Below are 69,937 nucleotides of genomic sequence, written 5' to 3' on the forward strand. Positions count from 1 at the left end.
AGCATTGGTATTGCCAGATCATAGGGCAACTTGATATTTAGTTTTCTGAGGAACCACCAAACTGTCTTCCACGGCGGCTGCACAATTATACATTTCCACAGGCAGTGAATAAATGTCCCAATTTCTCCACATCCTCTCCAACACTGTAGTTTCCTGTTAGTTTAATAGCAGTCATTCTTATAGGTGTGAGATGATGTCTCACTGTAGTCTTTTTTTTTTTTTTTCCTTTGTATGCTGTGTGAAATGATCACATTTCATTCTTTTCCATGTGAATATCCCCTTATCAGGTCTCGCACATAGCAGGAGAGAATTCTACCATTCGTTGTAGTCTTGATTTACATTTTCCTTATAGCTAATGAATTTGAACATCTCTTTATGTGCTTTTTAGCCATTTGTATTTGCTATTTGGAAAAATGTCTGTTCATATCCTCTGCCCGTGTTATAAGTGGGTTGTTTGTTCTTTTGTCGTTGAGCTGTGTAATTGCTTTATGTACACAGGATATCAAATCTTTACCTGATACATGGTATCCAAATATTTTCTCCCATTGAGTTGGCTGCCTCTTCACCTTTTTGACAAAGTTCTTTGAGGCACGAAAGCTTCTGATTTTAAGGAGTTCCCATTTATCAATTTTTTCTTTCATTGCTTGTGCTTTGGGTGTAAAGTTTAAGGAGCTACCTCCTATTATTAGATCTTGAAGATGTTTCTCTATATTTTCTTCTAGGAGTTTTATGGTACTGGCTCTTATATTTAGGTCTTTAATCCATTTTCAATTAATTTTTGTATAGGGTGTAAGGTAGGGGTCCTCTTTCATTCTTTTCGCTATTGATATCCAGTTCTGCCATGCCTATTTACTGAAAAGACTATTTTGCCCTGGCTCAGTGGATTTGGGAGCCTTATCAAAGATCAGCAGACCATAGATTTCGTGGTCTATCTCTGTACTGTCGATTCGATTCCACTGGTCAATATTTCTTTGTACTGTGCTGTTTTGACCACTGTGACTATAGAATAAGCTTTAAAGTCAGGAAGTATTAGTCTTCCCACTTTGCTCTTCTTTCTTAGGATATCTTTAGCTATTTGAGGTCTCTTTCCTTTCCAAATAAATTTAATAACTAGCTCTTCCAAGTCTTCAAAATAGGTTGTTGGGGTTTTAATTGGTATTGCATTGAATTTGTAGATCAATCTGGGTAGAATTGACATCTTCGTGACATTCAACCTTCCTATCCATGAACACGGAATGTCTTTCCATCTATTTTGGTTTTCTTTGATTTCTTTTAGCAATGTTTCATAGTTTTCTGTGTACAAGTCCTTGACATCCCAAGTTAGGCTTATTCCTAGATACCTGATTCTTTTGGTTGCTATTTTGAATGGAATTTTTGCCTTCATTGTCTCCTCAATTAGGTTACTACCTGTGTATAGAAGCATTACTCATTTTTGTACGTTAATCTTGTATCCCACCGCTTTGCTGAATTTATTAGCTCAAATAGCTTTGTTGTAGATTTCTCAGGGTTTTCCGTATAGAATCACGTCATCTGCAAATAATGAAAGTTTTACTTTTTCCTTTCTTATTTGGATGTCTTTTATTTCTTTCTCCTGCCTGATTGCTCTAGCTCAGACTTTTGCAATGTTGAATAATAGTGGTGACAACGGGCATCCTTGTCTCATTCTTGATCTCAGGGAAATGCTTTCAGTTTCTCACCATTAAGTATGATGCTGGCTATGGGTTTTTCATATTTGCCCTCTATGATATTGAGGAAATTTCCTTTGATTCCTACCTTTTGGAACGTTTTCTATCAGAAAAGGATGCTGAATTGTGTTGTATGCTTTTTCAGCATCAATTGATATGATCATGTGATTTTTCACTTTCGATTTGTTAATGTGCTGTATTACGTTGATTCCATTTCCTTATGCTGAACCACCCTTGCATTCTCGGTATAAACCTCACTTGGTTGAGATGTATAATTCTTTTGATGTGTGGTTGGTTTTGATTTGCTAGTATTTTGTTGAGAATTTTTGCATCTATGTTCATTATGGAGATTGGGCTATAGTTTTCTTTTCTTGTAGCATCTATCCAGTTTCGGCATTAGAGTGATATCAGCTTCCTAAAATGAGTTAGGTAGCATTCCTTCTTCAGTTTTTTTGGAAGAGTTTGAACAGGATTGGTATTAGTTCTTTCTGGAATGTTTAATAAAATTCCCCTATGAAGCCATGTGGTCCTGGGCTTTTCTTCGCAGGAAGATATTTGATGACCGTTTGAATTTCTTTCCTTATAAATGGTTTGTTGAGATCATCTATTTCTTAATAGTTTGTGTGTTTCTAGGAATTTGTCCATTTCATCTGAATTGTCTACTTTATTAGCACATAGATGTTCATAATATTCTCTTACGATTTAAAAAATTTCCTTAGCATTCCACAGTAACAACCCTCTCTTGCTTCTGATTTTGTTTAATTGAGTTCTCTCTCTTTTTCTCTTTGGTAGCCTACCTAGGGGTCCCTTGCTTTTATTGATTCTCTCAAAGAACCAACGTTGGGTTTTGTTGACTCTGTTGTTTTTGTTGTTGTTCTCTAGTTCATTTATTTCTGCTTTAGTCCTTGTTACTCCTCTGCATCTATTTGCTTTGGGCTTAGTTTGCTGTTCTTTCTCTAATTTTCCCAGGTAAACAGTCAAGTCCTCGATTTTTGCTCATTCCTGTTTTTTAATATGGGTATTTAGGACAATACATTTCCTCCTCAGCACTGCCTTTGCCATATCCCGTAAGTTCTGATATGTTGTATTTTCATTATCATTCATCTCCAGATATTTGCTGATTTCTCTACTAATTTCTTCTTTGACTGCCTGAGTATTTAAGAGTATGTTGTTTAATCTCCATATATTTGTAAAAGTTCTGGTTCTTTGGTGATTATACATTTCCAGCTTCATTCCGTTGTGGTTAGAAAAAGTCCTTCATATAATTTCAATCTTGTTAAATTTATAAAGACCTGTTTTGTGTCCCAGCATATGATCTATCCAGGAGAAAGTTCCATGAGCAGTGGAGAAGAATGTATAACCTGGGGTTTTGGGGTGAACAATATATATATGTCTATTAGGTCTAATTCATCCATCACATTGTTTAGGTTCTTTGTATTTCCTTGTTGATTCTCTTCTGTTTTTTTTCACCTATACTGGAGAGTGGTGCATTTAAGTCTCCCACTATTTTTGTTGAAATGTCTATAGCTCCCTTCAGTTTTGCCAATGTTTGCCTCATGAACTTGGGAGCTCCTTGATTGAGGGCATAAACACTTACGATTGTTATTTCTTCTTGGTGAATTGTTCCTTTATTAATATGTAGTGTCCATCTTTGTCTCTTATGATGTCTTTACATTTAATGTCTATTTTCTCTGATATTATATAGGCACTCCTGCTTTCTTTGGTTACATTAAAAAAAATTTTTATTAATTAAAAAAAATTTACAAGAAACAACCATTCCCAACACATACACTCAGCAATTCACAATATCATCACATAGTTGCATATTCATCATCATGATCATTTCCCAGAACATTAGCATCAATCAGAAAAAGAAATAAAAAGACAACAGAAAAATATAACAAACAGAAAAAAGAAATTTTACAAGCCATACTCCTTACTGATCCCTTTCATTGATCACTAGCATTTCAAACTAAATCTATTTTAACATTTGTTCCCCCTATTATTTATTTGTATTCCATATGTTCCTCTCATTTGTTGACAAGGTAGATAAAAAGAGCATCAGACACAAGCTTTTCACAATCACACACTCACACTGTGAAAGCTATATCATTATACAATCATCATCAAGAAACATGGCTACTGGAACACAGCTCTACATTTTCAGGCAGTTCCCTCCAGCCTCTCCATTACATCTCAGATAACAAGGTGATATCTACTAAATGCATAAGAATAACCTCCAGGATAACCTCTCGACTCTGTTTGAAATCTCTTAGCCATTGACACTTTGTCTCATTTCACTCTTCCCCCTTTTGGTCGAGAAGGTTTTCTCAATCCCTTGATGCTGGGTCTCAGCTCATTCTAGAGTTTTACTCAATCCCTTGATGCTGAATCTCAGCTCATTCTGGGATTTCTGTTCCACGCTGCCAGGAAGATCCACACCCCTGGTAGTCATGTCCCACGTAGATGGGGTGGGGGGGGGTGAGTCTGCTTGCTGTGTTGGCTGGAGAGAGAGGCCACATCTGAGCAACAAAAGAGGTTCTCTTGGGGGTGACTCTTAGGCTTAATTTTAAGTAGGCTTGACCTATCCCCTGTGGGGTTAAGTTTCATATGAACAAACTCCAAGACTGGGGGCTCAGCCTATAGCTTTGGTTGTCCACACTGCTTGTGAGAATATCAAGAATTCAACTTGGGGAGTTGAGTTTTCCCCTGTTCTCACCATTTCCCGAAGGGGACTTTGCAAATACTTTTCCACTCACTGATCAAATCACTCTGGGATTCATCAGGGCATCACCTGGACAAACCAACAAAATCTCATGTCCTATACAAAGTTCCAGGTACTTAAGGTGTTCAATCAACTATCTACATAAGTTATATTAGGAGATGCACTAGTCAAAGTATAGATTTGTACCAAATAAACATTTTTTGCTTTAGTCTCACACTTTAGTTGAAATTTTAAAATATTAAGTACCATCTATTTTCAGCACACTGCAGTAATGACATTCTTTTGTTCTTCCTCATGCAAAAACATTTTTTTAATTTGTACATTTAGTCACTATCATTATACACTCTAGGCATTCCTAGATTATACCATCTCAATCTTTATCGTCTATCTTTCTGTGTGATTTCATTTATGCCCCAGCCCTCCTCCCTCTATCATTCTCATATGCAACTTCATTCAGTGTTTTAACATAATTGTATTACACTTAGGTAATATTATGCTGTCCATTCCTGAGTATTTATATTCAGTCCTGTTGCACAATCTGTATCCCTTCAGCTCCAATTACCCAATATCTTACCCTATTTCTATCTCCTGATAGTCTCTGTTACCAAGGAAATATTCCAAGTTTATTCACTAATGTCAGTTCATATCAGTGAGACCATACAGTATTTGTCCTTTTGTTTCTGGCTAATCACACTCAGCATAATGTCCTTAAGGTCCATTCATGTTGTTACATACTTCATAACTTTATTCTGTCTTACAGCTGCATAATATTCCATCTTATGTAAATGTCAGTTTGTTTAGCCAACTGTCTGTTGATGGACATTTTGGCTGTTTCCATCTCTTGGTAATTGTTAATAATACTGCTATAAACATTGGTGTGTAAATGTCCATTTGTGTCCTTGGCCTCGTGTCCTTTGAGTAGAGACAGCATATAGATGGGTCCTGTTTTTTTTTTAATCCATTCTGCCAGACTATGTCTTTTAATTGGAGAGTTTAATCCATTAACATTCAGTGTTATTACTACATGGGTAGTACTTTCTTCTGCTATTTTGCCTTCTGGACTTTATATGTCATATCTAATTTTCCTTCTTTTTACCTTTACTCATAGTCTTCCTTTCTACACTCTTCTCCACACCTCTCTCTTCTGTCTTCGTATCTGCCTCTAGTGTTCCCTTTAGTATTTCTTGCAGAGCTGGTCTCTTGGTCACAAATTCTCTCAGTGATTTTTTGTCTGAAAATGTTTTAATTTCTCCCTCATTTTTGAAGGACAGTTTTTGCTGGATATAGAATTCTTGGTTGGCAATTTTTCTCTTTTAATAATTTAAATATATGATCCCACTGTCTTCTCGCCTCCATGGTTTCTGCTGAGAGATCTGCGCGTAGTCTTATTGGGCTTCCCTTATATGTGATGGATTGTTTTTCTCTTGCTGCTTTCAAGATCCTCTCTTTCTCTTTGACCTCTGACATTCTGATTATTAAATGTCTTGGAGTATGTCTATTTGGATCTATTCTCTTTGGGGTATGCTGCACTTCTTGGATCTGTAATTTTAAGTCTTTCATAAGAGTTGGGAAATTTTCAGTGATAATTTCCTCCATTAGTTTTTCTCCTCCTTTTCCCATCTCTTCTCCTTCTGGGACACCCACAACACGTATATTCATGAGCTTCATATTGTCTTTCAATTCCCTGAGTCCCTGCTCATATTTTTCCATTTTTTTCCTATAGTTTCTGTTTCTTGTTGGATTTCAGATGTTCCGTACTCCAGTTTTGAAATCCTATGTTCTGTCTCTCGAAATCTACCATTGTAGGTTTCCATTGTTTTTTTTTCATCTCTTCTACTGTGTCTTTCATTCCCATAAGTTCTGTGATTTGTTTTTTCAGACGTTCAGTTTCTTCTTTTTGTTCTTTCCTTGCCTTCTTTATATCCTCCATCAATTCGTTGATTTGGTTTTTGATGAGGTTTTCCATGTCTGTTCGTACATTCTGAATTAATTGTTTCGGCTCCTGTATGTCATTTGAATTGTTGGTTTTTTCCTTTGACTGGGCCATATCTTCAATTTTCCTAGTGTGAGCTGTTATTTTTTGCTGGCATCTAGGCATTTAATTACCTTAATTAGTTTATTCTGGAGATTGCTTTCACTTCTTTTATCTTGGGTTGTCTTGCTGGATGAATTTGTTGTCTATCTGTTCTTTGACATTCAGTTCAGCTTTATCTGGACCTTTAGCTTAAGTTTTGTTTAACAGAGGAGAATTTTTCAGTTCTTGTTTTCTTGTTTCTTGCCCTGCTTATGTGGTGCCTTTTCCCCCACACACACTTAGGAGCGTCTACTTAGATATTATAGACCCCAGCCAGATTTTCCAAGACCAAACTGGCCTCCTATCAGGAGGAAAGAGTCACCTGCGTCGGTTTTCCCTGAGGGTGAGACACAGCAGGTTGAAAGACTTTCTTGTGAAGTCTCTGGCCTCTGTTTTTCTTATCTTGGCCAGTATGTGACGCTTGTCTGACTGCAGGTCCCACCAGCATAAGATGATGCAGTACCTTTAACTTTGGCAGACTCTCCCTGCTGGGGTGTGGTGGAGACAGAGGAGAGGTTGTAGGCTGGTTTTAATGGCTTCAAATTACCAAGCCCTGATGTCTGAATTCCTTGATGGAGGAATTCCACTTGGGTGGGGCTTCACCCCTCCCCTAGGGAAGGCACAAGCTCCAGATAAGCCCCCAAAAGAACTCACTTCTGCCTATGCCTGGGGCAGTTGCAGCCTGAAAAGTCCTGCCGCTATATCCAGAGGCAGTCAAGCCTTTGTAGATACACAGCCACAAAACCTCTGTTTCCTTCTTTTTTTTTCCCCCCTTTTTCTGTCAGTCCTGCCCCCTTGGCGCGGGGGCAAAAATGAGCAACCTCCGCTTTGATCAGGTTCACCTAAGCTGGGGGCCTATTTTTAGTAGTTAGAATTTGTTAATTAGTTCCACCATTGGTGTTTGATTGTGCCCAGTTCCTGCTGCTGGTAAAGTCCTTTCCTTTCCCCTCTGGGAAGTGGCCTGTGGGGGAGGGGCACTGGCCACCGTGGCTTGGGGAACTCATGGTTCTGGGGGGCATCGCAGCCGGTCCAGCTGGTCCAGACTGGGGTACGCTGTGTGTCTGGTCACTATCGTGGCTCTGGGAGCTGTTCTGTACTGTTTCTGGTTATTTAGTAGTTGTTCTGAGGACGAACTAAAATGCGCACGTTGTTAAGCCGCCATCTTGACCTGGAAGTCCTTTGGTTACATTGTACATTTCACTTTCAATCGATTTGTGCCTTGGGTCTAAGATGAGCCTCTTGTAAATAGCATATAGATGGATTATATATATATTTTTTGCATGGGCAGGCACCGGGAAGCTAGATGGACTGTATTTTTAATCCATTCTGCCAATCTGTATCTTTTAATTGGTGAGTTTAGTCTGTTAATGTTCAAAGTTATTACCATTAAAGCAGTTCTTAAAACTACCATCTTATCCTTTAGTTTTTATTTGTCAGATCTCTATATTCTTTTTCCTTTCTCTATTTTTATCCTTTAAATTACCCTTACTGGTACTCTTCAATTCTGTGCCCTCCTCCAGACGCCCCGCTCCTGCTTTTTTTCTTCAGCTGACAGGGCTCCCTTCAGTATTTCTCACAGGGCAGGTCTCTTATTGACTAGTTCTCTGTTTTTGTCTTTGAAGGTTTTAATCTCTCCCTCAGTTTTGAAGGACAACTTGGCTGGATACAGAATTCTTGGCTGGAAGCCTTTCTTGTTCAGTATCTTAAATATATCACTCTCTTCTCGCCTCCGTGGTGCCTACTGAGTGGTCTGAATTCAGTCTTATGTGGTTTCCCTTGCATGTGGCAATTTGCTTTTCTCATGCTGCTTTCAGGACTTGCTACTTCTCATCAACATTTGACAGTCTGATTAGTATGTGTCTTGAGTAGGCCTATTTGGATGTATTCTATATGGGGTTCATTGAGTTTCTTTGATTTGCATATCCATTTCTTTTACAAGGGTTGAGAAGTTTTCTCTGATTATATCTTCAACTAGCTTTCTCAGTCTTTTACTCTTCTCTTCTTCTTTTGGGATATCAATGATTCTTACATTTGTATGCCCTTTGTCGTCCATCATTTCCCTGAGATTCAGTTCAATTTTTTCCATCTTTCTTGCCATTTGTTCTTTTGTGTGCTCTAGTTCAATTGTTCTGTCTTCTAGCTCACTTGTTCTTCCTTCTGCTTCTTCGGATCTGTTATCATCTGTCTCTAGTATATCTCTAATTTGGTCTACAGTATCTCTCATCTCTGTGAAATCTGCTATCTGCTATATTTCTATTTAAACTTTTGAATTTTTATTTATGCTCTTCTACTGTCTTCCTGATATCCTTTATTTCTTTATAAATAACCTTGAAGAGTTGTTCCGTATCCTTTCTTGTTTTGATTTGGTCATTTAGCTGGCCCATTTCTGCCTGGATCTTCATGTGCTTTGTGATTTTCTGTTGTGCTTAGGGCATTCAATTATCTTTATCAGGTTATTTTGTAAGTTGGTTTCCCTCACTTTTCTGAAGTTTGTATTTACTTAGGTTCGCACTGTAGGTCTCCTTTTGCACTTGGTTTGTCAGTAATTCCCCACAATTATTATATTAAACCAAGGTTCAGATCTCATATAGGGGATACAATTGTACTTGAGGGTCTATTAAAAGCTAGGCAGGGTGCATGGGTAGTTCAGTGGCAGAATGCCCACCTGCCAAGCGGGAGACCTGGGCTCAACTCCCAGCCCATGCACACAAAGGAAAACAAACAACAAACAACAACAACAGAAACATCTTAGCAAATAAGTAGACCCTGAAGCCAGAAGGAGACACCCCAAGATACTTTTGAAATGAACTCAGACAGGTGCCCACTGAAAAGAGAAAAAAAAAGAAATAAAAATAAAACAGAAAAAAATAAGAAATAAAAAAAAAATTAAAAACTAGGCAAATAGGGATTTTGCCAGACTGTACTTACTGCTTCTTCGCAGCAGATGACACTCTTGAGCCATCTCCTGAGCTCAGGCCTCTCCCCCTGGTGGAGGCCGGCTGGGCAACACGGCCTGTGTTGCAGCAGGATGGCTAGTCCCTGTGGGGGCAGTTGATCACAACACTCGGCATTGCAGCGCCCAGCACCTGGTGGATCCACCGCTCACAGCGCCTGCCCCAAGGGCTGTTTGTGCCACTGAGGGGAGCAACTGATCCCAGCGACCCGTTGCGGGTGCAGCTCTTTACCACAGGTGTCTGGGTGCGCCTTGTGACCTTGTGCGGGGCAGTCTCCCCAGCAAGCTGCTAGGGCAGGATGTATTGGAGGGAGGGGCAGTTCCCTCAGATCCGCACCTCGCCACCGGTCGCCGCCCACCCACAGCGGGTCACAGCTGATCAGATCCACCCTATTCTCTCCATCCCGACTTCCCCGCCTCTCTCTTCCTGGACCTCCCCAGGAAATGCCCAAGACCCTCTTCAATCACTTACCCCCGGACTGCAGCCCTGGTCGTTTTTTTTTCTGTCCTCTCTCTTGTTGCCCCGCGGGGCAGGGGTGAAACCTGCCTACCCTAGTGCCCATCTTCCTGGAAGTCTTTCTAGCTCCTTTCAAAGAAGTCTTTGCCTACCCCAAGATTGAGAAGACATTCTTCTATGTTTTCTTCTAGTAGTTTTATCAATTTAATTTTTACTTTTAGGACAATGGTCTCTTTCAATTGATTTTTTTTTAACTAAAATTAAAAAAATGATTGTGCTAACAGGTATAACATTTGTCATTATAATCATTAAGTATATGATTCTGTGGCTTTAATTACATTTATGATGTTCTGCTACCATAACCTCCATCATTACCTAAACTTTTTCATTACCCCAAGTAGAAACTCTGTACCCATTAAGCAATAAATGCTTTCCCTCCTCCCCTTGGTAACTTCTAATCTACTTTTTGTCTCTATACATTTGCTTGTTTTAGATATTCCATATAAGTGGAATCATACAATACTTGTCCTTTTGTCTGGCTTATTGAATTTAGCCTGATGTTTTCAAGGTCTCTCCATTTTGCAACATGCATCAGCACTGTGTTCCTTTTTATGGCTGAATAATACTCCACTGTCCACATATACAGCACTTTATTCATCTCTTGATGGACACTGTCGTTTCCACCTTTGGGCTATCGTGAATAAAAATGCTATGAAAACTGATGTACAGATATTTGATGTACAGGTATCTGTTTTCATTCTTTCCGGTATATACCTAGGAGTAGAACTGATGGGTCATAGGGTAATTGCATGTTTAACTTCTTGAGGACCCACCAAACTGTTTTTCACAGCAGCTGCACCATGTTACATTCTTACCAACAAGACATGAGGATTCCAGTTTCTCCACATCCTTGCCTAATACTTTTTATTTTCTAGCTTTCAAATAATAACCATCTTAGTGGGTGGGAAGAGAAATCTCATTGTGGTTTTGATTTGCATTTCCCTAATGGCTAATGTTGTTGAGCACCTTTTCATATTTTTTTTTTTTTGAGAAATGTGTGTTCAGATACTTTGCCCATTTTAAAATTGGGTTGTTTTTCTTTTTGTTTTTGAGTTGTAGGAGTTCTTTGTATATTCTGGATATTAAACCTTTATCAGATATATGGTGTTCTAGTTTGCTAGCTGCCCGAATGCAAAATACCAGAGACGGAATGGCTTTTAACAAGGGGGAATTTAATAAGTTGCTAGTTTACAGTTCTAAGGCCAAGAAAATGTCCCAATTAAAACAAGTCAATAGAAATGTCCAATCAAAGGTATCCATTCGGGGAAAGATACCTTGGATCCAGAAGGCCGATGAAGTTCAGTGTTTCTCTCTCAGCTGGAAGGGCACATGGCGAACATGGGGGCGTCTGCTGGCTTTCACGTGGCTCTACCAAAAAGGGGCTCTCTCCAGAATGTTTCCTCTTTTAAAGGATTCCAGCAGGCAACTCCACCTTCAGTGGGTGGAGACACACCTCCATGGAAATCATCTAATCAAAAGTTACCACCCACAATTGGGTGGGTCACATCTTCACAGAAACAATCAAAGTGCTCCCACCCACAATATTGAAAAAGGATTAAACGGCATGGCTTTTCTGGGGTCCACCACAGATTCAGACCGGCACATATGTTTGGTAACTATTTTCTCCCACTCTGTAGGTTGTCTTTTTCACTTTCTTGATAATGCCCTTTGATGTACAAAAGTTTTTAATTTTGATGAAGCCCAGTTTATCTATTTTTTCTTTGTTGCTCATGCTTTTGGAATTGTACTTAAGAATCCTTTGCCAAATCCAATGTCATGAGGCTTTCCCTCTATACTTCTAAGAGTTTTATGGTTTTAGCTCTTATAGGCTGTTGATCCATTTGACATAATTTTTGTATATGGTATTTGGATTGATTTTTGTATTTGATGTGAGGTAGGGATTGAGTTCCCCCTTCTCCTTCCATATGAGTTGTTCCAGCACATCTGTTGAAGAGATTTTTTCAACAAAATTCTCTTTTTTGTGTGTGTGGATATCTAGTTGTTCCAGAACATTTGTTGAAGAGATATTTCTTTTCCCACTGATTTACTTTAGTGCCCTTGTCAAAATCATTTTACCCTATATGGGAATAACTCTTGCTATCTCTCTGACACTAAATACCCCAGGTAAATATGTGCCTTGTGTGGTCTTTTGCTAGTCAGAATGTGTTCAGAGCACCAACAGCCTCACGTCACCTGGGAGCTTGTTAGAATGCAGAATCTGGTGCCATCCTAGACCCACTGAACTAAAATCTGTGTTTTAGGTCCCCAGGTGATTCACAGGCACACTCGAAGAGCCCTGGTGCATATAATTTTTGAGGAAGAAGGGAAAATATCATCATGATATACCTTTCATCTCAGAGGAGGCTGAATGGAGGCAGTAAGTAGAAGCCTTCCCTTCTACTCCAGCATGCCAAGGAGAGGAAATGGGTGGACAGGCTGTGGCAGGGAAGGCTTTTATTTACTGCCTCTATTCAACCTCTGAACCCAGCCTCTCCTTATAGGTCCTGAGCTATTCTTCACTGCTGGGGGAGAAAAGCCCGGGTCACTAGCCCTCTTCTCACACCTGATACCCACAAGCCTCTCATTCATCTGGCAACTCCAGCAGTCTTACCCTACCTTTCAGTGCCCTCTCTTCCTTACACATCCTCCCACTCCTGAAATCTCAGGTTCCTCGATTACAGGATTACAGAGGGGCACCTAATGATTGGACTCTATCTCAAGGGCTAATGTGATTGTGAAGTGATCTAAACAAAGCCTGGGGCATAGAGACAGCACAATAAAAATCAGTGATCGTCAGGGTCATTTCAGAGCCCCTTTCTCTGGGAGAACCCCCTGAGCACAAGCCGCCTTTCCCCTGTAGCCGCACCCTGCCTCCCACTTCGCCCGGGCAGAAGTGGGCCCTGCCTTCTCTCCATCCAGACTTCTCCCCCCTCCCTTCTTGCGCCCCCAGGGCAGCGTGCACAGATAAATCTTTCCCAGCACGTCGCATGGTTACAGCAAGTTACCCTTGCGTCTGACCTCTGCCCCGGCCTGGGGGCTCCTCAAATCCAGGATCTCTGCCTTGGTTGTCTTTGAACCCCCAGCCCCTGGCACAGTGCCTGGCACTGGGAGGGCGCTCAATCAGTGTTTGCAAAATCTAATTATATGTTGAGCAAGTGTCCACCCGTCAACGCGCTGGGGGTGGGGTGTGTGCGGGTGGTGGGGGCAAAAGGGAAGGCTGGCCGAGTACGGGGGTGGGCGAACACAGGCCGGGGGGCTCCTCGGGCGCGGGTAGGCGGAGAGGGAAGAAGGTAGGAGGCAGGAGAGCGGAGCCCGGGCAGCAGAGGGATGGCGGTGCCAGACGCCCAGGGCTCCTCCGCTCCGCCCCCTCCCCCTGCCGCTGCCCGGCCTCGCCCTGGTCCCCGCCGCGGCTCTCCTCCCTGCGCCTCTCCTCCTCCCGCCCCGTCACCCCCGCCCCGCGCGGCCGCGGCAGGGAGGGGCCCGGGGAGGCGGAGCCAGCGGCGGCTGAGGAACGGGACACCCGCGCGGCTCCGGGTCGCCGAGCCGAGATCCGGGCACGGGGAGGTAGGAATCCGCGCAGGGCACGGACAAGGGACCCCCGGGCCGCGGCGGGAGGGGCCCGGCGGGGCCGGGGAGGATGGGCCGAGACCAGCCCCTTGTCTACACTGGCTGCCTCGGGGCCCACGAGCCCCCAGCTCGGTGGTGGTGGTGGTGGCGGTGGTGGTGGTGGAGCTCGGCTCCGACCCTGGGTCCCCGGGCCTCCCGATCCCGCACCGCGCCAGTGCGCCCCTCTCCTGCCCGCCCCTCCATCCTCCCAGCGTCCCCAGGGCTCCCTTCCCCTTCGCCCAGCCGCGCTCCTTGTTCGTCCCACAGGTTCCTGCAGAAAGCGAGCTGGAGTCTGTGCTTGGCCGCCGCGGAGGGGAGGTCGGGGGGTGGGGGGTGCGCAATTCGAAGACACCAGAGGGCGAGTCCGGCGCGGGGGGTTGGGGGCGGTGGCTGGAGGGCCGGGGAACCACTCCTGTGCGGTCTGGTGTCACCCGCGCTCAGCGCAGCGGGACTAGCTCCATGCTTGCGGAATGAATCATTACTCCCCTTGTCCCCTTGGGAAGGAGGACTTTTTGAGGTCCACGTGCTGCACAGCATCTTGGGGGACTTCCTGGGATAGAGTCCCCCTCCCGTCTGGTAGAAACCCGACTCTCATTTCTCCACCTCCTCTCCTCGCTCCACTCCCTCCCCTCCACTCCCGGAGGCTCCCTCCAGTTTGAGGCTTGGGGAAGGTGGGAGAGGGAGGGTGCAGGCCCAGCCCGGGACTTGATGAAGGTGTGGCGGTGGGCAGGGGGTTGAGCCAGGCCTCCTAGAAGGTAAAAGGGTGGTGGGACATGCTGGGGGAGCAGAGACGCTGCCCAGGACACCCACTGTCTACTGGGGCCACTTGGTACTTCTGAGGCCAGCCTGGTCCAGGAAGGTTCCACCTGAGTATGGACTCTCACCTACTTTAGCGAGTTACTGAACCACCTCTGCTCCAAGCCTCTGTTTCTTCATCCGTAAAATGGGAATGTTAGCATTTATTCCTCAGGGTTTAGAGCAGATTGAGAAAAATGTCATCTGAAACCACCCACCCAGCACTAATGCTTGCTTAGTACATTGCGGGTACTCCGCAAATCTTAGTTTTCTTTCCTTTCTCCCTGAAAATAATGCAGAAAAAAGTGTCCCCAAATTGGACATAGACAAACACAGTAGATGTGCAATAACTGTGTGTTGAATGATGTGTGCTCGATGGAGTTCAGTAGCCCCTCCCCTGTCTCCCAGAATCTGCAGGCAGAGCCCTGGATCCCACAGGCACAGCCATGCCGGTGCTGTCCGAGGACTCAGGTGAGTGAGGGCCGCCCTGAGCTGGGCGCTGCCGCAGCCGCAGCACTGAACCCAAGGGTGTACCCAGCAGCCCAGGGCTGCTGCCAGGCTGGGCCCTCAGAAGCTGCCCTGCCTGCAAGCCCCAGGATCCGGGGAAGAGAATTCTACTTGGGCCCACAGGGGTAGGAAGTGCTCATTGTATTTGCTATACTTTTTTTTTTGTCTTACATTCTCCTCAGGTTTGCATGAAACCCTGGCATTGCTGACCTCTCAGCTCAGACCTGATTCCAACCACAAGGAGGAGATGGGCTTCCTGAGGGATGTTTTCAGTGAAAAAAGCCTCAATTACTTAATGAAGGTGAAATTCCTTTCCATCCCACCTGGTGAGGATTTCTAGAGGTCTTTCTGCCTGTCTGTGTTTTTATCCTAGCCATCCTCCTGCCCCAGCTAGATCTTCACCAGCTCAGCTAGGCAGGACTTTCTCTTTTGCAGCAAAAGAGACCTGCCAGTCTGCAGGTGCAGGTGTCCCCACAGCTACGGGTCGGGTGTGTGGTGTCTGGGTAAACCTGGGCAGCTGGCCTGGGAGTCCCAAGCCTGAAATCGGCTGTCTTTGCAGATTCATGAGAAGCTTCGCTATTACGAGAGGCAAAGTCCAACCCCAGTCCTGCACAGCGCTGTGGCCCTGGCTGAGGATGTAAGCCTGAGGTTTTCCCTTCCGGTATCAGACCCAATTTCCATGCCCTCCCCCCACCCCCTGCCAGCAGGAAGGGACCTGCTAGCTTTGGAATGGGCTGGGAGACATGGTGATAAGGTGATGTCCACTTACTGTGTACATCTGAAGGTCTGTTTCCTTGGCTGTACCATGGGAGGGTTTGGATCGGATCAGCAATTCCCCATCTGCTCTGAGGACTGGAGATACGAATAGGTCCAATAAGCACATGTGTCTGTGCCTTGGGGAGGCCCATCGTGCAGTCCTGAAGTAAAGGGGGCTGCAGTGTGTCCCCCTTCCTGCTCGGGCTTCCCAGTTTTAAAAGGAATGCCTCGTAGTTTCTTGTTGTGCTCTCTGTTGCATGGCTTAGAAACAGCTGGACCAGGTGATCACTAAGGCCATTCTAGCTCCTGCCTGAACCCCCCTGGCCCTGGGAGATGGTTTGGTGTGGGATGGGTGTTCAGCCTGTGGCTGCAGGTCCTGTGCCTTTCTCCACTATGGAATCGTGATTCGGAGCATGTTAATTGCCTGGCTCCCAGGCTTACATCTGCTTTTACTATTAGCTCTGTGACCCTAGGCAAGTCACTCAGCCTCTCTGAGCTCTAATTTCTTCATCCATAAAATAGTCTAATGGTGAAGGAAGGGCACAGACTATAAAGCTAGATGACCCTACTTTGATCCTGGCTGTGCCACTTAGAACAGGTGACCTTGGGCAAGATACTTAATCTGTCTGAACCTCAGGATTCTCAGCTGTAAAAATGGCTTCATCTAGTTTGTGACGAGGATTAAACAAGAAGGTCTTCGTAAAGCAAACAGCACATAGTCGGGGCTTAAAAAAATGTTAGCTTCTGTTTAGGATGATCCTGCAGAGCAGTTCAACTCCCCTGGCCTCTCGAATGATTCACCGAGAGTGTCAGTCTTGAGGTGGCTGAGAGTCTGGAGAAGCTTGGGGGGGGGGGGGTCCCTGGCCCAGGGAGCAAGGGTTTTCCCTGAGGGATACGCTGCAGGTTCGGGGCAGAGCCACCCCCCAGCTGTTTGCGGTGTTCTGTCTCATCCGCTGCAGGTGATGGAGGAGCTGCAGGCTGCCTCCGTGCACGGCGACCAGAGGGAGCTCCTGCAACTGCTGTCCACCCCCCACCTCAGGGTAGTCACGCCGCCGGGCCCTGCCCACCCACGCACCTTGTGTCTCCTGGGGGTGGGGGTGGGAGGGAGCACTTGGTCATGGGGAGAAAGAAAGGCGACTCCCGAGTGAGGGATCCTCAGTCCCAGCGTCTGTCTGGGGTGGTTTGTCTTCCTGGCATGAGATCCGAGACCCCCAAACCACTGCTCAGCCAAGGCCCCCTGACCCCGGGTGGGCCGAGGGACCAGCCTTTCCTTTCTCTTGTTTTCCTGACAGGCCGTGCTCATGGTACATGACACGGTTGCCCAGAAGAATTTCGACCCTGTTCTCCCCCCTCTGCCTGATAATTTTGATGAAGATTTTGACGAGGAATCTGTGAAGATAGTCCGTCTGGTGAAAAATAAAGAACCCCTGGTATGTATATCCAGCTGCCTTCCCGCCCTGACTCCCTCCTTGCCCCTGCATCCCACCTCTGCCCAGAAAGCGGGGAAGGGAGCCCCCTGAAATCTTCGCAGGCCTTCTAAGGGCTGCCACGAGCTTACAGCACCTTCATATGAGGGCACCCCTTTTCCAGTTTGATACAGCCCCTCTCACCTTGCGGCCAGCTCCTTTGTGCAATAATTAACCTGCACAGCTGTATGGGGCCACCTTGACCATTAGGCTCTGATCCGGAGGTTGGTGAACTGCAGCCCATGGGCCTGATATGGCCCACTAACTGGTTTTGTAAAATAAAGTTCTCTTGGAGCCTGGCTGCACCCATTCATTATGTATAGTCTACAGCTGCCTTGACACGACCACAGCGGAGTTGAGCGGTTGTGACAGAGACCCCGTATAGCCATCAAAGCCTAAAATGTTTACTGTCTGATTCTTTATAGAAAGAGTTTGCCGACCCCTGTTCTGAGTACTGAAGAAGCACAGGGCACTGGCCATCCTGCTCCCTAGCTGATAGCAAGTTGTCATCATTTTAGTTGTGGTTCAGCGCTGACTTAGCGAGCCAAGGACGGGGTTGCTGATTAGATGGAGGCAAGTGGGGGAAGTCCAGAGAATTGGGTGCTTGCCCCAGAGAGTATCACAGCTGGCATTTTCTAGTTCCAACTTTCAACAAATGACCTCAGATGAGCCAGTGAGGTAAACAGACGAGGCTCTCTCGTCCTCCTCTTTGCTCATTTGCACAAAGGGGCCTCATCTGTCGACTCAACATGCTTCATGCAGCAGGTCCTGGACCCGGACTCAGGCTGGGTTGTCATTTGTTCCCCTTGGTAACAGCAGAGGATCCACCACCCTGTGACTGGTTGTCGAGGCAGGTTGAGGATTTGCTGGCACTTGTCAAGGGACTGTGGATATATAGAGATAGCACTGGTGTTGGGGTCACAGAAAGCTTGACTACTTGCCAGTTATGTGACCTGGAGGAAGAGGCTTGCCATTGTTGAGTCTCAGCCCCTTGTCTCTGAAGTGGGACTGTCACCGAGCTGTTGTGCTTGGTAAACTGAAGGGCTGTGTTACACTAATTTGAAGTGCTGGCTTTATTGCGGCGTGTCCTCAGTGTTGGGAAGTTCCCTGCTGCTCTGTCCTCTAGGGTGGCAGCGGCAGGGACGAGGACTGTCTGTCTGGGGCCCAGCAAGTTGGGGTGTGAGGTTTGGGGCCGGTGCTGAGGGGCTGCCCGCTCTCGTCTCTGATGCAGGGAGCCACCATCCGGAGGGATGAGCGCTCAGGGGCTGTTGTGGTGGCCAGGATTATGCGAGGGGGTGCAGCGGACCGGAGTGGTGAGTGGCAGGAAAGTGTCCCATGGCCTTCCCCCTTCCGGCCATGATCCTCCCCTGTCCCTGCTCCCGTCTGGTCACCTGTCTGGGATGTGCTCCGCTTGTTGGGCGTGGGGTTGGAATGCTCATCTTCTCAGGTCTATTAATTGTCGGGAAATATAACATGCATGGAGTCCTTTGGGGGGTCATCAGGAAAGGGCTGATGCATTGGACTGGCCTGAGCCTGGGACATTAGGTGCACAGCATGGGGTGAGCGGAAAGTTCTTAACGGGGGGGGGGGGGGGGGGGGGGGTGGGGGGAGGGGGGGGACCAGAGAGACGCCCCGCCCTTCCTGTTCCACCCCAGAGGCCTTAGCATGCTCCTGTTGCTGAGGGGAGGCTGCTCAACCCCCAGCTTTGTATGGATTGGGAACAAGGGGGGAGAACTGCTAAGCTGGGAGGCCAACCTCCTGGCAATAGAGGAGTCTTACCCCAGAAGTGGGGGATCGCTGTTGTGAAGAATCCTAGGCCAGTGCTTCTGAAATGCTATCTTGCACCTGAATCCCTGTCTGGGTGGGCATGTGACGCTGCATCTCTAACCAGCTCCCAGGTGGTGCTGCTAGGGGCCACTTTGAGTAGCAAATAGAGCCCAACTAGGCAGAGACAGACACCTGTTATTCAACTAGAGGCTAGTAGATGGGTGTGCTTAAGCTCCGGAGGACATCTTCACTGACACCTTCAAGTTTCCTCGTTAAGATTAAGAAGGACGTTCTTGGAGTGTTTCTGTAAACCCGGGAAGCTGAAGAGTTAATGATATTTTTAAAGAGCAGAGGGTATTGCACAAAGAACACAGGCTTTCCATATTAGAATTGCTTGAACACCAGTTTCATTATGCTTTAGTATCGTGGCCTTCGGCGAGTTTCTTAATCCAGGGTCTCAGCTGCCAAATTGTAAACTGGGGGTTTCCCTGTGTGGCTGTGAGGCTGTGGTGGTGTGAACGAGGCAGCCGCGCGGGACCCCAGCCCATCCCACTGCCATCCACCAGCTTTTAACGTAAAGAGCCTGCCCTGCAGCCCGTTCCCAGGGCGGGTCCCGGTTGGGAGCTCTGGGGGGGCCGGGGCCTCCTTCCTGCCCTGACAGCCTCCCCCTCCTGTCTTCCAGGCCTGGTCCACGTGGGAGACGAGCTCCGGGAAGTGAATGGGGTGGCGGTCCTGCACAAGCGGCCTGACGAGATCAGCCAGATTCTGGTCTGTGCTGGATGCGTGCTGCCTGGAGGGAGGTGGCGGTTCTTTGGCGACACCAAGTGGGGTTTCCTGGGGCCAGGACAGCTTCTGCCTCAGCCTCCCTATTTTCTTGAAGAGGCAGCTGGCGATTGGTCTGACAGTGTGGCCAAGGGGCAGGAGGAGTGAAGCGTCCACTCATCTGCTCTTCAGACCCTCTCTTCAGCACAGCCATCCCTCCTGGCTCCCATTCCTGGGGACCCTCTTAAAAGAGTCTCCTCGTCCATAGGGGCTGAGGAACATGGAATATGAGGTTGCTGTATAGGGTAGAACAGAGAGCAAGGCTTTAGGGTCAGTCGGTCCTGGGTTTTAATCCCGACTCCTCCGCTTTCCGCCTGTGCAACCTCAGATAAGTCATCTAAATCATTCTGAGCTTCAGTTTCCTTTTCCGTAAAATAGGGATAGGGATGGTTTCTCAACCAGTGTGTGGTTATCTTTAGAAGGTGAATGTCTGGAAAAGGATAAAGCACTTTAGAATGTTAAATGCTGGGACAGAAACAACTTACATAGTTCATTCTGGGGAGCCTAAACCAAAACGGAAGATTTAAAAGCTCCAGTTTATGGTTTTGTGTTCTTTATCCTCAGGCATCATTCCCAACGTGATACGCTTTGCTAACTTCTGGGGGTTCATGGGATAGAAACACGATGAGGTCTGAAGAGAGGAGGCCCACGTTTTAAGGGACCCCACTGTAGGGGACCCAGATTGCAGACAGGCCCCGTAGCCTTTTTACCCTCAATTCCCTGTGCCTGGTTGAGTGCCAACCTTGTCATGTTCCAGAGCAGCCAGCCTGGGCTTTCTATGTGGCAAAGGAGGGCCTGGGACAATCTGGGAAGCTGTCCTCTTGAGCATTAATCCTTGGGGGATCCCTGATGGAGTGAGGGGAGGTGGGAGGAGGGGAGCCCCTGAAGGGGTGGAGATGATCAAAGAGAGGAGATGGAAGCAAATATCAAGTACCAATCGGGGACCAGCCCCAGATTTGGTAGCAAAGAGGAAACTGAAAAGAGGCGGTTAAAATAATCCAAAAGAAAAGAAAGTCGGGGAGTCCTTTGGGGCACTTAGCAATCAGAAGGGATGGAGAGTTGGAATTTAGTGCATGTGTTGTCCTTGAGTTCTCATTTAAAATCTTCTGTCCTCTTGCTCCACGAAAATGTCGAACGATACTAGGTCTCGGGAGTCTGAGTTTTGCTTTAGCGCCATTATAGAAAGGGGCAGAGGTCTCGGGAGAGGCAATGCATCTGATTTTCTTTCTGAATGTAAGTAATTAGACTGGGGAAGTAAGACCGGAACTCAGGGAGAGTTAGACCAGAAAAGCTATCAGCCTCTGTTTTCTCCCTTCTCAGGCCCAGTCCCAGGGATCCATTACCCTGAAAATTATCCCAGCCTCCCAGGAGGAAGATCGCTTAAAGGAGAGCAAGGTATGGGGAGCTGGGCTACAGGTGCCCCCTCTAGGCTTGGGAGATGCGGCTCCCTGTGTGTGTGTGCTGGGGGTGGGGTGGGGGGGGTGCTGGGGCGGGGGTGGGAGGCTGCGGCCCAGGCCTTTGAAACAGTCATCCAGGAAGAGATCTTCCGTCTGCTCCTGGTAACATGCAGAGAACTTTAAGTCACAACGTGATTCATTTATTTGTACCCTGCCTCTTTCTAAACAGGATTTAACGTGGCTTACTAAAAAAAGATAAGGTTATTTTAATTAAAATAGAAAATCAGGGGCACGATGAGGTGGAGAAAGAACCAAACGCCCCAGATTTATATGAATTAAGTAATTGCTACTTGTTGACTTCTTCGCTGAGCCTTTCTTTCATGAGCAGCTCCTCTGTGCCAGGCCCAGAGACGCTGGAGTTGGGGGTGGCAATAGCTCTGGGAGTTCCTAGTTTAGCGGGGAGGCTGGGGAACAAACCTTCCCCTGCTGTGTGCTGGATGCTCAGGGAGGATTCTGTACAGAGGTACAGGCGCCCCAGAGAGGGGAGCTGGACCTGAGGCTCAAGGAAGGTGAAGAGAAGTAGTACTTCCCTGGTGAGGAGGAAGGGGACTGATTTCAGACTGAGGGGTCTGCAGATGCAGAGGCTCAAAGGCTTCGAGGCGAGGCGCGTGCTTGGGGTCAGTGGGAAAGAGCCATGTGGCGCGGCCTGGGAAGGCTGCGGGCGAGGGGCTGGGGAGGTGGTAAAGGCCGCATTCTGAAGGGCCTCAGCTGCTCCCTTGAGGGTCACAGCTGTAATCTTTGCTTAGCTTAGGGTCTCTTAGCCGCTGTCCGTGAGCCAAGGGTTCAAGTGCAAATAGTTTCCTTGGAAGGGGACACCAGGAAACATCAGTACAGGAGTGGGAAGATGAGGCAACCAATAAACGGTTTGATATTAAGTAAGTTTCCCCTGGAGGCGCCCGGAGCTGGATCCTTCTGGGGAGCTGGGGGATCCCTTAAAGAGCACACACCTCTGTGAGCCCACCCAAGGGAAGGGGAGCTGGGGGAGCCATATACCAGCTCCCGCCAGGCTGCACCTGGGGGATTAATTCCCAGCCATCCCTGCCTGTTGGATTAGGACAGAGCAGGCCCCAGAGGCAAAAAAGGTGAAGAGATGCAGGTGCTGGCAGCTAGAAGGGGGCTCCAAAATGGTGAGGTCCCGGGGGGGGGGGGGGGCGAGAGGAGGGCACCCCACAGCTCCGGTGACAATCCCATTGGTAGTGAGGAGCTCTTAAAGGTTTTTTTTTTCTTTCCCCCCAAAGTAGGGAGTGATGCAACCATCCTTGGGATTTAGAAAGCTCCCTTGGGTAGCCTAGTAGAGGGGTGGAGTAGAGACCCAAGGCAGGGAGACTTGGCAGGAGGCTGTTGTAAAAGCCCAAGTGAGACCTTCCACGCAGGAGACCCATGTTCTATTCTTGGACCATGCACCAAAAAAAAAAAAAAAAAAGCCCAACTGAGAAATTACTGAGACCTGAGCTGAGATGGTAGAAGATGGGATGGAGAAGAGGGCATCACTTTGACTTTGCTGTAATTTTGGATCTGAACTTCCTGGCAGCCAAAGCAGAAAGGAGAACATAATGATGCATATGCTTTCTTTCCAGTAGAGGGAAAGAAGCAGGCCAATTTTTCAAAGCTCAGGACAGCTCCCTGCCTCCCACTGCTAAATGCATGGAAGAAGGGACGTTACAGCACCAGGTACAGAGTAGAGGTCGATATTCTAATAAATGAGGATTAAAAATGGACAACGTCTTCAATGAGTTTTTAAAGCAGCAAATGAAGAAATGCTTTTATAGAGCTGTTTCTTATTTCCACCCTGAAGGGCGGAATTCTCAGACATAATATTGTCTCTTAATTGACAGAAGGTACTTCCTCCTGGAACAAGCTAAATCCCAGTATGCAGCTTTCAAGTGTTCTCACTTGATATAGCCAGAGAACTTGGCTTTCCTGGAGGAGAAATGGGGAGCCTGTCCCTTAGCCCTTAGCCCGTCTTTCCTACATATCTCTTCTTGAGCCAGATGCTTAATCATGGCTGGCCATTTACTGTTGTTCTCTCTGCTGAGGGCCTAGATTTTGGCAACAGCTGTAGCTGGATGAGGGTATCTGTCCCCACAATCGACGTCCAGGAAGTTCTTACTATTGTGAAACTGACTCTTTCCTGGTTGGAGCATGAAGGAATGCGATGTGGACTTCTGGCCCTTTCCCTCCCCCCTCCCCTTTCTATTTGTCGCTGTTGTGATTGGGATGTAATGGTCCAGAAATAGAAATAAATAAAATAAATACGTGCCACTGAATTATAGAATAAGGATAAATTGCCGTGTTCTCCCAACATTTTCTCCAAAGAGGACAACTCCAGTATAAAGGGGACAGTTGGGGACTGGCCCAGTAAATGAGAGATGAGGGAGGATAGAACTATAAAAATGTGGGTATCGCTTGCCCAATGAAAAGGCACAGTGAGAAATCAGTAACAATTGTTGCGTGGACATTTGTGTTCTCACCACACCATCTAGGTTACTTGTTTAACAGATGGCTGCTGACTTCATTAGGGGTTGTGAGCCTATCAAAAATAACATTTGAGCTGCAAATTGTGCCTTCCTTTTTATTTCCAGGGCCGGTTCTTGCTCTGTGTGTGCTAAGAGGTGTTTAAGAGGCTAGCAGACCAAGGAAATAAGGAAATACTTAGATTGGAAAGAAAAATAGCAGGCGCAGGCCCCATCTATTAGATTTTTGATTCTTAATGGATTTCCTGGTTGTACCATCCAAATGGCCGGAGAACAATAAGGACATGTGTGCACTGAGTTTCAGATTAGCTTCCTACCCTCAAGGCTACTCGTTCTGCTGCATTGTGAAGCGCAGTTGTTGTTTGACCTTGAGAGGGGCCCCAGGCACTGTCTCTGCTTCCTCGGGGCAGGGCAGCCTCACCATCCCTTCCTCCGCAGGTGTTCATGCGGGCCCTTTTCCACTACAACCCTCGGGAGGACAGGGCCATCCCCTGCCAGGAGGCGGGCCTGCCTTTCCAGCGCAGGCAGGTGCTGGAGGTGGTCAGCCAGGATGACCCCACGTGGTGGCAGGCCAAGCGCGTGGGGGACACCAACCTTCGAGCCGGCCTCATCCCCTCCAAGCAGTTCCAGGAGAGGTGGGTCTGAGTGTGTGGCAGGGAGGTGGTTCTGGGTACGTGACGGCCCCCACGTCTCTGCCACCGCGGCCGGGGAGCGCCTTCCCCACGCCCTGTTCCCCGAGATGAGTACCAGCTGTGTCTGCTTGTGTCTGTTCTTCCTGCCCCCCAACCAGTGATGATGGCCGATTGCAATGAAAGTAAAGACACAGGCATGTCTGCTACTAAATTAATGCATGCATCATGATGCATGCCTAGAGAAAGTTGAGAAGTAAAATATGAAATATAGGAAAGGAGGACCAGAAAAGAAAATTACCCATGGTCTCGCCACTAGCTAAACAGCATGATTCAATTCCTTCCTGGGCTTTTCACGCGAGCATTCCATATAGAATTTGGAGTCTTGCTTTTTTATTTTTAACTTAACCTTTTGACATTAGCTTTTCCCACACGGTTACATATTCTTTAGCATATGATTTTTTCTTTTTTTGAAAAATTATTTTTTGTTGAAGAAGTTGTACGTATACAAAGAAATCCTACACCCCTGCCCCTCAGTTGTGTTAATTACATTTGCAATTCTGTGCTACCATCTCTGCTGTCTTATTACCAAAATGTTTTCATTATCTCAAACATAAACTCTGTACCAATGAAGCATTAATTCCCCATTCTCTGGCCCCATCTCAGCCCCTGGTAACCTGTATTCTAGTTTCTGACTCTATGAATTTGCTTTTGCTAATTATTTCATATGAGTGAGATCATTCAATATTTGTTCTTTTGTGTCTGGCTCATTTCACTCAACATGATGTCTTCAGGGTTCACCCATATTTTCATATGTATCAGGACATCATTCCTTTTTACAGCTGAATAATATTCCATCGTCTGCATGTACCACATTTCTTTTATCCATTCCACTGATGGACATGAGTTGCTTCCATCTTTTGGCTATTGTAAATAATCCCTCTATGAATATCGATGTGTAAATAACTGTTCTGGTCCTTGCTTTCAGTTCTTTTGGGCATAAACCTAGAAGTGGGGTTACCGGGTAATAAGGTAATTCTATACTTAACTTTCTGAGAAACCACCAAAATGTTCTCCACAGTGGCTGCACCATTTTACATTCTCCCTAACAGTGATCAAGTGTTTCTATTTCTGCACATCCTATCCAACACTTGTTATTTTCCCTTCTTTTCTTAATGGCAGCCATTCTAATGGTGTGAAATAGTGTCTGTTCAAATTTCCTAGCTGCCAAAGCCAATCCCGTGCAATGGGTAGGCTCACACAATGGGAATTTCTTGGCTCATGGTTTTTGAGGCCAAGAAGAGTCCAGAATCAAGGTGTCATCCAGATAATGCTTTCTTTCAGAAGATTGTGGTGTTTGGTGTTCTCTCTTTGGCTGCTGGTGATCATGAGTCCTTGACTTTTTTGTCACATGGCGGCCTCTCCCTGCTTCTCCTCTTCTGGGTTCCATTGATATTCAGCTTCTGGCTACTCCCTTCTGTGACTTTCTCTCTTTCTCTGACCTTCACTACAAGACCTCTGTAATAGGATGAAGACCCGTTCCGATTCTTCTGCGCGGTGTCTGCCTGGCTGTGCGTTCCTTACACCACTAGTTTCAGATATTTGCTGTTCTTCTTAAGTGTTTATTATATTCTTAGTATCCCGACTTATTTTGATGTGGTTATAGGTAGTTTTGTTTGTTCTCTTTGTTTCTCTGTGATTGCATGATGAATGAAGAGATTAGATTTAGGTACCTGGATTCTTTCAAACGAGTTTGTTCATTGCCTTTCCTTAAAATAATGAGCACTTTAAAACTAACTGCCCCTTGATAGAGGTGTAGCAGTTATGGTAGTGTGTGCCAGAGTCCGCATGGCAGGAGAAGAACTTGAGTTAATATTTCAAAATCCTGTATCATTCAAAATAACTCCTTAATAAATTATACTTACACCCACATACGAAAAAAATTTGCTCTTATTTTTTGAGATCCTCCAATTTTGATATTAGGTCTCTGATTTGAGATCTTACGTCTTTTTTAATATAAGCATTCAGAGCTATACGTTTCCTTCTTAGCACTGTTTTTGCTGTATCCCATAAGTTTGGTATGTTGTGTTTTTGTTTTCATTTGACTCACGCTATTTCCTAATTTCCCTTGTGATTTCTTCCGTGACTCATTGATTGTTTAAGAGTGCATTGTCTAATTTCGACAAATTTGTGCAATTTCCAATTCTTCCTCTTAGTGATTTCTAGCATTACTCCATTGTGGTAAAGAAGATACATTGTATGATTTCCATATTTTAAAATTTATTGAGACTTGTCTTGGACCTAGCATATGATTTATCCTGGAGAATGAGCCATGTGCAATAGAGAAGAATGTGTATTCTGTTGTATTTGGGTGAAGTCTATTAGGTTTAGTTGTGATTTATAGTATCATTCAAGTCTTCTATCTGTGTATTGATCTCCCTAAATGTTCTATCCGTTATTGAAAGTGATGTATTTCTCTCTTCAAATCTGTCAATATTTTCTTCATATATTTTTGGCTCTGCTATTAGGTGTATATGAATTTATAAAGTTAGTTCTTGTTGAATTGACCCTTTTATCAGTATTTAGTGATCTCTGTCTCACATGACAGTTTTGACTTAAAATCTATTTTATCTGATGTTAATATAACTTCAGATCTCTTTTGGTTGCTATTTGCATGATATATGCTTTTTCTGTCCTTTCACCTTCAACTTACTCGTGTCCTTGAATTTAAGTCAGTCTCTTTTACACAGCACACAGTTGGTTCATGCTTTATAATCCATCCTGCCAATCTCTGCCTTTTGACTGGAAAGTGTAATCTATTTACATTTAAAGTAACTAATGATAATAAAAGAATTTCTTATGCTATTTTGCTATTTGGTCTTTGTAAGTTTTATAGTTTTTTTTTGGTCTCTTAATTCTACAATTATGATTACTTTCATATTTACTTGATTTTTTGTAGTGACTCATTTGAGTCCCTTCTTGTATATATATATTTTTAGATATTTTCTCTGTGGTTACCGTGGGGCTTAAATTTAACATCTTAAATCTATAACACTCACATTTGGTTTGATACCAAGTTAACTTCATTAGCATACCTGAACACTGTTCCTTACCCCTCCAACCCGCCACCTTTTTCTTATGCTTGTTACAAATTATATCTTTTTGCGTTGTATGTCAAAACCATAGATTTATCATTTTTTTATGCATTTGCATTTTAGAATTTGTAGGAAGTGAAAAGTGGAGTTGCATAACCAAAAAATACAATTCAACAGTATTGGCAATTATAATTACCCATATGGTTTCCTTTACTGGAAGTCTTTATTTTGTATACTGCTTCAATCCACTGTCTAGTGTCCTTTTCTTTTAGTCTGAAGAACTCCCTTTAGCATTGCTTGGAGGGCAGGTCTAGTGGTGACAAACTCCTTCAGCTTTTGTTTACTGAGAATGTCTTCACATCACCTTCATTTTTGAAAGATAGTCTCGCTGGATATAAAATTCTTGGTTGGCAATTATTTTTATTCAGCACTTTAAATATTTAGTCTCACTGCCTTCTTACTTCTGTGGTTTCTGATGAGAAATTGGCAATTAATCTTATTGGGGGATCCCTTGTACATAATGCTGCTTTTCTTTTGCACCTTTCAGAGCTCTCTCCTCATACTTGAATTTGGCAATTTGACCACTATGTGTCTGGGCATGTTCTTATCAAGTTTGTTCCATTGGGATTCACTGGGATTCTTGAATGTGTATTCATGCCTTTTGTTAAAATTGGCAAGTTTTTTTACCATGATTTCTTTGACTATTCCTTCTGCCTCTTTCTTTCTTTCTTCTTCTGAGACTCCCATAATGTGTTTATTGGTGCGCTTGATGGTATACCACAGGTCTCTTTTCGCATTTTTCATTCTTTTTTCTTTCTGTTCCTCAGTCTGAATCATTTCAGTTGTACTGTCTTTCAGTTCACTGATTCTTTTTTCTGCCAACTCTAGTCTTCTGTTGAAACCCTATAGGGAAATTTTCATTTAGGCTATTTTGTTCTTCAACTCCAGTATTTTTTGGTTCCTTTCAAGATTTCTCTTTATTGAGATTCTCATATTGTTCATGCATTGCTTTCCTGATATCCTTTAGTTATTTCTCCATATTTTCCTTTATCTCCCTGAGAATATTGAAGATTATTTTTAAAAAAGTCTTTTTTCCAGTATGTCCAAAGTCTGGTATTCTTCATCGATGGCTTCTGAATTTTTATCTTGTTCCTTTGGAAGGACCATCATTTCCTGTTTCTTTGTCTTATAATCTTTTGTTGTACACATATATTTGAATAGTTTAATGTGTTAATTCTGGGCTTTAGTCACTTGAGTACCAGGATCTAACAAAACAAATGAGCCAATGCAAAATCACCTTTCACTGTCTTTTCATATTGGCTTTATGTTGGCTCGTGCTCCCTTCAGAGGTTAGCCCTTGCCTCAAGAAGATCAACGTAAGGTGAAAATGAAGTGCAGGGTCCTCTCTGTCATTTCTCAGCCTGCTTCTTGTCCTGGGCTTGTGCTCTTTTTGGCCTTAGGAACCCCATTCACAGGAATCCTAGTGTTCTCTCTGTGCCTATGAAAAAGACTTTTACCTCCTACTGGGAATTTTATTGTATGTTATAAAGCCAGCATTTCTTTGCCCCAGACCTTTTTGACTTATTTTTTTCTTATTCTGCTTTAGCTGTCTGCAAGCTGCTTCTGCCTTTAGGGCAGGTTCTGGAAGGGTGAGCCAGAGCCGAGTTTCCTCGTTCAGTCTTTTAGGGATCAGATAGATGGGCACCGACATGCGGGCATCCAAGTATGCACATTGGAGTTATTCTGCTCTGTGTGCAACAGGGCCAGGGACCCACAGTGGGAGCACAGGATGGCTCCACACTGTGCCAGGGAGGGAGGTGATAGAGGGGTCAGCAGAAATGAAGTGTGATTTTAATGGCTATATAATATTTCATCGGGGACTATACCACTCATTCATAGGCAGAAAGTATTTTTATGAATTGGGCTGGCCTTGTGCCAGGCTTCTTGCATGCTGCTGTGAACCCATGGTTTCTGCCCTGGAGGAGCTTACAGTTGAGCAGGAAAACCAGACATTGTTCAAGTGACCACTTGACATAAATGTGGTGGGTGCTGGGGAGGACAGGGTGCTCACCAAATTCATTGTGGGAGGATTTGCCCTTATCTGGGCTTGCAGGGAAGGCTTCTCTGAGGAAGGCTTGTGCCTAAGTGGCTGCACTTTTAGTTCATCTCCAGTGTTTCGTTATTGCGAGGCTGCAATAATTATCTTGCACATAGAAGAATCCCATATTTCAAATGATTTCCTTTGGATACATTTCCCAAAGTATGAATCCTAGGTCAGAGGGCATGGCAGTTATAACCACACTGCTTCCCTTGAGGTTTGCAGCCCACATCTTTGGGTGTATGGAATATGGTAACCACAGAACCTCAGGGGATGTTCATTCCAGTGCCCTCATCCCTGGGTCTGCAGCATCAGCAGCATCTGAGAACTTGCAAGAGATACAATTCCTAGGGCCCCACCCCAGACCTGCGGATTCGGAAACTCCAGGAATAGGAGCTGCATTTTGTGTTCTAACAAGTATTCCCAGTGATTCTGGGGTGCTGAAGTTTGAGAACCGCTGCTCTGTTCCCTCCCGTGAGCCCCAAACCCATCTACATCTTTACCTTCATAGGTCTTGACAGCATCTTTTCAGGGTGCATGGAGAGGGCTCTTTAGCTGCATTTCAATGTGGAAAGCTAGACAACCCCAAGAGCCCTAGACATTTGCTCAACTCAAAAATGAGGGTGTGGTGGCTGCCTCTCCACTTACAGCCATGTTAGATGATATTCTCAGGCTGACCTGCCCATGGTGAATTAACGACCCACTGGTGGACTGAGCACTGGATGGATCCCTGCACGTGGCCATCTTGGGCTGGGTGAGCTTCTCCCAGAGCAGGAGGCTCCTTGTGAACCAATGACCCCACATGAAAGTGACCTCCTTCAAGGGAACTTGATGACCGGCAGGAGAACGCCAAGTTCATGCCTGCCTGCATCTTCTAGAAGGTTCCCTCCGACTGGTCCTCACGGCCAGCTCATGGGCCCTGCCCATTCCCTTGTGTCCCCCCAGGCGACTGAGCTACCGGAGAGCCACAGGCACCCTGCCGAGCCCCCAAAGCCTCAAGAAACCCCTCTGTGAGTATATTGGCAAGACAGCACCTCGGGGAGGGACTGGGATTGGGCTTTGCGTGGACGCAGCAGGCATTGGGCTGGAGGGCGATGTCAGGAGTCCCCTCTGGAGCTTGCCGGCCTCCAGAGGAAGGAGTTGGAATAGAGGGGCACAGGAGAGAAAATGTGATGAGGTTGTAGGGAGTTATTCCCTGGAGTGGAACTTTTATGCTTGGGTCCGGTAATATTGGGGGTGTGCTAACACTGCTCCCAAAATTGCATGCAAAGCTCTTAACGTGTCTTCATGGAGACGGACCACGGGTTTCATCAGATTCCTGAGGGGCTCTCTGACCCAGAAGAGTTTAAAAAGCACTAAAGCTGGGAGAGATGGAGATAGCTTTGAGTGATCCCGTACCTTTCTTAGGGTTGCCAGATTTAGCAACCTGTATTTGTATACAGGATGCCCAGTTAAATTTGATTTTCAGATAAACAACAGAGAGTTTTTTCCAGTATAAGTGTAACATATGCAAAATTTGGGAGATCCTTTTACTTGAAAAAAAGTATTTGTTTGTATTTAAACACAGGACATCTGTATTTTATCTGGCAACTAATCTGCATAGCACTTTACCTTTTAGAAACTACACCCACTTATTTTCTTGCCTTTTCATCTTCACAGCGGCCCTGGGAAGTAGGTAGAGTTGGGGCATCCCCTTCACCCATGTGGGATAACAGAGGCTCTCAAGGTTAAGTGAGCAGGGCTGGGGCCAGTTCTCCAGGGGGCCTGTGATTAGAGCCGCAGGGCTGAGACTGCCCCCAGCCTCTCCATAGAGAAGCAGCTTTTCCAGGGTGTCGCCGCCTTCTGGCCCAAGAGGACCAGTGACCAAGTAGGCACCAGTTGGCCAGAGCCCAGCTGGCCCTTAGCTCTGCCCTGCCTCACCTCTCTCTGGCATCCACGTTTGCTCAGGCGAGTCTCAAGCCCCAGAAAAGGTGAACAGGTTATTGTCCCACCGCAGGCATCCTAGACTGGCGGCTTCTCTGGCTCAGCGGCCACTGCCAGAGGCTGCTTTTTCCAGATTAGCTTTCAAGTTGCAGGGGCTGCTGAATAAATTGGCCCCAAGGAGGCTGCTTAAGATGCCAGTGATGAGCTAATAAGACACACACAGGAAGACTAATTAGAGCAGGTCTTGGAGTTTAATAATGCACCACAGCTCAGATCCCAGGTTTGTTGGGGCTAAGGAAGAGGGGACAGATGGAGGGCTCCTTCGGCGCATGAGGTTGTGGCTGCCTCTCAGCCGCAGGGCCTCTGGTTCCCCTCCACTAACGCTGTTCCATCTGTCTTTTGTGCAAACCGCAGATGATCAGCCTTGTGACAAAGGTAGGCCTGGTGCTTGTTCCCTGTATACACGGATGAGGTTCTCTTTCCGTGTGAAGTCTGGGGCTAAAAGGATCTGTTTCCTTGCGCCTTCTCCCGATCTGGAGCGGCTGTACCCCCTGGCTCTTTGCATGCCAATCTCTGCACAGCCAGCTGGGCCTGCCTACCCCATAGGGCGTGCAGGGCCCATGGAAATGGTGTATAAGGCCTGAGGAGCCTTCCCTGCCCACCTGGCCCCCAGGGCTCAGCTTCCTGGGTTCTTTCTGTGCCAGTTGTGTGTTCGGGCAAAGTAGGAGGTGAGAGACAGAAGGGAGGGGCCGGAAGGACTTTATTTTTCATCCTTACTCACGCTGACCTACCCAGAGAGGCTAGAAGGGGTCTGCTAGCCCAGACCCCCTGACTGGGCCTGGAAAGGCTGTTTGGGGCCTAAGCATGGAGAACTGAGCAAAACAGTAGGAACTTGCTCTCTTGGGGATTACCAGGCCTTGGGATTTGTCCTGAGCTTTCCAGAGCCAGGGTCCGAGAGGGCTCTACCTGGCCATCCATGGGCCGAGAGTGTGTCCGGCATGACTCACTGGCCCCCTCTCTGTTTGGTTCCCAGAGACCAGTGACTGTGAGGGATACCTCAAAGGGCATTACGTGGGTGAGTAGTGGGGGCCTGGGCTGCGGGCACCCCATCCCTTCCCCCACACAACCCCCCCCATCCACACAAGCCCCCACCGCGCATGTCGGGTCGGAAAACGAAGGCTGAGGGATCTGAGCCCAGCAACGTTTTAAGAACAGCTGAGCCTGCAGGGCCCTTAGTTCTCACCCCCATCCTTTGTCAGCCAGAGTCAGGGCTGAGCCCACCTAGGATTTGGGACCCCCCCACCCCACCATCTGGCTGTTACCCAATCACAGGGAGCTTAGCCCTGGCAGGAAAGGCATGCGAACTGCTAAGCTAATGACTATTTTCTTCTTATCATCATCTTAATTGTAGTTTATTCAATGGAAACATCACCCCCACCCAGTAGAAGCCTTCTCTCAAATGCCTTTACTTCTGTAATTTGGTCTATTTTTTCAAAGGCCTTAGAGACAGGCAAAGAGATTTTTAAGTTTTTATTTAGAAATAATTTCAAACTTACTGGAAAGTTGTAATAATTGTACAAAGAACTGCTATATAATCTACACCCAGATTTGCCAGTTACTAACATTTTGCCATCATTTCCTTATCACCTTTATTTTCTACACTTATTCCTTTTTTCTGCCTGAGCCATGTGCAGGCTTTCTGTGGACCTCATGTCCCTTTACCCCTTTCTACCTCATAATGCATTTCCAAAAAACAGACGTTCCTACTGGACCTCAGGACAATTATCAAATTCTAGGAGATTAGCACTGATACAATTCCGTTATCTAGTGCACTGTTCATATTAAAATTTCGGCTTATTGTCCCAGTAATGTCTTTTATAGCATTCATTTTCCCTAATCCAGGATCTAATGTGGGACCACAAATTGCATTTGTAAATTTATATCCTTACTTCACATATTAGAGAATTAAGGCTCATAGAGGTGAAAAGACTTGCCCAAGGTCCACCACATATGTTTTATCGAGTAAAATGGTGACTTTGACTTCAGTGTTTGGATGCCAGGGGGTCCCCCTTTCTCACCGTGCTTCCCAGCCAGCCCTCTTCCTATAGCAGGAGGACGCTGGGAGAGGCCAGTGGGACATGGCTCCCCTGCCAGGTCTGGCCGGGTGAAGAAAGTCTGCACAGGGACACCCTGAGACAAATGCCATGATGTCCCTCTGTTTTCTACCCCGCACCACCCCAAGCTGGTCTCCGGAGGAGCTTCCGGCTGGGCCGCAGGGAGAGGCTGGGCAGCCCCCAGGACGGGAAGACAGCCACAGTTGCTGAGTCTCCGGAGCTGCTGACCTATGAGGAGGTGGCCAGGTACCAGCACCAGCCTGGCGAGCGGCCCCGCCTGGTGGTTCTGATCGGTAGGTGATGTCTTGGGTCTCCAGGGAGTAAGCTGGCTTCTTCCCCAGGGAGGGATGGGGAGGAAGCTTAGCAGAGACTCTGGCCAGCCTCCTTTTTGTCTCACAGGGTCTCTGGGAGCCCGACTACATGAGCTGAAGCAGAAGGTGGTGGCAGAGAACCCACAGCACTTTGGTGCTGCTGTACCACGTAAGAGGGCTTACATGTGTGCGTGTGTGTGTGTGTGTGTGAGAGAGAGAGATGCATGTATAAGCACAGGGCCATTTCATGGGGCCTTGACTCTCTACATCCATCCTAATCTTTACCAAGGAAACCCCAGGCCCTGCCTGCTTTGCTAAATTGGAGGACTCAGGCATGATGGGAAGAAGGCCATTCTCAGTGGTCCACTAGGACCCTCTGAGGCAGAAGCTGAAATACCTGCCTGGTTCCTGCCTAGGGTAAAAGATGAGATCAAATGTATTATAGAAAAAGTGATAGACTTAACCCAACACCACGGGGCTCCCGTGGGGAATTTTCTAGTCTCCTCTTCATAATGACCCTGATCCCCTGTGGACCCTGTCCCTCTGCTTGGGTAAGAGAGCAGTTTAAGGAAGCCAGAGAGCCCAGTGAGTGGCACTGCTTGGGTGCTCCCTTGTAGCTAAGGGGATTGCCGAGTCTTCCTGCTGCTAGATGGAAACTTGGCAAACTCACCAGGAACGAGGCAGAACGAGGAGTTCAGGCAAAGGCTTTATTTCAGGGAGAAACAGCTGCCCAGGCAGCATTTCAAGAGAGAGAGAGAAATGGCTGTGGTGAGGTGGTAGGGAATAGGGTTTTTATGGCTTTTGGGTTGGGGAATTGGGGGCAACGGTTAGGCAGTTTTCTGTCAGCTACTTTTCAGAAATAGGGGGCTAAGTTAGGTGTTGGCAGCTTTCCATTGGTACAGTTTAAAATTTAAACCTGGCCTTAGGCATACAGGGTTGGAAATGCTGGAGGGCGGATAGTGAATAAGGGGAGTTTATGTGAGAATTCATCTGCCGGGAAGTGGAGGCTGAGTAATGGGAGGTTATCGCAGGAGGGCAGCTGATGGAAGGTGAAGGAGAAACTGGGCTGGCGTGGGTTGCAGTGAGACAGGCTTTCTGAAATATTTGCCAGGGGCAGGTTATATCCTGGGGGGAAGGGGTCCTCCAGGCCTAACACCAAAGGCACCAGGAATGCCAAGAGCTAATGGGCACGAGGTTCTGGTTCTGAATGCGATGAAGAGGAGGAGGAAGAATACCAGGTACTAGACCAAGGGCTTTTATGTGTAGTCATTCAGTCAGACCCCCAGCGCCTCTGAGAAGACAGATTGTCATCATCTTGTACTGCAGAAGAAGACACCAAGGTTCAGAGAGGTTACGTAACTTGTCCGGTGTCTCATAGTAGGTAAGTGGCGGAGCCAAGATTTGAACCCAGCAGCCTAGTCTTAATGGCCTTCTGCCTGCTGCCTGCCACTGCCTGCCCTTGGCTATCCCTTTCCTCTCTGGGACTCACTCTCTGTCCCTCTGGCCTCAGAAGTGCCTGGTGGTCTGGTGTCACCAAGAAGGGATACTGTGGCAGTGGGCCCTTTCTGGAGAGTTGTAGGGCAGGGCAGCTGCAGTGTCTTTGCTTCACCCACTGCTCTTCTTTGGGCCTCTGGGCCCATAGCCCAGCGTGCAGGCTGTCAGAACCTTCTTTCAGAGCAGAGCCTGAAAGGGAAGGAGGAACTGGGCAGGGGAGGTCATTCTGGCAACAGAGGTGTGAGAGACGTGGAAAAGCTTGGGTGGGGGGGTGCCATGGCCTTCCAGGCTGGTAGGATGGACTGAAAGACAGGATATGCGGAAGTTACCCACGGGTCCTTCAGAAAGCCCCCCAGCCATCCCCCGGGAGAGACACCTGAATACAGGCATACCTGCCACACACAGATGGTTTCCTCCTCGGTTTTAGGAGTCAGGGAAGGCTTCCCAGAAATGATGACTTTTACGCTGGATTTGCCCGGAAGGAAAGGTTTTCTATACAGAGGGAACAGCATGTGCAAAGGGACAAAGGTGTAACCCAAAGCAGCGGTGCTGGGGGCTGGGGGGAAGGTAGTGTGGGGGACGGTCTAGCGTGGACCCGAATCAGAGGTTGGACAGGCCACTGAGGAACTTACTCGTTAAGGTGCTCAGGATATGATTAATGGGTGAATAAAAGCTTTTAAGCAAGGGAATGACATGGTCCAAAAAGTGATCCCAGCAGTTTTGCCAAAGGTTGGACTAAAAGGCTACGCATAGAACATAAGAGCATGCCCCTGGGTGACTGAAGAGCCATAAGACAAGAGCTCTTCTTTCCTTTTGGAATGCTCCAGAGCAAGTCATGTGTTGCTTCATGTGTGCTCTTGTTCAGGGGAGGACCTGACTGTCCCCAGAAGAAAAAGCACATCTGAATTCCACTATGGACACCCGTGGGAAAACACTACGTGTTTTAACACTGTTTGAGAGTCAGCTTTGCTGAAACACATCTAGTCCATAAAGGGCCATCTGTCTTCAGATCTCCTTTTCGCTCCAAATGAGACGTAATTGAACAAAAACTGAAAATACACTTGGCAGGGTCATCAGTTTTTGTGCCCCCTTTGCTCTCAAAAAGAAAAGCAATTAAGAAATGAAAGCTTAGGATGAGGGATCCTTGAAGTGATTCTTTAAATGCCACATGTATGATGCAATTCAGCAGGGTGGGTAAGGGCACCTACAGTGCAGAGACCTAGATTCTGGTTCTGGCTTTGCTACTCACTGGCTATGGGGCATCAGGCCTGGTGCTTAGCCTCTCTGCACCTCAGTTTCTGCAACTGCAAAGTGAGGGACCTTGGGTGCACGGATGGTTCAGTGGTAGAATTCTTGCCTGCCATGCAGGAGACCTGGGTTTGACTCTGGACCCATGTACCACCCCTTGCCCCCAAGGGAAAATAAAAACACACATTGTGAACAAATTCCCTATGATACACACACACACACACACACACACACACACACATCTGCCTCTGTGTGTATGTGTATGTAGAGATACAGAAATACAGGTATGTAGAGAGACGCACAAAAAATGGGAGACTTGCTTTGTCTGCATCAGAAAGCTGTTGTGAGAGTCACTGATGTGCTTGGAAAGGGCCGGATGCCATGGATAGAAGTGGGTAGACCACGTGACACAAACCAATGAGGGATTATGTCCAAAAGAAACGAGAGCGTGGGCCTCCTGCTCCTTTTCTCGCTTGCTGTGATGTGATACCTCTTTGCTCACCTTTCCTTCTTTTTTCCTTAAAAGATACCACCAGGTCCCGAAAGAGCCACGAGAAGGAAGGGGTGGAATATCACTTTGTTTCTAAGCAAGCGTTTGAGGCTGACTTACACCACAACAAGTACGTTTGTTGGCTGGGCCCATTGGCTGCCTGTGCAGCTGAGCTGTCTTTGCATCTGTCCCATCTTCCACTGGACCTCCCGGGGCGGGATGGGGGAGGCGGGAGAGATGTTGTGTTGGGAAGTCTGTTTAACTTTCTTTGCTAATTTTAATTTTCTTTGCTTTGGAAAGCTAAAGGCCTTGTCCCCTTTGTTGGTGTCCTAGGTTCCTGGAGCATGGAGAATATAAGGAAAATCTCTATGGGACTAGCCTGGAGGCCATTCAAACTGTTATGGCCCAAAACAAAATTTGTCTGGTGGACGTGGAGCCAGAAGTGAGTTCCTGAGCCAATTGGTCATTTTCCAGTTAAGGGGATTTATAAATTTAGGGGCTGTACATTTTATAGAACAGTTGTCCTCAGTCTAAGGGACATTGGATGTTAAATTTCCTTGGGTCTCTCTCTGAGGATCAAATGATCCCAAAGTATGGACCTTGTATACATAAATGCTGCATTAATTGTAGGGAGCTTGGGCACCCTTGGGTGGCACACAGAGCCAGGGAGGGAACCCCCATGTGGAGTAAATCATGCAGTGGACAGTGGTGTCCCCTGATCCATTGGGATGTGACAATGAATTAGATGTAAAGACCTGGGAAGAAGCTGGGGGTGAGCTCTTATGTCAGGCCATCCACTCCCCTCTCCAGGAAAAGCAAAGTCAGGAGTTTTGGGGATTGCTGAGGGGGGAAATGGGGCGTTCATAGGGCAGTTTGAAAGGGAAAAAGAGGGAGGGCAACGTGCCTCAAAAACATCTCCGGGTTGGCACACCCAGCATGCCGTGAGCTTGGCCAGGGCTTGGCCACCTTTTAACCTTGTCTTTGAGAAATTTATCCAAGCTTCGAACATAATCTGGATTATTTTTTTTCCTCTATGGAAACAGATCTGAACCTGTAAGGCTTCATTCTACACAAGGTGGCTTGAAACGTATTTTCAAGAACACACTGTGCCTATATAATGAAAACCTTCACTGATCTGGGCTTCCTGGGAGTTGGCAGTCAAAATTAAAAGTCTAAAATTTCAGGAAATTTTTGAAGAACAGTGATTTTATATGCAGATGATACATGTAACAGTTAAATACCCATGTTTCCAAATAGAGGCCCTTACATTATGATCAAGTGCAATAATCAACAGTACAGTTTGCTTACAGAAAACCTTCTCAAGTCCTTACAATTTTGTTCCGAGTGATCTCTTAGGTGTCTTCATCTCCTTAGCAAACCTTTTCTTCTTTGAATATCATAAGGAGGCCTGCATGATAGCACAAATTTCGCATTTGTGTGGTCCAGATTGATGGCATTTGACTAAATCTAAACACATTGAATCCTGTTGGCTCTCTCATTAGGAACAGGCAGGCAAAGAAGGGCTTAAGAAGGTTAATTAGAGCTCGAAGCATCAGAGCTAAGAGATGGCAGCTGTCAGAGGCAGAGCTGTGGAACCTTCTGTTCTCAGCATGTGGGTCTTCAGGTCCTGGCTGAGTCCAGCACCAAAGGGGAGGATGAGAGCACGAGCAGTCGGTCTGCTCGGTGGCAGCTCTTGGATGTTTGACCAACATAATCAGGAACTTTAGTCACTGAGGTCATGTGATTGAAGCATATGGTTAATGGAGCTTTTATAAGAAGTAGGTTTCCCATGCAAAAATATTTTAAAAGTATATCATAATTCTGAACTTTCTCAGGCACTGAAACAACTGAGGACCTCAGAGTTCAAGCCTTATATTATATTTGTGAAGCCGGCGATTCAGGATAAAAGGACGCCACCTATGTCCCCAACTTCTGAGGACACAGCAGCCCTGCTTGTAAGTTTAAAATAATTTCTCTGATGCAGGCCTAATTGAGGCTGTTTTCGGGGAGTGCTCCCAGCTGCATCAGGGTGCTTGTGGCTGATGAGGGATGCAGGAGCCACCTTCTGCACAAGACTGTCTTAATTTTGCCTCTTGGAAAGATGTAGAGGGGATGTTGCATGACCAGAAGGCTCAAGGTGGGACAGCCAAAAGCGTCCCCAGGTCCGGGTAGGTGTAGCTTTGCCTGGGCTCACCCTGCTCCACTCCCTTGCATAAGCGTCTCCCTGAAAAGAAGGGACTGACATCTGTCAGGGGGTGAACTGAGTGTGACAAACTACATCAGTCTGTTGAACTCCTAAACTGTACGTAAATTTGTTTTTGTTTTTTTTGCATCTCAGCAGATTTTTTAGTGTTATTAATTTTACTTTGATCGATTATGCATTTTTTTTTTCAATTAGAGAAGTTCCATTACAGAAAAATCATGCATCAACTACTGAGTTCCCATGTCCCACCCTATTATTAACACCTTGCTCAGGTATGGGACCTTTGTTGCATTTGATGAAAGCACATTTTTATAACTGCATGATTAACTACAGCTGTGGTTCACCTGAGGGTTCATTGTTTGTATTGTGCAATCCAATGGATTTAAAAATTTAAAAAAAAAAAAATTTTTTTTTAAATACCAAAAATCACCAAACGCAAACATTCTTAACTTTTGATCATTCCATTCTAATATATAATCAGTAATTCACAATATCAGCACATAGTTATGTATTCATCATCATGATCATTTCTGCAGTCCAGTGGATTTTTAAAAAAAAAATTTTATTCTAGGTTTCCCTTTTTTTTAACCACATTCAAATACATTATTCAGTGCTGTTAATTATACTCATGATGTTGTGCTACCATCACAAGAATTTTTTTCATTGAAATACCAACTAACAAGGTCATTCTCATTGCTTTCTGAATAATCACCCAGTAAACCAGTTTGAACCATCAGTGAATTAATGTTTCTAAAACGATTGGATGAGATACTCCTATGTGTTCCTAAATAAACTTCTGTTTTATTGGCCTAGAGTCCCTGTTCAGTCCAGTCTGTCTCAGGACCCTCATCCGAAATCTAATATTTTGGCAGCATTCTCCCAAGAAGACATGGATTTGGTGACCCATGTTTCTAGTTCTCAATAGGATCACAATTAGGGGAATGAGCCAGAGCTTTTGTGAGGGGCTCAGAAGGAACCCAGTTCCAGAACAGACTTTGCTTGCCAACCAACAGGCACAAACCTGTTCCATCTGACGGGGACCCTCTTGTGTCCTTCCTTTTGCTCAAGAATCTCGCCCCCAAATAACGATGCTGATGCAGTCCTAGTTCATATGAATTATATGTAATATTTGTCCACCCCAATCAAATTATGTTAAGCAGTGGGGCTAGAAGGAAGATTGGAAGAGTTTCCCTTCAGAACCTCGGAGGAGAACATCAGCTTCGTTCTAGAGACACTTAGAAATACACGGTATGTTCATCAGGATGTTGTTGGAAACAACCAGAAAAAACCCAGATCAGAAACAACCTAAATGTCCCATCAGAGGGCTTCAGTCCAATACATGACATTACATAGCATACACAGGACGGAATGGAAAATTGTACTGCCAGTTAAGAGTCATGTTGTCTGAGGACTATTTTGGTGACATAACTAAATGCATAAAATTTTAAAGGGAAATAAATTAAAAAATAAAACAGCATGATTCTAATTTTGCATCACACACTAAGAAAATACACAATCATGGGAAATGCAGTTCTCCCTGAACAGTGGGCGATTTTTTATTAAATTTGTGAGTAATTTTTGGTTTCTTTTCTATGATTAATGTTTTGTTTTGTTTTGAGGGGAATTAACAGCTTTGTTGAGATATAATTCACATACCATACAGTTCACCCATTTAAAATGTAGAATAAAAAATAATAAAAGAACATGTACAATTCAGTGGTTTTTAGTATATCCACAGAGTTGTGTAGCCATCACTACATTCAGTTTTATAACATTTTTAGCTCCTTGAAAGAAATCCCGTATCCATTAGTAGTTGCTTCCCATTTCCCCCAACCCTTCCATAGCCCTAGAAACTGCTAATCTGCTTTCTGTCTCTATAATTTTGCCTGTCTCTATAAACAGGTCATATAAATGGAATTATATACTATATAGCCTTCTGTATCTGGCATCTTTCATTTAGTATAATGTCCTCAAGGTTCATTCATGTAGCATGCACAAGTACTTCATTCATTTTAATGGCCAAATAATATTCCACTGTATGGGATATACCACATTTTGCTTATCCATTTCTTTGGTGGGCATTTAGTTTGTGTCCATTTTGGGGCCTTCTGAGTATTGCTGCTGTGCTATCCGTGTACAAGTTATGTTTTCATTTCTCTTGGGCACACACGTGGGTGTGAAACTGGTATGTTGAACATTTTAAGGATCTGCCAAACTGTTTTCATGCAGCTGCCAGCATTTTGTATTCCCAATAGTAGTGTCAAAGAGTCCCAATTTCTGCACATCCTTACCAACACTTCATGTCACTTTGATTATAGACATCCTAGTGGGTGTGAAGTGGTATCTCATTGTGGCTTTGATTTGCATTTCCCTAATGACTAATGCTACTGAGTATCTTTGCATGTGCTTCTTGGCCATTTGTGTGTCTTCTTTGGAGAAATGTCTACTCAAATACATTACCCATTTTTAAATTGGGTTATTTATTTATTTATTGAGTTGTAAGAAATTGTATTTATCCTTCATACAAGTCCCTGAACAGATAATATGGTTTGCAAATACTTCCTCCCGTTCTATGGGTTGTCTTTTTCACTTTCTGGACAGTGTCCTTTGAAACCCAAAAGTTTAAAATTTGATGAGGTACGACTTACCTATTTTTTCTTTGGTCACTTCTGCTTTTTTTTTTTTTTTAACTTTTTTTTATTAATTAAAAAAAAATTAACAAACAAAACATTAAGATATCATTCCATTCCACTTCTGCTTTTTGTGTCATGGCTAAGAAACCACTGTCTAATCCGAGGTCAGAAAGCTTTATTCGTTTGCTTTCTTTTATGATTTTTACAGTTTTAGATCTTGTATTTAGGTCTTTGATCCATTTTGAGTTATTTTTTGTGTATGGTGTGAGGTAGGGGCCATCTTCATTCTTTGCATGTGGATATCTAGTTCCCCCAGAACCATTAATTGAAAACACTATTCTTTTCCCATTTAACTGTCTTGTCACCCTCGTTGAAAATCAGTTGGCCAAACATGTAAGGGTTTATTTCTGGACACTGAATTCTATTCCTTTGATCTATGTGTCTATTCTTATGCCAGTACGATATTGTAGCTTTGCCGTAAGGTTTAAAACTGGAAAATGTGAGTTCTCCAGCTTTGTTCTTTTTCAAGACTGTTTTGACTATTCTGGGCCCCCTGCATTTCCATATGAATTTTAGGGTCATCGTGTCAATTTTGCTTTACAATAGTTTTTACAAATATTTTCAGATTAAAAATAATAAAAATAGAGTCAAGAAGACAGCAAGCAGCTGCATTGGACACAGACAGTTCTGCTAGATCATTAGGTTCACAGGAGACGCCAGTTTCCTAGGAGTCAGAACACTCCTGGCCCATGGTTGTCATTTCTAGAGAAGAAGAACTGCAGTCTATTACAGCTGTCCTTCCAGCCTGACCGATTTTATCATTTAATCTGTCTCCTTTGTTACACAACAAAATGCTGCACTCCAAGCAGGTGGGCTGATGATTACTCAGCTGCACCAGGTGCTGTTCCGTAGTGTCTGCGGGCCAGCTCAACTGCCGGCTGTGAAATCCCACTTTGCTCCTCCAGCATCTCTGGATGCAATCTGCTATTCCAGAGCCACAGTTGTTCTTGACATAAGTGAGTATCAAGATCACAGGGAGTTAAAATGCAGAGTCTTCAGGCTTACGCCCAGAGAGTCTGAGCTGGCAGGTCTGAGGGGGGCCTGGGGATCTGCATTTTCAACAGTCATACTTTACTGTGATTTTCACATAAGCAGATCCCAGACCACATTTGGAGAAATTCCTTATAAAGGTCTGGGTTTTATGTAACACTGAATATTTGTCCTCTCTTTGGCACCTGAGTTCTTGGTAGGGAGACCTACTGTATGAAATGCCTTTTAGTTGCATCTCCTGTCTGTCTCTCTGCTGCCCACAAGTTAAGAGGGCGCCTGCCTTCTGAACTAGCAAGCTGAGCTAACATGGGGAGCGCATATGGGGACTGTCCATGTGATCTGCTTTGGCTGAAGCCATGGGTGGGTGAGTTCCTGTTCTATGGGCCAGGGTAAGTATTCAGGGGATTTGTGGCTATAAAGCAAATATCACCTGTTTTACTCCATTGGAGATTTGAGTTATTTCAAGTCACAAATATTTATTAGGAAGATTGAGGTACTTAGTGGCAAAAATGTTCCTCTGGAAATTTCTCTAATAACTAAATGCTGTCAAAAATATGCAATATGGATGCCTGGAGGAAAGGAAACTCTTGAAGCAGTGGACGGGTGGACAGGATATGTGTGTGTGTGTGTGCACGTGTGTGTGAGGGAGGTAGTAGGGATGATGGAACTGGGGATTCAGGGGCAGCACTAGGACACTGCAGGGTGCTTCTGAGTATGACAGTAGCCTTGTTAGATAGAATCTAGAATTGGGTAGCTTCCCCCTGCTTCATCCAATTGCCCTGACCTGGGAGAAAGAGTAGCAATATCTCAGCTTCTCTTAGGTCTTTACTGTCTTCATGCATGATGCAAAAACTGGTTCCTAGATCTTTGGAACACATCTTTTGAGATTGCGGATGTTCTCACTAAAGTAGGAATTGGGTTTCGATTGATGATAGCAGAGAAGAGGGAATATTTAAAATCTGTATCTTTTTGGGGGAAGACAGAACTCACCCCCACTCCAAAGCATGAAAACACTGAAGCATAGAGAGCAGGCAACAGAGGGCTGGAGAGAGACAGAAGAGAGGTAGGTGAATGCCAGCTACAAACTACATTTTGCAATTTTGCGTACAGTGGATTTGCCACCTTCCTTTCTTCAAAGTCAACCTAGTTGTCAGTCAACTACCTGTCTAAAATGTGATCTGTTAGAGGTTCTTTTGAATGAAAAAGCAAATTCTGCCCAGGTTGGGTAAAGAAGGGAATATTGGCTATCTATGCCTGAGTGTTTGGTGTCAGGAAAGCAATCAGATTAAAGACATCAGGCATCCTAAGGAAATGAAGATTTTGACCAGTTGCTGTCTGAGAACTTTCTCAAATAAATCAACTTTGTTTACTGTGCTGGTATGTGGCTCTGGTGTGAGGGAATGAAAAGAGGATTTGAGTTCTACATTTTGAATTTAGGATTCTTCAGAAGGGCATTTGAGTTATTCTCCGTCTTCTGCCAGTCTACTGTAGAAATGCTTGCTTTGCTTTAGTTAACAATAGTTGTAGTCTTTTCTTGTAATTCTTTAACCTGTATACAAAATTGCCTTGCAACACAATGGTGCAACTTCATTGTATGTACTTTGGGAGCAGTAAGTGTGTTATTGACATAGATTAGATAGATAGATAGATAGATAGATAGATAGATAGATAGATAGATAGATAGGTAAAACTGGGGTCCCCAAAGCACTTCATATCATGGCTTGTAGTTAAAAGATCCTCAGAAGATATTTTGTGAATGAATGCTTGAATAATGGTCATGTCTACTGACCATGAACTTTCCTTAAGTTTTATTTGATGTTGTCACTTTGCTCTGTTCCTGTATACAAAGTTTCTTATTAATGGAGCATAGTTATTCAACCAACTTCTAAAAATTAAAATGTTCCCAGAGCCTATGGGAACTTTAGGCTTATTTTGGGGGGAGAACGAACCCAGCGGCTCCAGATCTGCCCCTTTCTTTGCAGGACGAGGAGCAGCAAGAGATGGCCACCTCTGCCGCCTTCCTAGACCAGCATTACGGGCACCTGGTGGACGCTGTCCTGGTGAAGGAGGACCTCCAGGGTGCACACAGCCAGCTCGAAGTGATCTTGGACAAGCTGCACCGGGACACTCACTGGGTGCCTGTTAGTTGGGTCAGGTAACTCCCTCCTAGACTGTCCAGGCTGAAGACCATCCTCTAGCCCAGCTTTCCTAATTTCACCGCCAGGGAATCTCAAGTGCAAGAGGGGAAGGATTCTCCAAAACTCACTCATCAAAAAGAGTAAAGTGGCCAGTCTCATTTGTTGTTGGCTTTTGTCCATTCTTCCTCCCTGTCCCCTTCTGGATCAGAAAACATGACTTCCAAGGGGCGTATGACAAAATAACACACTGCATTCATTAAAGTATCACAGGCAAGTTGATCGTGATTCTTTGAACCAAAGTTCGGTATCCACTGTCTTTTGGGGAGGGGCGGTTAATTCAGCAGAACCAACTTGCAGAGATATTTAAGCTTTATACATAGTGACATTTCATTTATTCAATTTTGTTGGAAGCTAAGTTGTTTTACCCAAGGATTTTCCACACAACTGAAGCTCTCCTGTCTTCAAGCACTAAAATGTTAATTTTAGCCTTTTTGATCGTCAGTGCCTGCCTGTTAACAGATGACTTGCTTCTCTGCCTTTTGAAATGGTGAGCATACATTAACTCTTCCTGGAAGACAGGGGTACACTTCACCATCAACATGCATTACCATAATGTTCTGTGTGTAATATAGCAATGCCTTCAGGGATTCTTGAGGAATGTAAGGCTGCTTGTTCCCTTTCTAAATAGTCCTAGACTCTTAAAATTGACCGTGTCTGCTTTTTAAAAATGCCTTCTATCACGGTGGTTTTCCTTTTGTTACTGGCAGCCCCCTGGTGTCTAGCCTCCTTCAGATTGTAGGGATTCCTGTTGTGCAAGGCCGTGGGAAACCAGATGATTCCCTCTGTCAAAATTATGTCCAAAACGCGATAAATTAGTTCTGACTGTCGAAATGAAAGTATAGAGACTCTGAGTGTGAGCCTAATGGGTTGTCTCTGAGCAAAAGCATTTAATCTCATGCAGGATTTGTGCTATACCATAGCAGCTCAGAGAATTTCATTTCTTATTACTAGCTAATGTTTATAAGTCTTTATTCTGTGCCAGGCACTGTGCCAGGGCTTTTGTAGAACATGAACTAGGCAAATGTGCCAGATTTGGAGGTAGGAATTCCTATGATCCCCATTATACATATGAGAAAAACAAGGCTTGGAAGGTTTAAATAACTTGTCCAAGTTCACACAGCTAACAACAGCAACAGAAAATGTGGCAGAGCTGGCATTTGCACCCACGTCTACCCCCATCCCAGAAACAGTCGCTAACCATTACACCGCACCGCCTATTCCTTTGTGGTCCTGTAATTGACGCTCCCAGTTAAATAACTGACTTACAAGTGAGGAATGTATTCTAGATAAAATTTACAATAATATACAAGTGTAGCTATAACTTCTAAGACTGAAAAAGGTTTCTTATACAAGTATAAACTTTCCAGTTCTCTTACTCATGAGAAGAAAAGGCGGCCAAGTTAAAGGTGAAACACCAGGGAGAAGATTTGTTGCCCATTTAGAAATTTCCACCTTTCCTTCTGCAAGGACACCTTTGCAACTCTACAGCTCATCAACCTTGTAGGTCCACTGGATAGGATCACAGTGTATAGAACTTTCTGGCAAAAGGATGGGACTTCTTTGCACCTTAAGAGTATTAACAAGTGACACTGGTCTCGCATTGCTCAACAGAGAACCAAGAAAGGGAGGAGGGCTGCCCCTTGAAGCCTGAATGGCACAGAGTCGTATATTAGTTGTGACCTGAAGTCAAATCATAAGGCAACAGATGCTTAGGTCGAAATTACTCTTGAAAATTCCTGAAGGGAGGCGCCGCATTATAGACCTTAACTAACTCTTAATAAGTTCCATTTGGGTGGTTGTTCCTCGAGTGTTGGAATTCAGTGGATGAGCACCAGATGGCGTGACTTCACTTTATTTTGTGTTTCATACTGCTCAATAGACATTTTCTGCTGCTGCTGCAATATTTCCATGCAATTGTCAGATGAACTGGTAATAATTCTCTTTATGTGTGTTGTGAAGCAAAGCATTAAAACGTGATGCCTGTTATATTTCCTGTCAAGGCATTTTCCCCATCATCAAACAAGACACGTCTACAGCTGTTTAGGTGCTACCGGTTCTGTGGGTGTAGAAAGGCTCAGGCCCAGCGACAGAGGTCATTTGGGAAGGGTTTTCCTGTTTGTAAAAAAAATAGGGAAGTGTTGTTCAAAAAATCCACCTGCTTACACAAATAAAGTTGTGGAATGTGTGTAAATGTAGTTCCAACCTCAAATACATATGTTCTTAACTCCTAGGCAAAACTTTTTCTCAAGTCCATCACTTGAGGTGCTCATACCAAGATATCTCCTTATTATATATATTTCTCAAAATGCACTTTTTTTTTTTTACCTTCAGATGCAGGTAAGCTCCCTGCCTGTGTCTACATTTACAACCAGAGAGGATGTGAGCTCTAGAAGACTTTTCTAGGTCAGGCAGGGATATAAATGGGTGGTACGTATGCCATTGACATCCATTCCTGTACCCATGACAGACATTGCCAATTGATCACAGCACTCTCACATTGAATCTAGGTATTGCCTTCAAATCTTTCAGGACACAGTGCCCAGTATCAATTGAGTGGAATTAACAAGTAAGTTAATCTTGTTTGCCATACCTGATCCACTGATTTAGAACCTTCCCTGCCAACCACACGACCCCATTCAGGAGCTGGTTTAAGGAATATATAACCATCCGTCATTCATAGGCAGTGCTCAGATATATATCAAACAGTCATCAATCATACTTTCATCATTGCATATTTGAATACATTCATGCTTTAAGACATGTAGCCCATCAATAAGTGATAGCAGCTGGTAATTCACTTAATAACTACAGACCAACATCAAGCCCATTCTTGAATCATATAGTTCAGAACCAATAAGCAGCATTTCTCCATCTGATGGAATTGATACTGATCAATTTCTTGCCCCATTTCCCCCTGCCTTTTGAAAACAGTCTGAAACCATTATTCCTTTAAAAGTTAGGCTTGTGATTCTGGAACAAGGTGGTCTAGACTTACTTTTTCCTGTTCCTCTCCTCTAAATATAACAAGATTTCTTGCAAATTATTCAACAGAATGATAAAAGGACTCTAAGCCAGAAAGAAGGTGGACTGACTAGGGACCTCAGGAACCATGGTGTATGAGTTCCCTGGGTTTTTTTTTTTTAATGTCCTATATACTGGGCCATGGAGAGGCCTGCAGCCCAGAACCACCAAGAAAGAAAGAAAGTGTTGGGAGAGGGAGGGGGGAGGGAAGGAGGGGTGAAGAAAGAGAAAGAGAGAGGAAGAAAGAAAGAAAAAGGAAGGAAGGAAGGAAGAAAAAGCCTACTTTTCCTGACCAAAGGATGAGAAAAGGGGAAGCCCAACTTAGAGACCTAGTGGGGACCCAACCCACTACAGGACTGGAGCGCCGGCAGGCAGCCCAGTTGGTCCACAGTGGCGGCAGCAGCAAGCCCTGTTTCTCCCTGCCCTCCGTCCAATGGCATAAGGAGACTCGGGTCCAGCAGCTTCAACCCACCCCTCTGCAGAAGGCACCTCAGCGACACCACACGACCCAGGAAAGCCCCTCTGTCCCTACAGATGGCACCAGCAGGAGTCCTGGCGGCACCAGAGGAACAAAGCACATTAGAGCATTGCAAGAGCTCTGAAAACTGAATGGGCAGCAGAAGTCAAGAACTTTCACACTAAACTTGAAGACATCCTGCTAAAATAGATTTAAGTAGGATTAAGGGCTACTCCACATAATGATCAAAATGTCCAAGACACAGTAGAAAATCACTCATACCAAAAACCAAGAAAACCACAATCTGAATAATAAAAGATAATAACTGGTGCCAATGTCAATGTGAATCAGATGTTGGTGTTACTGACAAGGATTTTAAAGCAGGCATAATAAAAATGCTTCAACAATCAATTACAAGTTCTCTTGAAACAAGTGAAAACAGAAAATATTGGCCAAGAAATAGAAGTTGTGGAAATTACAGAGCTAAAAAGTTCAATAGCGGAAATAAAAAAATATGACAGAATAACTCAATATAGAGTGGCAATGATAGAAGATAAAATCAGTGTACCTGAGACAGACTTTATCTGAACAGCGAGAAAATAGACTGCAAAAAAAAAAAAAAAAAGTACAATGCCTCAGGGACCTGTGAGAAATTAACAAAAGAGCTAAATCCTCAAGACAATTATATTTTTAAAATGGAAAGGGTAAAGAACCAATTTAAAGATTGACTGGCCGAGTGAACAAAAAACATGACCAAACTATGGGCTACGTACACCTGCATGTCCCTTCAGACATAATGTGGTTGAAAGTAAAAGGATGAAAAATGTTATCTCATTGCAAGAAATTTTTTAAAAAGCAGAAGTGGCTATTTTAATATCAGATAAAGGGGACTTCAGGGAAAAGAAATTATTAGGGACAAAGAGGGATGTCCTAGAGTGATAATCTGCCAAGAAGATACAGTAGGGTGCATGGGGGGTTTGGTGGTTAGCATGCCTGCCTTTCGTGTGGGAGACTCAGGTTCGATTCCCGGACCATGCACCCAAAAAAAAAAAAAAAAAAGATACAGTAATCCTGAATGTGTATGCACCAAAAACATCACTTCCAAGTACACAAAGCAAAAACTGATAGAGCTGGAAAGAGAAATAGATAAGTCCCCAAGTATAGTTGGGGATTCCAACCCCCCACTCTCAGCAATTGATCCAACTATGAGACAGGAAATCGTCAAGGACTGAACACACTACCAGTAGGGGCTAACTGAAATTTATGGGGCACTTCGTCCAAGCACAGCACAATGCACATTCTTTTCAAATGTCCATGAAACAGTCACCTAGAAAGGCCATAACCTGGCTCATAAACAACAACAAAAACAACCCACCCCCATAACAGAAAACCTTAACACATTTAAAAGAATTTAAAAGAATTTAAATTACAGAATATGATCTCTGACCATAACAGAATTAAACTGGAAATCAATAACAGAAATATAACGGGAAATATAACAGGAAACTCTCCGAACACTTGGAAGTGTATGCTGTAACCTGAGCAGGCCATGGAAACTTTTTGGAGAATGGACTCCCTTGTATGTTTAAAAATGAATAGGTCAAGAGATAAAACTATGAATTTTCTAACTAAAGGAAACAACATAAATAGGATGGGAAAAAGCACATCTCCTATAGTTGAAAAGTGTAAATGGGAGGCAAGAAGTAATGAGACTTAAGGTTGCAGAAATTTGTCATTTTTATGGAATTCTAGCATCTGAGTTCCCTTCTAATTTGGAAGAAATTTCCTATCTGATAATTCCTGATGAAGAGCAGAGCCCATGTCCACTAAAGAAGTGGAAAATGCCAGATACCCACGTTCCCAGCCTCCTTTGCAGCTAAGAAATGGGCATATAAATACACACATGTGTACCTGAAGTTATACCTATCAGGTACCCCTTCTCTGTTGACTTGGAATTGGGAGCTGGTGACACAAAATGGCAGGGACAATGAAGACTTTTCAAAGGCAGCAGGAGCTCAGAAAGGTCTAGTTCCGGGCAAAGCAGTGGCAGCTTAACAAGCCACAGCACCTCCAGACCAGTTCTGCAGCAAGATTTTTACTTTTCCTCGATGTGCGGCTTGAAGCATGGTTCTTCAGTTTTCTAGAAAATATTGAGAACTAATTTCATCGTCTTTAATAAGTTATTTCACTATTTAAATCAGGCAGAGTCGGTTTCTATGGCTTGAAGCTGAGAATTCACATTGATAGTGGGGGTGAGGCAGGATCCTGGAGAACCTTGTTTTTCTTATTTAAAGCTAAGGCTCATTCTGCAAGGAATGGCAAGTCATTGAAGATGTTTAGCCAGAAATTAATATGGGCATATTTGGGGGGTTAACAATGCTAATAGATCACGATTCCTGAAATAGAGGCAGCAGTACCTACAGAGATTGGGAAAGGACTTGTACATTTCAAGGTATGTAGGGAGTGGGAAAGGACGAAAGGGGGGGGTAAAGTAAAAGATGACTCCCCAAATTTCTAGCCTGGATGTCTAGAAGAATCGGGGTTCCTCAAACTGAGATTAAATGGAGCCAATTATTAATGGATTCGTATTTGGACATAAAGATTTTTTTCTTTCAAATTTGTATTTTGAGATAATTATAGATTTGCACGCAGTTCTAAGAAATAATACAGACAGATCCCATGTACCCCTTACCCAGTTTACCCAGGTGGTGACATCTTGCAAAACTATAGTATATCACAACTAGGATGCTGACATTAATACAGTCAGGGATACAAAGCAGCTCCATCATTCATAAATTGGATATCATCAAAATGAAAATGCTTTGCTCTTGGAAAGACCCTGGGATAAAAGGCAAATCACAGGTGGGGAGAATATTTGCAAGCCATATATCTGACAAACACCTTGACATTTTCACTGTCACTGCTCCCTATAAATGAGCAGAGGACATGGTACCCTCAATGAAACATTCTTTTCCAATTTTATGTCTCCACAAGGGAACTAAAGGCATTTGTTCCCTGTGATGCCTGAATTTTAATTTTGGCGTGTTCTTTTTCGTTTTTATTTTTATCTTTTCATTTGACAGGGCTGAACTTGGGGCTGGACCATCTCACTCCACCTCTTCTCCCCACCCTATATAAGGACTGTATAAGGAACTCTCAAAAGTCAGCATTAAAAATAACCACCACCAACAATCCAGTTAGAAAGTAGGCAAAAGAAATCCATAGACATTTCACCAAAAAGGATATATAGATGGCAAATAAGCAACCAAAAGATGGTCAGTGTTATTAGCCATTAGAGAAATGCAGATCAAAATCACAATAAGATATCATTACATACATACCAGAATGACTAAAATAAAAAGTGATGATAACATCAAATGCTGACGAAGATGTGGAGAAACTGGATCACTCATACACTGCTGGTGGGAAGGTAAAATGATACAACATTCTGAAAATAGTTTTACAGTTCCTTTTACAACTGAAAATAGACTTACAATATGGCTCAGGAATTGCACCCTTGGCCATTTATCCTAGAGAAATCAAAATTTATTTTCATGCAGAAACTTAGGCATGAATATTTATAGCAACTTTATTCTTAATAACCAAAAGTTAGAAGTTAGTCAAATGCCCACAGTGGGTGGTTAAATAAACTGGTATATACACACCATGGAATACTATTCAGCAATGAAAAGGAATGAAGTATTGGTACATGCAACAACTTAGATGAACCTCAAGGACAGCATACTGAGGGGAAAAAATTTCAAAAGGATACATTCATGAAATACAGAGATACAGAACACATTAGTGATTGCCAGGGGTCAGGGATGCAAAGGGGAGGGGAAGGGTGGTATTAGAAAGTCTTTTGATGACAGTAAAGTTAAATATCTTGACTGTAGTATCAGTTACCTGAAGTTATACGTATAATAAAATTGCAAAGAGCTATACACCCACATACACAAATGAGTGCTTGTATAACTTGTGAAATCTCATACGCTCTATGGATTGTGCCAATGTCAATTTCCTGGTTGGACATTGTACTATGATTATGCAAGATGTTACCACTGGAGAAATCTAGGGAAGCAGGAGACCAACCTGTACATTTCTTTGTACCTTCCTGTAACTCTATAATTATTTCAAAATAAAAAGTGAAAAAAAAAAAGTCTGGCTCCTACACGACATGGCCAGTCATGCATGACATAGAAGTCATGCAATGTCGTCTCATCATGTGTTTGGACCTGATGATATTTTTCACATTTCCATTGTTGCTGCTCCCTATAAATGAACAGAGGACATGGTACCTTCGATGAAGCATTCTTTTCCAATTTTGTGTCTTCACGAGGGAACGAACGGCATTCGTTCCGTGTGATGTCTGAATTTTAATTTTGGCATGTTCTTTTTCATTTTTATTTTTATTTTTGCATTTGACAGGGCTGAACTTGGGGCGGACCATCTCACTCCACATCTTCTCCCCACCCCCACACCCAGGATGGTGCTTATGGTGCACATTTAAAAGGGTTAAAAAATTCTCACTTTCTCGCTCTAGTTCTGTCCCCTTCAGTGTTAAAAGATCTTTGCAAAGCCTCAAATAAAAATGCTCATTGAATCTTTCCTTCTGCATTCCTTATTCTGTCTCCAGATAGGGAGGAAGATTTACAGCCTTTGGGTTACCTTAAATGTCACTTATTCATTTTATGTTCCAAGCTTTATTGTAGCATCCTAAGATTGAGCATTTGGCCACCTGTGAAGGTCTTGGGATTCCAAGCAGCTAAGAAACCTAGGGCCTTCTTCTGTATTTTTCTCCATGGTGAGTAACCTTGTGTTCAGGGGGGAAGAAAGAAGTTTCAATTATATAGAACTATTCTTCAGAAAGCCTGGGTATCCATTTATCCCTCTCCTTGAAAAACAAAACAAAAAATCACTTAATCATTACTGATGTTAAATAATTCAAAACATCGCTCTGACAGTAGTTTTGAATAGTGACTAGACACCTGAGAGACCTGTACTAAAATTCTGGCACAGCATTTAAGAGGAAACACAGAAAACAGGACTAACGCCTCCTGCTTATGTTTTATTGGAACAAATCACATCCCCTTCGACATACGTAAAACCTCAAAGCTGATGACAAAAGACAATGTCATTGTCACTGTATTGTCTTTGACACTGTATAGAGAGAAGAAAGGAAGTTGGATCTAAATTCCCTTAATTGATAGCCAATCAATGTTATATAAGAAGAGCAAAATTCATCCCCTTAAAAGGGTCCCTGGTCCCCCTCTATACAGTTTTTAGGCTTTGGTTCCAATTATGATCACCGGGTTTTATAATAAAGAGCAGCTGTGTTAAGACATACCTAGCCATCTTGGGAGAGAAGATATCTTGTTGTATTTCTGATATAGCGCCTTGAGTTCTTGAAGAAAAAAAAGGCAGATAGATTTATGTCAATGCCAGAGTTGATGGTGCTTACGTTGAAAATTCTGAAAACTAAGGATGACTTAGAAAAGTCTTACAGACTAAGCTAGGGATTGGAGGTTGTTTTTTTTTAAAGTGCTGGAGATGACTTTTATTTCTTTAAAAGGTCATTCCTAAGTGAAGCAAACCAACCACATATGAGCCATACACCCACCATCAGCCTTTCTGAATGAATTAAAGCATGAGAAAAGATGCTATTAGATATTTTCTGAAATTGACACGTAATAGTTTCACTGCTAAGGGGATTTCTTTGGTCAGTTGTTTGATGGTTCGCTCTTAGTGTTAGCTTTGCTTGCTTTGGGTGGTTTTTCTTTTAAAAATTGTTTCATTTCACATGGATCTGGACTTTGGCCTCAGCGGCTGAGAAGTCCTTCCTGAGACTTGAACCCGGGCGATGTGTGTGCTGGTGGGAATACAGCGAGAGTGCCCACGTGCCTGCCAGTCGAGCTCCGATGCCCTGCGGTCATAGTGGGGTTTGCGGTCACCAAGCCTCTTTAGAATGCCCTGGTTTTCCATGGTGATTCTCACTAGCTCCCGGTTCCTTGCTTCTCTGTTTAAACTGAAAAACACAAAACCCTGCAGTGGGCGAAGGAGGAAAGGCTGCTCCTGGCTGGGAGTGGGGGAGGAGAGGAAGTCATAACATCGTAACTGCCAGGCTGCCTACGTGTGGGGATAAACTGTCCCACTGAACCCCGAGGTCCCGGCATCCCTTTTGAACAAGACTGCGCTCTGGGAGCCACGCAAAGCGTGCGCGGGTTTAATCAGTGGTTCTCAACCCCGCTGCTCGCTGTACGATTCTTTTTTTATTGGGTGGAGCTTGGCCACTGGCATTTTGTACAAACTCCCCAAGTGACAAGGGAAACCAGGATTAACAACCTCAGGGTTTTTGTTTGTTTGTTTGTTTTTTGGCATGGGCAGGCACTGGGAACCGAACCCGGGTCCTCTGGTTTTATGTGATGGAGGAAGGTCTTGCCTATGGGTAAGTCACAAATGGCTGGCGACAAGCTTTGGTTGATCTCACTCCCCTCGGCTTTCAACTCAGTTTTAGGTATACAAGAATACAGGAAAGACATCTTGAGATGCCCCTCCCCACCACTCATATTCCACCAAATTCTCCTTGCTCACACTTCTTTTCACACCCTGCATTGTCATTTTTACATAAATGTCTCCCCTACCTCACTTGAGTGCTGTGAGGTTAGGAAATACATCTGGCTCATTTCATCTCTGCATTCCTGGCAAGGGCTGAGGAAATATTTGGGGAACTGATTTTAAGAATGCTGTATCATATTTCAGCTATGGCCATCGTTTCGCCAAAGTATGCAGGGCGTTCTCATGACACAGTCCGAATGGGACTCTGAAAAGTCTCTTAGGGGAAATAAATCTCTCTAACTCTAGAGAAAGGTCCCTGTGTTCTTGTTTTCATTTTCCTTAATACGGTCTGATCATCCATAGAGGTAACTTCTCCCACGTAGCCCTCTTCCTGGGAGAGGACCTCGCATCATAACCCAACAAGGGCCCAGATTTTTCAAATGTGACATATGAGACAGGACGCTACCTCTTGGAAAAGTATTCATTCCAGCAATCCACCTGGGCAGGGCCGCGGTGGGCATTGGCGATTTTCTGACACAGTTGCTTGTTTTCATATTCGATTTTGTCGATCCTCTTTTGCTGACCCTGGTAAGAAACCCCAGCCCACCGCGGTCGTGTCATCGCTACACCGCTCCCACACACAGTGACTTAGCAACACTGACCTCTGGGATTGTGGAAAAGGGGCTAATTGAGTGGTGATTGGGAGCAGAAGTTAGGAAAATGGGGTGGTGTGTCTGGGGGAGGAGGTGCATTAACAAGGCTCTGGACACAGATAAAATCCTTAAGGCAGACAAAAATCAGTAAAATGTAGCGGCAGATGGCAAGAACAAATACCTGTAGTTTGCTCAATTTTACAATGTGGTGCGTATGCGCAGCTGGTGGTTTGGTATCGATGGTAGGCTTCACTAGAGAAGAGGGATAAAAGAGAGCTCTGCTATATTACAGGAGTCCCCGCAGCAGGCTTGGAAAACCTACCCCTACCCGACAACCACCCAACTCAAAAACACTGCAGTTTGAATTATGAGCTTAATCCAGTTTAGGAATTTGAGATTGGGTTGATTTCCCAAGATGACATCTTTGGAGAGTTTTGAGCAGGAAAAATAAAAAATGGTAAGGGCAAGAAAAAGTAAAATTTACAGACATAAATGCCCTTTTAATAGAACGAAAAAGCCTCCCTGCCACTCCACCCTTTGTTTTCCAACATTATTAGTCTGTTAGGTGCTGGAGTCCTATCCTTTCTAGGTTTCCTGGGCTTTAAATAATTTAAATAAGTGTTTTCCATCAAGTGAACTCCTTGGTAGAAGACACATTTTGTCATTGATGCTAATGTCCTTTTGACCAAACTCAGCAGATAAAGCCATAAAATCACAAAGCCGCACCCTGGTCTGGTTTGTTGTCCCATGGTGGACCCTGCCAGAACCCCAAATAGCAGTATCCGGCCCACGTACCTATTTGTATTCTATTCTTGTGAAATATGTAGTGGCCAAAGTCCAGTTTCTTCCTGAAGGTTGTACTTTGCCTGTGATTAGAGACGATGACAGGGTAGGCCAGATAATCCAGGGAATTGTTCATCTTCTCTTCCTAGTCTCACTTCAGAAATGAGGCGCCTAGGCTCCTCTGTGAGTTGCTTAGCTGTCCTATGATGGGTTGTCATAGTTACCCAGTTATGACATCAGGGCCAGGAAAGCAGTAGGAGCAGCAGAGCCCTACGGTAGGAGCAGCAGAGCCCACAGTAGGAGCAGCAGAGCCCGGGGCTTCTGTCTTGAATGCTAACCTAGGCACAAGGCCAGATGAAGGGCAAGGGAAACTATCCAACCTGTGCCGTCTGCAGGTGCCGCTGGCACCAGAAGAGAAAGGTGCGGTGTGCTGGGAAGGGCAAGGGGGTGGGGGAAGAGGAATTCCCAGACCTGGTTACACACCTTGGGCTATAAGTAGTCTCTGCTGCAATGGTTCCCCTGAAGGTGTGAGACCACAGGCATTTTGGGGGAAGTGAAATATGACCTTAAAGATAAGCTGACCTACTTCCTTCTCTTCGCAGATGAGGAAACTGAAGACCCGAGCAGCAGTGAGGTTGCTCAAGATCCTAAAGCAAGTGAGTGGCAGAGCGGGGCTCAGGATGTGGGTCTCATGAATTCCAGGGATCTTGTTTGTTGTTTTCAGGTAGGGGGTGGTTGTCTGCCTTTTTCATGGCAGTGGTGGATTTCTTCAAGGCCAAAGACTGTGTCCTTTACACAATAGTGGAGCTCAGTAAATGCTGAGTGGCTGGCCCTGGGTGGCTGGCAGCTGCTCCTGGTACCTCCAAGAGCCCAACACTCTCTATCCTGGCACAGGGGTTGTTAGCACACAGTAGGTGCTCAATATGTTTGCTGATGAAGAAACACACTGCTCTATCGCTGAGTGTGTTCCTTGAATGGCACATTTAATCTTTCTAACAACCCTAGGAGTTAGGTACTATTATATATTATCCCCAGTTTTTATAAGCAAACTGAAAGAGGCTCAGAAAAGTTATTTCCCAGGGTCAGAATTCCAAACCTGACTGCATGAAGCCCAAGCTTTTAAGTAGGATGCTGACTTTCAATGAGCATTGAAAGCAAGTGTGTCCCAGGGCAGGGCTTCTCAAATTTCAACCTTCCAGGGGTACCCCCTCCCCGGGGGGGGGGGGGTGTCTTATAAAATGCACATTCTGATTCAGCAAGTCTGGGCGAGATCCTGCGTTTCTGACAAGCCCTGGGGTGATGCCGAAGCACCGGGTCCCCAGCAGGGACGGTCAGAGCTCAGAAAGGGAACACGGATGTCTCTGTACCCTTGAAAAAATTAGCGACGCTGGGGTGTACCCTCGTCAATAATAACATTTATTACATCCTGCACTTGGTCCAGTGAAGCAAGTTACAGCACTTCCCAGCCTGTAAAGAAAGCGAAAACGTGTTCGCTGGTGGGGAGCCGAGCCCTCCAACTCCAGTGGCAGTGCTCTCCCGCCCCCGCCCCCGCCCCCACCCAGGGACAGCGAGTTTCGGGAGCGTCCGCTCCGCGCCCAGCCGCGTCCCCCGTCTCCCGGGGTGGCGGGCCGGTGCCTGCCCGCGTCTCGGCGCCGGGAGCTCCCGCGGCTTCCCGCGCTCGACGGGATCCGCCCCCGGGGCGGGCCAGGGCGGGTCCCGGCGCCCGAGCCCGGGCCCAGCTGACCCGGCCGCTCTCCCCCTCGCTCGCTCCTGCCCCCGCGTGCAGGGCCCGGCCGCCGCCATGTCGGGCCCGTTGGAGCTCTCGGTGCAGGATCTCAACGACCTGCTCTCGGACAGCAGCGGCTGCTACAGTCTCCCAAGCCAGGCCTGCAACGAGGTCACCCCCAGGATCTACGTGGGCAACGCGTGAGTCGCCCCTCCCGAGCCGCGGTCCCGCCGGCCCCTCCCCGGGGCGCCCCGCCCACCTGAAGGCTGGGGTTGGGGGGCGTCGGGAGGCGCGGGGGTGGGGGGAGGGCCGGGGCATGGCCGCTGCTCACCCACCCCACCTCCACGCCCGGAACGACAGCCGGGGCTGAGGACCGGGTGGAGTCGATTCCTCACGGCGCGTGGGGCTCAGGGGCCGGGCCCCGCCCCGGGCCCGCCCGGTCCTTCCCCTCGGCTGGGTGCGCGGAGCCCGGGGGCCGCCCGCCGAGCCCAGTGTCCCGCCCGCAACCGCGACCCGCTGGGGGCTCGACCTCGGGCGGGGTCGGGGCTACCCTGTTCGTTTAACAGGTGGCCCGCAGTCGCCCGGTCACTCCTCCTGGCCGCGTGTCATGTGACAGCTGCCTGGTTCTGCAGTGAGGTCACCGCGGAATGTCTGCCTTCGCTGCCATGGCAACCGGGTGACATCACAATCCGGGCGTGGAACTTTTCGTGCCCGGCTGGCCCAGACCCGGGAATCGAAATCACTGAACCCGGGGTTGAGCGAGTGGGGCTGCGGTTTGCTGGCCCTTTCTCCGGCTCTCCAGATAGGGTATTATTTACAAGAGAGTCTAGAATGATCCCTGACAAGCCCCAGAAGGACCTGAGCCATCAACTAGAAAAAGGCTCCTGACTTTCTCATGCATTTATTATTTATCACTTCCAAGTTCCTATTGCCAAATTGATTTTCCCATTTTCTGTCAATCAAACTGCTAGTAAGAATTTTTCAGCACCAGAAGAAAACCAGTGTTAGCCATTCTGAGGGGCTGAGACACCTCTCACCTGCTCAGCCTCAGGAAGGCTATGATTGGATTTCCGTGAGATTCTGAGGACTCAGCTACCGGCTTCCTAAGGCCTGTTGGGAACCCAGAACTCACTGCTCCTCTCATTTTGCACAGGAAGAAATGGTGGCCAGGCAGGGTGAGGGGCTGGGAGGTCAGGGTCATGTCTGTTCACATCTGCTTCTCCATCCCAGGCTGGGACCTGCTGCTTAACCTGCCAAGGACTGCCATTGCAACTGGGGAGGTCATGCAGCCAGAAGGGGTCCATGAGGCAGGGCCCCTGCCCTCCATCACCCACTCACCCTGTTGAGCTCCTGCCACAAGTCAGGCACTGTACCATGCTCATTAGGCATAGGGATATTAGCAGTGATGACGGTGACTTTGTTGAAGAGTGAATTTGTATTAGAGAAGGGAGATGAGTGGACGTGGCTCTGCAAAGTTAGTTGCTTTGTTATGTTTTTTCTCTTAGCCACTGCTTTACAATCCCATGCAGTGTTGTGAGCAGGAACCACTAAGATGGGAGTCTCACAGTCTCAGCCACAGGCCCCAGTGTTTGCAAAGTTCTTAGGACACACCTCCCCAGCCACCTAAGCAGTAAGGGGGAGCAGGGTCACTTTCTTGGGCAGCACACAACTGCAGGTGCGCTGACCCTTCAGGAGAGGGTGTTATCAGTAGTAGCCAGAGTGGCAAGTCTAATGGCTACCAGAGAAAGCACATCCCTTGCCTCACCTTCCTCGGGAATATCTGACCTTGGCTCGGGGAGAGGGGGCTTCGCTCAGCAGGGAAGATAACTGAGCACCTAGTGCCGAGGGGACTTGGGCTCCCCCTCTCATTGGGAGGCCCTTAACAAAATTAGGGCTCCTGCCACATCCCTACAGGGCAGAGACGGAGCCTGTGGGAGCCACGTTTTCCCTTGGGTCTCTGGGTTTTGCAGTTGTGGGCAGGAAAGGTAGAGTGAGGTAGAATACAGAGCCAGGCTGGATGTCAGGAGATGGAGGTCCGTCCCAGCTTGGCTGCTCACAGCCCACATGAGCACAAGCCCATCCTCCGTCCTGTCCTGTCTGGCCAGAGTTTAAGCTCTGCCAAGAGGAGATATCACCACCCCTCCTTCCTCATGGGGCGTGGCGATGGGCAAGTGAGACCAGGTAGGAGAGGGCATTTTGTGAAGTAGAAACTGCCGTTTGAATCGGGATGATGATGTTGTGAGATGAGATAAAGGGATCATTGGACCACTCACATCAAATATTTTGTAACTCCCCTTAGTCCTGTTGAGGTCACTTGTTCCCCAAGCATTAACTCACCCAAGAGAGCCTCAGAGATGGGGCTGATAGACTGGCAGGAAGGCTCCCTCTGGAGGCAGGGGAGGGGGCTGCTGTACTTCATAAACCAAGGAAGGAGGCAGCCTGGCCTGTGATGGTTCCATTCTTCTTTGCTCATTCTCCATGTATTTAGCCTGCAGCTACAATGTGCAACGTCCTGGGGGTGTGGACTAGAGGCAGGCATGGCTCCTTCCTCAAGGAGCTTGCAGCCTGTACAGCTAAAGAACTAAGCACAGTAGAGGGATAGAATGGTAGCCGATGCTCACTCTGGGTCCTGCTGTCTATGAAGAGCTAACTGACGACTCATAACCTGAGAGAGTAGGTACCATTAGCACCCCCACATTATGGATAGGGAAACCAAGGTTGCCTGGCTGCTAAGTGGCAGAGCTGGATTCACATCTAGCAGTCTGGCTCCAAGAGTCCGTTTGTAGCTACTTTGTTCTCCCACCACCACAGTGAAGGGAGCCTGATGCCGGTGGAATGGAGGTGGGGAGGGATCAGGAAATGGTGCAGAGGGGTCATGGAAGGTGAGTGGGTACATGTCCACTGGGAAGGGGCAAGGACATTCCGGACAGAGGAGACCACATGGGCCTAAAACAGCCCAATCTATTTGGGGAAGCTGCTGGTAATTAGATAGGGCTGGAGTAGGGGAGGAATGGTCAAAAGATGAGGCTGGAGAAGCTGGCAGAGGCCAGGTCACGGAGGGTTTCCTTGTTTTGCCAAGAGGCTTAGATTTTTCCCCATCTGCTTCCTCCTGGGGCTGTGGGTTGGTCACTTGACACCCCCTGGGGTTGTCTCCCTTCCAGGTCTGTGGCTCAAGATATCCCCAAGCTGCAGAAACTGGGCATAACACACGTCCTGAATGCTGCCGAGGGCAGGTCCTTCATGCACGTGAACACCAGCGCCAACTTCTACAAGGATTCGGGCATCACCTACCTGGGCATCAAGGCCAATGACACCCAGGAGTTCAACCTTAGCGCCTACTTCGAAAAGGCTGCAGACTTCATCGACCAGGCCCTGGCTCAAAAGAACGGTAAGGGGCCTGCTGCCCAGGAAAGAAAACAGAAGTCAGGGCCCAGCCAGGAGGCGTCCTCCTGGAACCCCCCTGCTTCCCTTCCCTCGTGTTGAATGACCGAGCGTCCCAGGTCTCTCTCTGCTCACCTGCTGCCTGTTGGGTGGCTCCTATGTGACACAAGATGTACAGGCCTTTCACATGGGGTCCTGGCTTTCGATTTGACGTTGGCTGAGGATTGGTTTCCACTCACTTTAAAAGTGTCTCTTGCAGCCCTGCCCATAAATAAGGTAAGCAGCACAGCTGAGATGCTGGCAGTCGGGCCAGGCGTGCCAGGGAGAAATCCTAGAAGGCCAGAGGGCAGACACCAGCTGAGCAGCCTGGGTCACCTTTCTGTTTTTAGCTTGTTTCTTTCAGCTCTTCTGTTTACCTTTATGCTTCTTGGAACCTCTTCCTCTCTCCCAACCTCAGACCCTCTTGGGGGGAGGGGAAAGGTGACTGTCCACTGAGACGTTATTGGCATTGTACCCCTACTTCTGTTACCCTGATGCTTCTCGTGCCTAGCAGTTTTGTCATCTGAATCGTTTCTAGTGGACAACTGAGTTTACTTGATCACTGGGTGTCCCCTGGAGGGGGAGGTTTGTTGACCAGGAAATCTGCAGACTTTACTGCCGGACGCTTCCTGGTCACACCCCCAGGCCAGCCTAGCCTTCTGTACTCTCACTGCTCTGAGCTCCTCACTCTTATCAGGACACATCCCGATATTTTGTGACCTCCTGCCTTAGCCCAGGTGGACAGGGACTTCAGTCTGGAAAGCTCTCTCTGCCCTCCCCACTCTTGTCTTCTGGCGAACTCCACCTTGTCCCAGTGGGCATACATGTCCTCTGTTCTGTGAAGCCAGCCTTGACTTGGCTCACTCTGTGCCTTGTCTGTTTCCCCAATGCCTAACATACCCCGGTCACGTAGTAGATGCACAGCAAATGATACTGACCCAGCAACAGAAATGAATTCCATGGGCTCTAATGCCAAGTGTAAATGTCCGGAGATAGACTCTCAGAGTGAGTCACTAGGAGCACACTGCTCTCCACCAATGCGTAGGGCTCTTTGCCACACGGTATCTGGGTGACATGGCTGGGGGTGCCCAGAGGAGGAAGAAGTTATCTCCAGCTGTGAAAATCAAGGGAGGCTTTGTGGAGGAGGTGGCATCTGGGTTGGTCCTGGAGAGATGGGAGCTTGGGACATCACAACTGAGTACATTCCAGATGGGGAGGTGGCTGCTCTGCAGAGGCTGTGAATCCCAGGGCTGGGCAAGGGAGGCCCCCCTCTGAATGCTCTAGGGGGACTGGCTGGTCATTAAATGGGCAGCAAAGTGGAGGACTCCCCCTTTTCTGATTTGGGACGTGTTGGAAAAATAGAGTCATGTTTTATAGGGAGGTTGATGGGAGCAGAAGAGCTCTAGCAAGTATTTCTTGAGCAGCTAGTATGTGCTGGAGATTGTAGGGGCAGCCACATGGCAATACTTCAAGTCCTTGCCCTTAAGGAATCCACAGTGTGGAAGAGGAGGGTGGATCTGCGTGTGACCTTGAGTCCCACACGATCAGGCTACTGTAACAGAGCATGCGCTGGGGCCATCTCGTGTAGTCTTGCAGCCACCTTTCGTGGTGGGTACTACTAGCACAGAGGAGAAAACTGAGGTGTTGTGAGGTTAGGGGGTCATGTAGTTAATAACCAGCAAGTGAAAATTTGAACCCAGATTCACATGGCTTCAAAGATTTGGGTTTTCTAGGTCCTTCTGCTGACAAGGGAGATACATAAATGAGGCCTAATGGGATGAATAGGAGTTTGCCAGGAAGCCAAGAGGGAGAGGCTGTTCAAGGTGGAAGAACTGTGTGAAGACACAGAGGTGAGAATGAAGCGTGGAAAGGTCCCAAGGCTGAGGGCAGCTGGCCTTGGGAGCCACACCCTGAACCTGGACTCTGCCCTGCAAATGGTGACAGGTCACATTCGCCTTTTAGAAAGACTCCTCCAGCTGCTGGATGCTGTGAGGATTGGCAGCTGGGAGAGTAGAACGAGACAGTTCAGTTTAGAGTTGGCGCAGGTGGTACAGGTGAGAGGTGACGAGGACCTGAATGGCATACTTGCCGTGGGGAGGGGTGGCAGTGGAGAAAAGTAAAGGATTGTGGCTCATGGCGCCCTCTCCCAACATGCTGGAGCCTTTCTGACAATGCTGTCTGCCATCTACTCTCCATTCATTCCTTCATTCATTCCCCCAATGCTGGGGATGCAGCAGGAGGCAAGCACAGACAGATGTCCCTGCTCTCTTGGAGCTTATATTTTAATGGGAGGATGACAATAAACCTATACATGGAAACAGTAGATCACATGCCAAGTGGTGGGGAGAGCTTTGGGCAGAAAATGAAACAGGGAGAAGGGGGTTTGGGGAGGAAAGGGTTGGGAGTGGGTTTGCAGTTTTGGAGTGAAAGGAAGGGCCTTCCTGGGAAGGGGGGACATTTGAGCAAAAGCTCAATTGAAAGGAGATGAGGAAGTGAGCTAGACAGATGCTTGGGAGGAGTTTTCTAGGCAAAGGGGCCTGAAGTACACAGGCCAGGAGGCCCCGAAGTCTGGAGTTGGGAGAGAAGCTGGTGAGACTTCTTATTTTCATTTGTTTGTGTTGATGTACCTTCTATTTTATTTTTAAAACTGCTTTATTGGGGTAAAATTGACAGTAGATGGTATATATTTCAAGCGTACAGTGTGATAAGTTTGAATACACAGACCTGTGAAACCACCACCGCAGCCAAAACAGTGAACATATTATCCATTGCCCCTGCAAATGTCCTCGTGTCCCCTTGTGATCCCTCCCTGCCACCCCTCCCGTTCCCCCATTCCCAAGCAGCCACTGTTCTGTCTCTGTGGATTAGCTGTGTCGTCTAGGCTTTGCTATGAACGGGCTTGCTGAGAACCCACTCTTTTCTTCTTTCAGCATAATTATTTTCCATTTCATCCCGGTTGCTGGGCCCGTCAAGTTTGCTTCTTTTCATTGCTAGTAGCATCCCATCATATGGACGCCCCATGGCTGGTTTAGCCATTCAGTTGTTGATGGGCACTTAGGCTGTTTGCATGCTTTCCTCTTATTAAAATATAAAATCCATACAGAGGAGTGCCAGGATCACAAGTGTGTAGCTCAGGGAACTACGCACACCCAGCCTGCAGATCAAGAAACAGAGCCCCACCAGCACCTCCAGAGAGCCCACCATGTGCCCCCCGTCGCTGCCCTTCCCACACTTCTAACAGCACAGCTTAGATTTGCCTGTTTTCCTACTTTATCATCATATCATATACCTTGTATTTGTAGGGTTTGTCCATGTGGTTTCTGGTAAGTTGTAGATTGTTATTTATCCATTCTGCTTTTTTTAAAATTTTTTTATTGTAAACAACAAACAAACATGCAAACATTCTTTACCCACAAACATTCTTGACATGGTTACAATCAGTGGCTCACAATATCATCCCATAGTTGTGTATTCATCACCATGACCATTTTTTTGAACATTTGCATCTCCCCAGCGAAAGAAATACAAAAGAAAAAACTCATACATGCCATACCCCTTACCCTTCTCTCTCATTGATCACTAGTATTTCAATCTACTCAATTTATTTCAACCTTTGTTCCTCCTATTATTTGTTTATTCCTTATCCATATGTTTTACTCATCTGTCTGTACCCTAGATAAAAGAAGCATCAGACACAAGGTTTTCACAATCACAGTCACATTGCAAAAGCTATTATCATTATATAATCATCTTCAAGAAACATGGCTACTGGAACACAGCCCTACAGTTTCAGGCACTTCCCTCTGGCCTCTCCAATATATCATAAACTAAAAAGGGATATCTATAAAATGTATTAAGAATAACCTCCAGGGTAACTTCTCGACTCTTTGAAATCTCTCGGCCTCTGACACTTTATTTTGTCTCATTTCTCCCTTCCCCCTTTTGGTCATGAAGGTTTTCTCAATTCCTTGATGCTGAGTCCCGGCTCATCCCAGGATTTCTGTTCTACACATTGCCAGGGAGGTTTACACCCCTGGGAGTCAGGTCCCATGTAGAGAGGGGGAGGGTGGTGAGTTCACCTGCCGTGTCGGCTGCAGAAGAGAGAGGCCACATCTGAGCAACAAAAGAGGTTCTCTGGGGGGTGACTCTAGGCCTAATTTTAAGTAGGCTTAGCCTGTCCTTTGATGGGCCTCTGGAAGTTTCCATTTGGGGCTATGATGAGTGGTGCTGCCAGGGAACATTCTGGCGCATGCCTTGCAGTGAATGTGTGTGTATGTTCCTGCCAGGTGTGTACCTGGGAATGGCGTGGCCGGGCCCTGGGGGTGCACACGTTCAGCTTGTCACACACGATTTTCCAAAGTGGTTGTACCCACGTCCCCCACCTCCAGCCGTGCAGAAGGTTCTCGTGGCTCCTCATTCTTGCCGGTGCTTTGCACTTTCCATCTTTTTCACTCTGGCCATTCACTGGGTTCTCAGTGGCATCGCCTTGTAGTTTTAATTTTGTATTGTGGAAGAGTTTTGACTGGCCTTGTGATGTGACCGGCAGACCCCAGCTCACGGTGTCACCCCTGTATCTTACAGGCCGGGTGCTTGTCCACTGCCGCGAAGGTTACAGCCGCTCCCCAACCCTGGTCATTGCGTACCTCATGATGCGTCAGAAGATGGACGTCCGCTCTGCCCTGAGCATCGTGAGGCAGAACCGTGAGATCGGCCCCAATGATGGTTTCTTGACCCAACTCTGCCAGCTCAATGAGAGACTGGTCAAGGAGGGAAAATTGTAACTCTAGGGTGCCCCCTGCTGCCTGTCCTCTATATACACTGGACAGGGGAGACCAGGGCTGAGAGTGTCCCAAGCTGCCATGTTTAGAAAGCACAGTGTACCCTGCTCCTAGCATCACCAGGCACTTGTCAACACGTCTGTCCCAACACAGCCCTAGGCCACTCCCCCCCTGGGGGACACATAAAGGAGCTTGCTAAAGAGGGCATGCCTGCTCCCTCGTGTCGTCCTGCTCCTGTCATTCGTGATGTTCTCTCCTCAAGGTGGGGCTTCAGAGGGGACGGGCTTGTGACATGCATGCTTCTCCTCGACAGCCCAGGGCAGGTCTGTGGAAGCAGGAAGCCCGAGATGCTCACGGGGTTCCTCCTGCCGCCTGGGTCCTCTCCTGAGTGGGGTCTGCGGCATCTTGAGTCCTGGTAAAGGAACTGTGCCAACACAGGCGCCCCTTTCCCCACGCCTGCCCCCAACCCCCCGCCTCCTCCCAGCCCCCCCCCCCGCTGGTAGGTAAGGGTGCATCATGGAGTGGGGGTGGGGGCGGCGGGGGAGTGTCCGTCATTGTCAGTGGGTGGGAATTCCCACAAAATGACCATTTTCGTTATTTCCTTCGAATTAAAGATACCTAAACAGAGAGGCCCTCAGGCGGGCCCCCATCCCCAGGGGACTCTCCTAAACCTCTAGTGTTTAAACGTGGTTCTCTGGAAGGTCTGAATTCGAATCCACTGCCCTGGACTCTCTCTCACGGCTGTCAGGCACTTCGTTGGTTAGAAAGCGATGCCTTTGGCATGGTTTTCTTTTTCTTTTTCAGAAAACAGGGTGTTGAAGTCCAGCCTATTTAAAAACCCCACCATTTGGGGAATTATAAGGGTTTCTCCTGAATTACAGTGTGGGTGAGCCCATGGCACTCATGCTGCCTTTTGTCTCGGTTGCTATTCCAAGAACAGAGGGAGGAAGGTGGCCAGTTAGAGCCTGTGGATCTGTGTGGGGTGGGGTGGGGTGGGGGGGGCGTGGGTGCCTCTTGGAAGCGCAGCCTGAGGATGAGCAGGGAAATGAAGGGTACCTGACGCACACCTTCCCCGCTTCCAGGGGCCTCTCACCACTCCCTGGTGTCAATGCAAGATCCTGGGAGCCCTGGAAGCAAAAGTAATTCAGGCAGAACTAAAACACGGTTTTTTATTCCCAACAGAATAAAATTCCAAATGGAGCCCTTAGTGCGGTAGAGCAGACACGCAGACAGCAACAGCGCCCTGCTCAGGACTTCCCTCAGGCTGAAGTTGGGATGCATTAGCACTTGCACTCAGATAGATGCGTGTGTTTCGTTTTGAACACGGTCTTGTTAGGATCATTAGGATTTTTGCGTTACTGTCATTATGGGAAGCGAGACAGAGCTGCTTAGCTTCTGGTCCCCCAAGGGCGGAGAGAGGAGCCCTCAGCTGTGCCCCCAGTGCCTAGCGGTAGGTGTCAGATAGGAGTTTTGGGGAATTAAACTTCTTTTTTGAGCACCAGGTATATGGAGAGCCTTGCGCTGGTGGGTGTACGGAGCTCCCAGGAACCTGCTCTCGTGGGCGGCTCACTTGCAAGGTTTGCAGAGACTTACCTGCAGTGAAGTATCAGGGACTTTTGCTGCCTATTTAAAATTCAGTTTTAAATTTAAGTTCAGGAAACGTTAACACTGTCAAGGTGGCGAATGTACCCTTTTCAGAGTTTACCAAGGAGCTTCCAGCTCGGAAAAGGAGATTGAGCTTGGAGGCAGGCATGCCTTAGGGCCTCCCTCACAGGTGTACGGTGGGGCATGTTGCAGCGAAGCCGGGGGCTTCCTTCTCCCCTTCCCGCTGGGACCACCCAGCCCCGAAGAACGAGATCTGCTTTCCCACCCAGTGGAATTGCCTGCCAAAGCGTGCACCTCACTTTACGTTCTCAGATAACTCACTTAATCTAACTCGATGCTCACAATAACCCTGTAAAGTTGGCAGAGCTTATTAGTGTATTGTTATTAAAAAAAAAAAAAAAAAGGAACTAAGTTGAGAATGATTAAGGGCGTGGCCCCCAGGGTTACCTGGCTCTGTGAAGCAGAGCTGGAGCAAGATTTCAGGTTTGCTGCTCTCTGAGGCCAATTTCCTTCTTTTATCGTATTCCTCTTCATGAAGTAAGCCCCCCACCTCAAGTGTCCAGGTGGGCTGGCCAGGCCCTTGACCCACCCAGGTGCACAAGGACCAGTTAGCTCCGGCTGCTGGGTGTACTGGTATAGGTTGGTTGCCAGTGGGACTCTGCAGTCTGTATGCATCCATCCCTGCCCCTGGAGAGGAAAGTGAGACAGACATGTAGGCCTTCAGCTGGGTTAGAATTTGGGTCTCTTCTTCCAAGCCAGGTGCAGCACCCATAAGTCAGAGCCTGCTGATGGGTGGCTGGACAAGCGCAGGGGCTGGGGCTGGGGCCCCCCAGATGCAGTCACACACCCCCCCAGATGCAGTCACCCCCTCCAGGTGCAGTCACCCCCCCCCAGGTGCAGTCACCCCCCCCCCAGGTGCAGTCACCCCCCCCAGGTGCAGTCACCCCCCCCAGATGCAGTCACCCCCCCCCAGGTGCAGTCACCCCCCCCCAGGTGCAGTCACCCCCCCCCCAGGTGTAGTCACTCCCCCTCCAGGTGCAGTCACCCCCCCCCCAGGTGCAGTCACTCCCCCCCCACGACCCCAGAAGCAAAGGCTGTGTCTGGTTAACCGAGCCCTCTCGAAGGCCTCTCTGAGGGGTGTGAGGAAGAAAAGGCCATTGGGAAAATTATTGCCTTTACTTTGGGGCTCCCGTTATGCCAACGGTGTGGGATTTCTGGGTAGTCTTTAGTCCCAGCGATTTACTTCATGAGATTTCCCCCCTAGTTCTTTAAGTGAAGGAAAGTGAAATGCTGCGGTGTGAAAGCCAGTACAGGCCCAGCTGTGAGCAGGAGCTGTGCTCAGATAGCTTTCTATGTCCTAGGAAGCGATGGAGTCGGAACTCAGGGTGCCCTTCCCCCTTGCCTAACCCGATCCTTCTCTCTGATGGAGCCCCATTCAGGCAGAATTGGAACACCACAGTTTCTTTGCATTCGTAAAGCAGTACAGCTTTCCACAGGCCAGTCTGTTTCCCTGCCACTCTGAGTTATCTTGAGAGCAGAAGTCATCTATAAAATGAGGGGACTCAGCTAGACACACTCCAGAAGTCCTTTCTGCCTCTGACGTTTAGGGTTTGCTAAGAATCCCCAACTGGAATTGACCACCACCCCAAAGTGTACGGCCTGTCAGCGGAAAATGTGATGGCCAGCAGGTGGTGCTGTGTCCCGCCTGTGAGGGTGGACGGTTGGAAAGGGAATGCTGGTGTCTAGCATCACCAGGTAATGTGAAGATGCTGAGGTTTTAATCAAAATAAGCATTTAGGTTACAATATGAATATGTGATCTTTTCTTGCAAGAAAATGTCGTTGTCATA

The 69,937-nt window shown here is 46.2% G+C and overlaps 3 protein-coding genes across 6 annotated transcripts; 2 read left to right on the forward strand and 1 right to left on the reverse strand.

Annotated features, from left to right (window-relative positions):
• Positions 1-14,770: 14,770 nt before the first annotated feature.
• Positions 14,771-45,978, forward strand: MPP3 (MAGUK p55 scaffold protein 3). The gene is made up of 18 exons (XM_077163007.1): positions 14,771-14,826; positions 15,045-15,163; positions 15,422-15,499; positions 16,578-16,658; positions 16,911-17,048; positions 18,316-18,397; positions 19,534-19,619; positions 20,994-21,068; positions 24,043-24,239; positions 30,372-30,436; positions 31,764-31,784; positions 32,383-32,424; positions 33,592-33,756; positions 33,863-33,943; positions 37,043-37,136; positions 37,340-37,448; positions 38,842-38,961; positions 44,875-45,978. Exons 1-18 carry the CDS (start codon positions 14,802-14,804, stop codon positions 45,049-45,051), a joined length of 1,755 nt encoding a protein of 584 aa, XP_077019122.1. The 5' UTR covers positions 14,771-14,801; the 3' UTR covers positions 45,052-45,978.
• A 7,188-nt stretch (positions 45,979-53,166) lies between these two features.
• CFAP97D1 (CFAP97 domain containing 1) lies at positions 53,167-56,779 on the reverse strand. 4 transcript variants are annotated; one of them, XM_077164243.1, is made up of 6 exons: positions 56,572-56,774; positions 55,958-56,028; positions 55,590-55,708; positions 54,470-54,593; positions 53,916-53,972; positions 53,167-53,381 (listed from the first exon to the last, which is right to left on the reverse strand). In XM_077164243.1, exons 1-5 carry the CDS (start codon positions 56,693-56,695, stop codon positions 53,916-53,918), a joined length of 495 nt encoding a protein of 164 aa, XP_077020358.1. In that variant the 5' UTR covers positions 56,696-56,774; the 3' UTR covers positions 53,167-53,381. The 4 variants fall into 4 exon arrangements, with proteins under 4 accessions (XP_077020358.1, XP_077020360.1, XP_077020359.1 ...); XM_077164244.1 differs by lacking the exon at positions 53,167-53,381 and adding an exon at positions 53,617-53,728 and having other exon boundaries at positions 56,572-56,775; XM_077164245.1 differs by lacking the exon at positions 54,470-54,593 and having other exon boundaries at positions 56,572-56,777.
• On the forward strand, positions 56,779-66,685 carry DUSP3 (dual specificity phosphatase 3). Its single transcript, XM_077164242.1, has 5 exons — positions 56,779-56,979; positions 57,162-57,215; positions 58,346-58,485; positions 61,447-61,673; positions 66,287-66,685. The coding sequence occupies exons 1-5, from the start codon at positions 56,914-56,916 to the stop codon at positions 66,484-66,486; spliced, it is 687 nt and encodes a 228-aa protein (XP_077020357.1). The 5' UTR covers positions 56,779-56,913; the 3' UTR covers positions 66,487-66,685.
• Positions 66,686-69,937: the final 3,252 nt, after the last annotated feature.

Source organism: Tamandua tetradactyla, chromosome 6 (assembly GCF_023851605.1).
Source record: "Tamandua tetradactyla isolate mTamTet1 chromosome 6, mTamTet1.pri, whole genome shotgun sequence".
Lineage (NCBI taxonomy): Eukaryota > Metazoa > Chordata > Mammalia > Pilosa > Myrmecophagidae > Tamandua > Tamandua tetradactyla.

What these genes read in the sequence shown, in the direction of transcription:
- MPP3 (XM_077163007.1), top strand. Translation starts at nt 14,802, where the DNA reads ATGCCGGTGCTGTCCGAGGACTCAG. An exon ending in TGTCCACCCCCCACCTCAGG is followed by an intron (nt 16,659 to 16,910) that starts GTAGTCACGCCG and finishes TTTTCCTGACAG; the next exon opens with GCCGTGCTCATGGTACATGA. An exon ending in TCCAAGCAGTTCCAGGAGAG is followed by an intron (nt 24,240 to 30,371) that starts GTGGGTCTGAGT and finishes GTGTCCCCCCAG; the next exon opens with GCGACTGAGCTACCGGAGAG.
- CFAP97D1 (XM_077164243.1), bottom strand. Translation starts at nt 56,695, where the DNA reads ATGAACAATTCCCTGGATTATCTGGCCTACCCTGTCATCGTCTCTAAT. An exon ending in TAAAATTGAGCAAACTACAG is followed by an intron (nt 55,709 to 55,957) that starts GTATTTGTTCTT and finishes GTTTCTTACCAG; the next exon opens with GGTCAGCAAAAGAGGATCGA. An exon ending in CATCGGAGCTCGACTGGCAG is followed by an intron (nt 53,973 to 54,469) that starts GCACGTGGGCAC and finishes TTTTTCTTCAAG; the next exon opens with AACTCAAGGCGCTATATCAG.
- DUSP3 (XM_077164242.1), top strand. Translation starts at nt 56,914, where the DNA reads ATGAAGGGCAAGGGAAACTATCCAACCTGTGCCGTCTGCAGGTGCCGC. An exon ending in GCTGGCACCAGAAGAGAAAG is followed by an intron (nt 56,980 to 57,161) that starts GTGCGGTGTGCT and finishes TTCTCTTCGCAG; the next exon opens with ATGAGGAAACTGAAGACCCG. An exon ending in AGGATCTACGTGGGCAACGC is followed by an intron (nt 58,486 to 61,446) that starts GTGAGTCGCCCC and finishes TCTCCCTTCCAG; the next exon opens with GTCTGTGGCTCAAGATATCC.